We start from the raw sequence: 72,089 nt of genomic DNA, 5'->3' as shown, positions 1-72,089 counted from the left end.
CATGTTTACAGTGCTAATTTACTGGGTGGCACAATGAGTGCTAACAAAAACCAGGTCAGCAAAAAAAAAGAGTGAAGGCAAAATGTCTGGGAGAACACAACACCAAGTGCGGCCAGGTCTACCAGCCTATCCTAAATCTGGTCTACTATGCATTTATTGCTGATCATACAGACCACTTCAGGGGGCAGAGGTCGCCGTCTTCATATTTGGCAAAAACAAAGAGATGGAAAATTTTAACGCTGCAGTTTTTTCCTAACATTACCTTGCTATACTTTATTTATTATTTGTATATGGCGCACAAATCATCCCCAAAGGGATCTCTCCGCGCCCGGGATGCAGACTGCCATGTACAAAGTCAAAGCACTCAAAATAACCATGTTTTTAGTTTCTTCTTGAAGGCCGTGAATGTGGGACAAATCTGGAGGTCTTCCGGTAGTGCATTCCAGTGTCTGGGGGCAACTTAATGCCTCTGTAATAAATACATACAAACAAAAGGTGGTATTTATCAATTACCAGTGGGGTTATGACCACTGCTCTTTCTGAAATAAGGCCCACAGCATATCCTTTATCCGATTTACTGTAGATTGGCAGTTAAAGATTTTATGGCCTACTTTTTTTTCGTGTCTACCTACCTTTTCCAGTGTAGTAGTCTTTTGCCACTAAACTGATTTATTTATTTGATGTTTATCTTATGACATTTCGAACTAAGAACCATTGACTCCTTCTGCAAGGTCATATCTCTCTTTGAGTTTAAACATTTAGCTGAAGAAGTATTCTAGCCACTCATACATGTGTGGTTCTGTTCAAAGTAGGAAAATCTGTAGATGAACTAAAGAAATTGACATACTTCTTATGGGGGTAGCCACATTCATGGCTCTAAGAATGCACATTTTTGGGTATGGTGTTCTACAGCTTTAATAATAATCAATAAGTTAAACATATACTGAGTATTTCGAATTAATAAGTAGTCCCCTGTGCCCCATTTCAAGGCATGATCTATTAACTATACCACTACCGCATGCTAGGAATTAATTTAGCCAGCCAGGCTCAAAGCAAAAATAGCCACTCTCTCATCTACAACTATCTCAATAGCTTCCTCAGATCAACAAGGAAGGCCAATACACTGAAATTACACAAAATGAATTTGAAACAATGGATAGTGAAAACTACCCTGCTAGATTCTTTCTAGGGAACCCCATTAGGTCTGCTGGCAGCTTCAGGAAGACAGAGGTTACCGCCTAGCAACGGGACAGACTACCGAGCAGATTTACTAACATTTCATGCAATGCAATGAATGAAGACAACTTGCTTGAACGCGTCAAATGTAGAGACCAGGAATGCGGTATACCTATGAAGATATGGTGCATTTCTGCTCTCTCTCTGCGCTGGTACACTATTGGCTGCTAAGCGCCAGCGTAGGCACCCGTGTACCATGGCGCATGGTGCCTGTGTTGCAGCCAGGATTTTTTTGTGCACAAAAACAATTGTCTCAGGCTTTTTCCTCTTTCTATGTGTGCAGAAGAAAACAAAACAAGGTGAAATACACATATTTGTCCTCAGTAAACCTTCCCTGAGAATGCATAGCATTTTGAAGCATTCCCAGGTTTAGTATTGTTAGTAAATCTGAGAATGCACCTAAAACCATAGGTGGATGCATGGGAACACACACACTCCACCCTCGGACCGCATTCCCAAGGCAGAGCGACGCAAGGCAGCAACCTGCGCTGCTTTGCATTGCTGCAGATTTACTATGAGACACAGAGCCTTGCAAGGTGGCTCTGCGTGGCATAGTATATCTCAGTAAATCAATTCCTCATAGTAACTAAAGGTATTGCCTTGTCCTCGAGTCACCTTATGTGATGCAAGTAAATCTGAGACTATATATCTGTACACCCTCACCCTACATCATGCAGCCTACATGTTTGCCAAAGAATTATTAAACAAACTACCTTTCTTGCTTGCTTATGGCATCTGTCCTGAAACCTAGCCTGTGTACAATGTAAAGTAACTAATCCTAAGCGTTATTGTATTTTAACTCTCCTTATGTAAAGTATAACATCACACATGCGTGTCTCTTTCGCTCTATTTATAGCAGAAAATAAATAAACCACTCAACCAATAAACAGCCGAATCTCCAAAAGTCTAGCATTGTGGCGCCAAACATTAGAAAGTGTGCTCACCCTTATAAATGCTAGTCTTTCAGCGAGCTGCGAAGGGGCAGAGGATTTGTTGGTGAAGATCAGGGTGGCAGACGAGAGGGGAATGTGATACACTTGGCGGCTGAGACCACAGGAGCTCAGGGTGTGCAGGGAATGTACTGTGTTACTGCTTTCAACAGTACACCACGAACAGATGTTGCCAGAGGTAGCAGGAAGCCAAGTAGGGAAACCTAATCTTCTGGCATATAGTAAACAGGATGCGTGGGAGCAGAGGCGCATGATTTAAACTGAGTGTGGCAAGGATTGCTTCCTGATGCAGAAACAGAGGTCTGAGTGGGAAGGCTCATTCACTCCTGCATACAGTTAATGTATAACGACGCAAGTCCCGGGGACTCCCTCAGTTGTTTTATTTGATGAAGCCGAACAACAGGTGCAGCATGTTCGGTAGATAAACCAGGAAGTTGCTTGGTTTCCTTCTCAATATGCAATGGATTTCATGTGAGAAAAAAATAAGGTGCTGTGGCACCGAATCTATTGAAACTTAGAACTATGAAAGGAAAATTGTAGCTTGGGCTGAGCCCTTAGTAAATCTGTAAAACATACACATCTCCTTTGGAAAGAGCTTTCACTCAAATAGCAACACATGGGATGAAGGATTCTGAGACTGTTTTGAAATGAGCAAATTAGGCACGCATCAAGATCTATTATGCGCCCAGTTGCATAGTGTAGTTGAACGAAAACACAACCCCTAGGCTGTCATTGGAAGCCTGGTGCCTGTCAAAGCAACCCTGATGCCCTCAAGCTTCAAATGAGCTGCCTCTGTCTCTGGCTCAAGTGGGAGAAGGGCTACATTTATATTTTGCCCCTCTTTCCCTCATACAAAATCCATACAGGAACTGATATACCAAATGGACGCCTTCTGTAGCAAACACATAATCCAGCATTTCTACCAGGCAAATACATGGATTTCCTAAAGAATATGAATAATACTTGTGGGTACTTTGGCAAATCTCAAGTCAGTATTTTCCAAACTGTGGGTTCGTAGGGAGGTGGGGACAATTAATGGTAGGTCGCAAAAGTCATTTGCTGCCTTCATGACGGAAGGTCAAATGTCAGGCTATTACTTCTGACAAATTGATGCATATTTTTTTAGGTCAAAGCCTAACAGACAATGAAGCTTTCTGATGTGAGTTGAAGCCTACCAGAAAGAGCAGCTCTCTGGTTTGCTAACAACTTCTTGTGGGCATTCTGAAAGCTTATCTGGAAATGCATTCCACCCATTGCCTACCATGGGGTTTGTGGTTTGTAACTCACATTTGCTTGATTTCTATTTGCTGGCTTCATTTGTTTTAGGCTCTCCAGCATGAGTTGGTCCCTCCATGGAGCATTGCCTGCTTACTGAATCATTTCAAGTACTCGTTTTCTGTAAACAGGCCGTTAAATTGTGCTCTTATCTTGTCAAATTTGCTGTGTATTCAAAGACAGATGTCAAATGTCCGGCTCTGTCTTCAGAGTGAGCTTTGTTTTGACTTTTCTTTCTCTGACTTTAAAGTGAAAGAATTTATGTGACAATCTTGCTGTGAAACACAAGGCTTTTTTCTAGCACACAGCAAAAAATGAACTGTGCTGCTATTGCAAAATATATCAGAATTAGGAAAGTACAAACTAAGCACTTTTTTTGCAATTAGGAACTGTGGTGGAAACAAATATTTGAATACGATAAATACACTAGGTAATGACATTTCCACATATTGTTTGTGCACAGTAAAACTGTATGTCTGTGCAATTGTAATAGTCATTTCAAAAGGAAATATGTTGTTTGATATGGTAGTGGGCTACCACACTATGCATACTCCACCCGACACCACTCCACTCTACCGCACTCCTGTCCACTCTACCTCAACCTACCCTTCTCCACTTCAACAGAAACTACCCCACTCTACTCTACCCCAATCTACCCTACTTCATGTCATTCCACTCTGCCCTACTCCACTCAATCTCCCCAATATACCCCATTCCACTCTACCCCAATCTACCACACTCCACTCAAAATAACACCACTCCACTCCAATGTACCCCTCTCCACTCCAATCTACCGCAATTTACCCGACTCCAATATATCTCACTCCACTCTAATCTACCCTACTCCACTCCAATCTACTCCCAATCCACCCCACTACAAACTACCCATCCACGCCAATCTATCCAGCTCTATTCCAATCTTTCCCATTCCACTACAATCTACTCCAGTCAACCAAACTGCATCCTAATCTGCCCCACTCCACTCCATTCTATGCTGCTCCACCCTACTCCACTTCACTTCGAGCTACCTTAATCTACACCAATCCAATCTACCAAAACCTACCCCACTTCAATCTACCACAATCTACCCCACTATACTCCATTCTTCCCGACAGTAATCTTCCGAATCAACTCAATTTCACTCTACGCCAATCTACCCAACTTCAATCTATCCCACTCACTGCAATCTAACTCATTCCACACCAGTCAACCCCAATCCACCCCACTCCAGTTTACCCCAGCCAACTCTACTCCAACACAATCTAGCCCACTCAAATCTACCCCACCCACTCCAATCTTTCCCATTCCACTTCACACCAACCTACCATGCTCCACACTTCTCTACCCCACTCCACTACAGTCTACATCAATCTACCTCGATCAGCCCCACTCCACCCCAATCTACACCAATTCACCTCTCTCCACTCCAGTCTATCCCTTCCTTTCCCACTCCAATCTACCCTACCCCACTCTACTCCTAATTTCTACTACTTCAATCTTGAAGCAGGGGTGATTGAGGTAGTCTGTAATGGAGTGAGGAAGATTGGATCAGTGTGGAGTGGATTGGGGTATATGGAGTAGAGTAGAATGGAGTGGTGTACGTAGGAGTAGGGTAGGGTAGGGTAAATTAGAGGGGGTAGATTGGAGTGGAGTCAGATGAATTTGTGTACATTGGGGTAGATCCACTCCACTGCAATCTACCCAACTCCACTTCAATCTATCCCACTTCACTTCATTCTACCCCAATCAACCTCAAAACACTCCAATGTACTCCACTCCACATTCATCTACCCCACCCCACTCCAAGCTATCCCACTCCACTCAAATCTACCCCACTTCACTCTTCCCCAATCTACCTCACTCCAGTCCACTCTATTCCAATCTACTCCAATCTACCCCACGCCACTACAATCTACCCACTCCACTCCCCCATTCTACCCCACTCCAAATCACTCTATCCCACCTCAGCACCCTCCACTCCACACCACACCACTACATTTTAGCCATGCTGAAAAGTGTGGGTACAAGCCTAAAACACATTGCCCTCACCAATAGCTGTTCCATAGGCAAGAGCTATTGGCTTTCCCAGTGCTTGTTTCACATGGTTATTGACGTTTACAAACTCCTTTCACTATGCAGTCAGAGAAGGAAAAATAAAGTGAATTAAGCAACAATATTGCTGAGGTACATGGAGTGTGAACGGAAAGGCTGTAGAATGTTATTTTTTGTAACATACATTAAAATATAAATACCTGTAAATGAACTGTATGTATTAGGCAGGCAGGGGACGCAAAAATGAAGCATATTTTTTTGTAATTTGTAAGTGTGATGGAAATAAAGAATTTTTCTATAGGATCAAAACAAATCGAAACATTTTAATTTGGTAATGCACAAAGGGCATATATTCAGTGAAACCCTATTTCCATACATTATCATTTGTCTGCAACATAATTTTATAAGTAAAAGTGCATGTCTGAGCAAAATTGAAGGCCATTTAAATGGATATTGTGCTGTCTGCAAATGAAAGTTCGTTACCACACATTGCTTTAGTTACATTAAAAATAAATCACCCATCTCAAGATCGTTAAAGCTAGGTGGGTCGAAAACATTTGTTGTTCAAAAAACGGTCATGGTTCTAAAATGTTTCGGAATCACTAACTTAAGCACAGGATTAATAATGTACTGACCTTCAGAGTCACCTTTAAAACCTACGATTTAAGAAACGATACATATTTTTAAAAATGGCCTTTAAGATGACTTCTTTAGCACTGTTTTTGCATGTTTTCGTTAGAAGAGTAGAATCTTTTTCACCACTACCGTTTTAAAGGTCTCAGTGGAAAGATTTGCCCATCCCACAATGCTTGATCTCCATCTGGCTAGGTGAGCGGGTGACATCCCTACAGTTCTGGTGAAATTACGCCAAAGTTCTTCTGGTAATTCCTTCACAGAATTGATCAGAATCAAAATTTGTGCTTGTAGGACATTTAAGCTGGTTTATTTTTCAAGCCAATTTTTTCAAGGGGCTCTACATAAATCCAGATAGAGTATCAAATTGTACCCTCAGCAATAAAAGTGACAAGGCCTTCTCCAGAAAACAATCTCATCATTATCCTTGGTGCAAATCCGACCATCTAATTATCTTAACTTGTGCTGGTGGTTACAGTGGGTTGCAGCGCCACTTGATTCAGGAGACCTGCACTCATTTAACACCTGTTGGACCTGGGCCTTCCGGCAGGGTCATACCAAATTTTTGCTTTCTTCTGCCTTCGTTTGCTAAACTTGTTTTTGTTGACTTTTAGGACTCTGCATTTTTTCCCTGCTAACCTGAGGTAAACTGCTTGTGCTCTCCCCCTAAAATATGTTAAATGGACCTATACCTGATTGGGTTATTTAATTTACTTGTAAATCCAGGGCGGGTAAATTAAATGCTACTAGTGGGCTGCAACACTCATTGTGCCACATACTAAAAATATTTGAAAATGTCTAAGGCCTGCAACTACAGCCTGTAGTGTAGCTTAAAACTGCCATTCCGACCTGGCAAAATAAACCTTTTGCCAGGCCTAAAGCTTCCTTTTTAATACTTACAAGTCAGACATAAAGTAGGACCTAAGGGCTCACTGGGCAGGGTGCTTGGTATTTAAAACATAATGCATGTGTGTTTAAGTTTCACATGTCCTGGCAGCGAAAACATTTTGAAGTCCTTTTCCTTGCTGGAAGGCCTATTTCTCCCACAGCCACTCCCCCATTACACTGGGTTACCTTATTACATTTAATGAAGCTAATTTAAGATTGGGTGCAGATAGAGAAATACTGTTTACACTGAAATAAACTGTAATTTAAAAACCTCTTTATTGATAAAGTCAGATTTTAAATTATAATTTTGACTTCCGCTCGGTTTACCATCAGAGGCACCGACGGACAGAGCGGGGCCTCATTCTCCCGAGCGGTCGCCGGGTGAGGTGAGGTCGTCACCCACAAAAAGCTGGGAAGAAGATGTTCTTCTCTCCTTCCAGTGGGCAGTCAAAAGTGAAGGTTCCTGGTAGATATGTACCTTTTTCTTAGTACATTCTTTGTTCTTGATCTAACAAATCATTGACAGTTGCAGTAGCTTTTCTGTTTATGGTCCTGAAGAAAGCCGGGGCAATGCCCCACGGGCTGAAACATGTCGACCGATTTGCACATAACGCCATGGGGTAGTCTTACTACTCGGCGTGTTTTTAATTTTTGACACATGTTGTGTAGTTTGAATACTTTACAATGCCCGTGTAGTCAATTTTATTTTCACTATTTTTCCTTTAAGCACTGTACTTTAGTAAATACCACTTCACGATGGTCATCACGGCTAGTTTTTTGACATCCATTTTATATCGACACTACTAAGTCGGTTGTGATTTGGAATGATCAATAAACATCCCACATGACGTAAATTCCACCATAAAGGGTGGTCTGATGGGATTTATCTAGCCAGTGTGCTACAACACCTTATGTGCATGCATGCATCCACGGGTACACCTCGGCTAGTACAGCTACACACCTTTCCAGACCTGGTCTGCTCTGTTGTGTTTTCTGTAAAATAAACCTTTTGCCAGGCCTAAAGCTTCCTTTTTAATACTTACAAGTCAGACATAAAGTAGGACCTAAGGGCTCACTGGGCAGGGTGCTTGGTATTTAAAACATAATGCATGTGTGTTTAAGTTTCACATGTCCTGGCAGCGAAAACATTTTGAAGTCCTTTTCCTTGCTGGAAGGCCTATTTCTCCCACAGCCACTCCCCCATTACACTGGGTTACCTTATTACATTTAATGAAGCTAATTTAAGATTGGGTGCAGATAGAGAAATACTGTTTACACTGAAATAAACTGTAATTTAAAAACCTCTTTATTGATAAAGTCAGATTTTAAATTATAATTTTGAAAATAACAATTTTAGAAATTTGGCATTTTCCTTTCAAACATTTCTGAGGCCTTTCTAGGAGTTTCCAGCTGCCTCAGCCTGTTATTTATGCATGGGCAGAATTTCGATTATGCCAGAGTAAGCAGAGTAATTTTGTGTTACTCTTCGAGGCAGAATTACTGATAATTGCTTGATTACTCCAGCTAATGTCATACCTCTACTGTTACTGGTTCCCCCATTAAGACTGTGTATTGGGCCCAGACTGTGAACAATGGGCCAAGGTGTAGCTGGGAGAGGGTCTTCCTGGCAGGAATGCGGGGGAGGAGCTCTACTACCCTGATTACATTTCAAAGGACATTGCCTGCAGCCTACACAAAGGAACCTGACACCAGGCCTCTTCTGCTTTTGTCATCCTAGACAGACTGGAGCAAGGACCAGGGGAAGGTCAAGAACTGGCCAGAATCAGTTTCGCTGGAAGGTCACGGAATTCCCCACACAAAGACTGCCACTATGTATAAGAGAACTTCAGAATCACTGATAAGAGCACTCATAGACCTTGTGGAAGATTCAGAAGAGAGACAACCTTGCAGCCAGAAGGACTGCGCTGCTGCTTGGAGGACTACTTTGCTGTCTGAAGAAGGAACTGTGGACCTGCTTGCCTTGATCCCAGGCTACCCAGCGTAACACCAAGGATCAGTTGGCTGAGCCCGTGTACGAGCTACATGGACACAACAAGCTTCCAGTGGCCTCCTAATTGGACCTTTGCTGGATTTGCCGGAGCCCTCCTGCTGGCCTATCCTGGAGTGAGTCCTGATCCACAAAAGTTGCCCCCCCACTCACTGGATGGACCCCTGGCTGGCATAGGAGGGGGATCCTCCACAAGAAAAAGGAGAAAATCCTGAAGTTTGGGCTCTTCGTGACTACAAACTGACTCGTTTGTGCCAAAACTCAGCTGTCCGTGACGAACTCCAATCCGAAGTTCTGGTAAGACATTCACCTCACGACAAAAGTGAATGCCCGCGATGACCAGTGAAGCTCAACATGCACTTCACATTACAGCAGTGACAACCCACGACGACTGCCAATGCAAAGATCGGATATGTGACGTTACAACACATGCCATTACATCGCATGCCGTTACAAAGCATACCTTTACCCCCACTTTCTGTCGGGGGACTGCTGGAAGTTGGAATAGATACATTTTCTATTCCAACTCCAGTGTGTGCAACAGACTGGAAGGTGCTGGGGTTAAATCCAACACCTTCTACCCACTGCTTCACACCTTTTGTGTTGCAACGGCATGCGATGTAATGGCATGTATTGTAACAATTGCATTGTAATGGCTGTTTCCCGCAAAGATCCAGAGATGATGGCTCTTTGCACTACAACTACAACCATCTGCAATGCTCAACTTTCTTTGTGCCAAAAGCCTCTTCCTTGCGGACTTCTCCAAGTGAACAGAACTCTTCACACCAGACTTGAGAAGGTAATTATTCAACTGAACTAACCTGATCCCTGTATTTAACCCACGCCCTATCACAATCGGCCTGAACTTTTCCCTGGTCTGCTCAAACAGAGAACTGCAAGTGGAGGTTTCTGATTCTTGGTGCTATTTTCCCAAAGAAAATTGAAATTCTGTTTCCTTGGTTCTACTGGTTGGAATTGTGTCATTCTAGTATCATTTTATTTATTAAATTGTAATCTATGTTTCTAAGTTGGTTTAGGACTTTTCTTGTGTTGTGTTTTTACTTTATTGCGGTTTTGAGCTACATAAATACTTTACACATTGTCTAAAACATTTTTTTTATATTGTGCTGAAAGAAATTGGATTATTTGTTGATAGGTCTAGGGCCTTCTTTAACACCTTAGCTGCTATGGAACGTCCAGCTCCAGTGCTGAACGTTCCATTGCGTAGGTGCAGCTGGAACGTCCAACGGCCGACGGCAGCACTCCCGAGGTAGTGGTGCCGTCGGCCGTTGGAATAGGCGCAGCACTTATGAGGTTGATGAGTAACCCAATTTCTTACAGCACCATAGTTAAAAAATAATAATAATATGACACCAGTGCTAAAAATGAGAGTTTGTACAGGTAGTGTTGCTGATCACAGTTTCTCACAGTGACCTTTGCCACCTTGCTCTATTTACTTCACCCAATGTTTTTAAGAACTGCAAAATAAAAGCTGAAATAAATTGATCATGGTGGCAGACGGTACTAAAGCTGTCCAAAGCAACACAGCCTCTGCTAAATCTCATCTCAGCATATCAAGATTATCACTGTGACCATGGAAAACGTAATAACTTAAGCCACAATGTGTGTAGGGCCAATTAATTCAAAACATTCAGTTTTTGATTTATCAAACAATAACGTAAGCTTCCTTGAAGCTGAGCACTGACAGCAACAATGCAATCTTCTGTTAGACAGCGAACAGTACATTGTTTGCAATATCAGTGCAAGATTTGCCAAAAGCATAGAACGTCTATCTATCATTAGTGCAGTATACCTAGTGACGTAAGGTGGCCGATACACCCTAATTGTGGGCCCATTTTTCTGTTCCATACTTAAAAAAAAAATTCTAGGAACAGCAGTCAAATTCACCTTCAGGAGGGTACGCTATCTAGCAACTCACGTCCGGTAATGCATCCATCTTTTAGAGGCAGTGCTTAATTAGAGCGGGTAAATGCACTGGGGCCACTTCTGAGCTTATTTTTTGGGAACAGCACAGGAGTGAGAGAGTTAAAAAAACACAAGGGAGAAAGAAGGGAAAGAAAAAGATGGAAAACTGTGACAAAGGAAGAAATCAGTAACCTGCAAGAGTGAGATAAAGGGGAAGGAGGTGTCTGGTAGTGGTATAATGAGGCATGAGGTGGAATCAAGACTACGCATCCTTGGTTTTCTGCATGCCAACATTCAGCAGCATCGGCCGACGGCTTCGGAGCAAAACTAGGCCCTGGCACTTATTCTTTTACAAACTAAGCAATGTTTAGAGGTGCAAGTGGGCAGCAAGGCAATCTATTTTTGGTACAAAATTTACAGGAAGTGATCTCAGTGGCATAAGGTACAAGGTGAAACCAAAGAAGTTGTTTGTAAAGAAGAAAGAGAAATTTTCTTTGTAGAAGTCAGGTGCTTCAAAGTCTGTTAAGAGAGGGAAATGCCTCAAATATTCCAGAAGAGAACGAGCAGCGTGTGGACATAGCAGTGAGGAGATGTCAGTGACGCCAAGTCACATCATTTAGTCTTAACTCTGTCTCTTAACGTTTTGTTTACTTACCCTTTTCTTTGATATCACATTGTACCAACTCATTGAAGTGCTTAAAAATTTGCTTATCGGATCCAAGGCCCACAAGGTTCCATTTAAGCAATATTCATGACATTAATAATTAGTGTTACCGTTGTTATTAAAATCATCAACAGATAGTATCATATGATCGAACATCGTCACAAAACACTGCTTGAGAAAATAAAATAGCTTACCTATGTGTTTTTTTACATTCCATTTGTTAGATGGAGTGCGTCAATACTTGAGCACCCATCGCAAGTCACCTAGCAGAAACAACCCACCCACTTGATATTTGCTGGAAGGTCACAAGCCTCACCCCTTTCCAAAGAACACATGCATAAGGGTTACCCAACACCACCCACCCACCCACTCACACCAGTGTCGTTCAAGAATTCCTCAGAGGGGAACCTGTGCTGGATGCGTCATAGCAGCAGGCCAATGTCTGCACAAAGCAGCCAAAGTCCAAGAAAGAGGCGAGGGCTGAACTTTGGGCACATAACATGGATAGCTCAGTCCGCAATGCAATGCCCTCGAGACATTCTTTCTCACCACAGGTCGCGCGAGCCACCTGCCTTTCTCACAATATGGTCCTCTCGTCTTCCCTGCTATGCATTTAAACCACTCTGACCCGTGACTCATCACTCAAACAAGATTCACTCGCGGCAGCTCCTCTATCCCGCTCACTGCAGCTCTACGAGAAAGAATGGTTCGATAAGTGAGGGTTTCTAATGGTCGAGGCAGCTCTCTTACAAGAAACAGTGTGACTTCTGTGAAAGCAAAACGCAGCCAAGCAGCGTTGCAGGTAAAGCATGTGCCTGCTGGTACGCCGGGGCGCTTCTGGGAATTCACGCCGGTGTTGGGAACGCGTCCAGTTATTCACGTGACTCAGCAGCCGGAGCCGAGGTCTTACTGTGGTCACGTGACAATGCGCTGATTCAGAGGGCAGGCGCCGTGCGCAGTGTAAGCAACACCTTGTCAAAGGAAAAAACCCTGACCCTCGCAGGCGCCTCCTCGCTAATGCTTTGACGCTTAAGGCCGTTTAACACTTTGCTGTATGTCCGATTAACATGTGGAACCGCGCACCATAAAATTAAATTCTAAAGTCGATTCACGTCACGTATGATGCATGAATGACTCACTCTGAATTTGCACGCTGCATGCCCTTTAGTGAAAGCACTGCAGAGTATATTTTTAAATGTGGACTGTCCTCCGAGGCATGTGGTATTAAGAAACGTGGTGGTTATTAGCTGACCTCTTTCTGTGTTATGTGGCCAACAGCTGGCTAAATGGCACAAGTGATGTACTATGTGGCCAGTGACCATGCAAATAGCAAAGAACTGTTTCACCGGCTCCGGCTAAATAGAAGATTATACACAAGTCTGTGCAATACATCTATTAGTCGGTGTAACTATTTTACCAGCTGATTAATAGATTAAATAGCAAATATTATGTACTTTTTGCCTGGAAGCAGGGCAAACAACAACAAGAGCATACCGTTTATTATTATTATTATTATTATTGGGCATTTGTAAAGCGCCTGGTTACGCCACTGGCGTGTCCCCGCGCTATGGTAAGTGAAGCAGCTGTCCCTCCCCCCTCCCATGGAAGGCTACCTGTTGAAAAGATGGGTTTTAAGCTTTTTCCTGAACAGGGCTTCGGATGGTTCTAGCCGTAGTTCTAGAGGTAGGGCATTCCAGCATCTGGGAGCGAGGTATCTAAAAGATCTTCCTCCCATTCGCGCCTTCCTTACTCTGGGGACCTTTAGCAGCCCCATCTGCGAGGATCGTAGATTACGTGTGGGCTCATAGTGGGTCACCAGGCTCTGTAGCGGAGCAGGGGCTTTACCGCTCAGAATACGGTGGCATGTGGAGAGGGCTTTGAACTCTACCCTCTTCACCACAGGGAGCCCGTGAAGGGCTTGTAGGGCTGGTTTGGAGGATGACCTCCTAGGGAGCCTGAGTATAAGCCGCGCCGCGGCATTTTGGAGCACTTGCAGGCGGCCCATGACCTTGCCCATGGCCCCCAGATAAAGCAGGTTCCCATAGTCAAGTCGCGAGGTGACCAAGGCATGCACCAGCGTCCTTCGAGCAGAAATAGGAAGAAGATCGAGAACTTTCCTTAAGGTTCTCAGAACACCGAAACACACCCCCGTCACCCGGCTGATCTGGGGACCAAAGGCAAGGTCCTTATCCAGCCATACACCAAGGTTCCTGGCCTCACGGCACGGAGCGGGGACCTCACCCAAGCAAGGCGGCCACCACACCGACAACCACGCAGATGGCCCTCCCCCCCACCACGAGCACCTCTGTCTTGCTACCGTTCAACTTCAAACAGTTTGCGGACGTTTACCTCGCTGCACGGGCGGCTCTTCCGTTGGAGTGGAGGAGCGTCACCTCACTTAAAATCTCCCCAAAGCCCCAGAGATGAAAAATAAAATGGTAGTTCATTACCAATTTATTTTTTATCCCCCGGCACAGAGCCGAGCGTCAGGATGGGGGCGGGCCGCTGCCGACTTGACAACAGCAGGGAGGAGGGTGGGCTGTGTAATGCACTGTTTAAAGTGCGCATTTCTTTTTGGCTGGCAGTCTTGCGACAGCTAATCATGCACACTTTAAACCTCTCAACCCAGGTGTCTTAAGACAACTGGATTGAGAGCAAGTGCAGGCCTCCAGAGCGCTGTGGAGCGCCGAGTGAGCCTGTTCCCTCCAATAAGGGAGCTGCTCACATGCTGCATGTGAGCCACGCCAGGATTGGGCAAGGGAGTTCCAGCATCTGGTTCCAGGCCCTGCAAAGAAGAAGACCGGAGCGAGGACATTGCGTTAGGTAAGTTTAAAAAAACAAATTATATTTTGTGCACACGCACCCCGCCTACCTCCCCATGGATGCTAGCCGCCACTGGTTGTCTAAATAGCAGTGAGTATGTACTCTTTAGCTTTCCAAATAGCCATAATACACAGAAAATATGATGGGAGGAATGCTTGCATATAGTCTAATTACTGGCACTCGCTAGGGTTAGCAATACAACCCAGCGTTTTTCACCCATTGTGCCACTCTCGATAAAGCACGGCATAATGCAAATCAGTCCTGACCTTGCTCCTAATGAGAACACTCCATTGCAAACTGCCAGACAAGGCCTCCTCCAGCCAGAACTGGCCACAAGCGACCCCAGCCTGCTTTCAGCAAATTAGGCCTTACTGTACAGTGAGCAAAGGACCGACATCTGGGCTTCCCCTTGGGAACTTAAGAGTGGTATATATTATACTGAAACGGTGATCAGAGGAATACTTGCAAATGGTCTAACCACTGGCAATCATGCAGGGTAGAATTCCAACTGAGTGTTTTTGACCCATTGTGCCACTCTAGACCAAGGCTCCCCGGCCCCCACCTTTCCAAATCTGTACTGACACTTCTCCTTCTGGGAGCAGTCCATTCAGAGCTGTCAGGAGAGGGTTCCTGCAGAATGTGACCACCAGCAACCCTAGACTGGTTTCAGCCTACTTAGGCCTCGTCAGTGAGGTATGTAGCTTGGATTTATCGCTCAGTGAACAAGGAACCCACATTCGGGAATACCCTTGACCGGTCTTGGGTTGCTTGTGGAGCTGGTTGAGAAAGGACCTGGCTAGGCAGTTCAGACTGGATTGTTTCTATTGGAGCAGGTCCAAGGCTGATTTGGATATGGCTGGGTTTAATATGAGAGGGCATAGTGGGCAAATAAAATTGAGTTGGAATGCTACACCTAGCAATTACTAGTGGGTTGAGTATTTGCAAGCATTGTGTGTTTGATGTAACATCAAGTGTATGCCCAGACATGGTTGTTTAATGGAACCAACCATGAATGCAATTACCATGCATGCCGGTTGGACACGGTCTTAACCACGCAAGTCTTACCCATGCATATGCCTGTCCAACGCATGCCTTTACAACAAAATATGCATTGGTAAGGCATGTATTGCAAAGAAATATGCGTTTAAGGCTTATCAGGTAAGTGTAACCCCCTGACCCCAGCCCCGCCCTGAACCCTCAAAAGTACCCTAATCTCTGCCCCCCGCCCTGAGCCCTAAATCGGCCCTCCATGCCCCCGCATTGAGACATAAAACTACCCCCGCCCTCCTGAAAAGTAACCCCTTCCCCTAAGCACTAAAATGTCCCAGCCCTAAAAAGTACCCCAATCCCTGCATTCCAGCCTGAGCCCTAAAACTGCCCCCAAGCCTCTGCCCTGAGACCAAAAACTACCCCCTCCCTCCTAGAAAACCAACCTCCTCCCCAAGCTTAAAAACGTATGTGCCCACTCTATGCCCTAAAAACGACCCCACCCCCAAGCCTTAAAAACTACCCCAACCCCCGAGCCCTAAAAACGTCCCGCCCCCAAGCCCTGTAAAACGACTCCAAGCCCTAAAACGACCAGACCCCAAAAGACTTACAGACCCCCCAGCCCTCAAAACAGCTCTGATGCCCCAGCCCTCAAAACTACCCAACCCTAAAAACCTAGCCCTACTTACCTCACTGGGTTCCTCCCGATCCTTCCTTTTCCTTCTTTTTCTTCAGTCCACCCATTCCAGCAGCTAGATGGTGCACTGCCTTGACTAACCATATGTGTGGGTAAAACATTTGTGTGGTTAAGACAGGCGTGGTTGCGCTTGCATGATTCAGACACGTGTGGCTGAGCCCACGTTGTTCCGACCGTTTCTCCCAGACATCGACCCCATGAAACTGTGCCAATGGGACCAAGCAGCACCCGACTGAAGAGGCCAAAACCAGTCTTGGTTTGCTTGTGTTCCTGTTCAGAGAGGACCAGTTTTGGTAGTTTGGTTTGAGTCATTCCTATTAATGGAGGACCAGGCCAATTTGCATATTGCTGGGTGTAATCTGAGGTGGCATAGTGGGCACACAACCGATGGATTGTAACACTATTCAGAGTGATTGCCAATTGTTAGACCTTTGGCAAGCATTCCTCCCATCACCTTTTGTTTTTTTGGCTAAATAGCCAACTATATTAACTAATTATCCAGCTGACAGTTAAATAGCAGAGATTCTTTATTGCTTGGTCAATGACCAGCCAAAAAGAGACCTTTCCATTTGTACTAAACCTCTAGGTAATCCACAGAGACTCTGTTCAGCATAATCTTAAAAGCTGAAAAAATCCTGCTGAGTGTTTTACATGCCTACTGGTGTTTCTGCCTTGAAGAGTGCCATACACAATTGATTATGAGTTGAGTTAACATTACTGAGGGCACAAGTTAAATGGAGGGCTGGATCCATGCCAGATGTTTAAGATAACTACATTTATTTAAATGGGTATATGCTAAAACTCTGGCATTGGTCTGGCCCTCCATGGCCGACATCAGAGCCCCCTGGATGAAGGGATCGGATAACTCAGTCATTTGCAGATGTAGTTAGAATGAGCAGGTCTTTGTCTCGTTCTTGTTTCGTCTTCCCCACTGGTTCTCATCTTATACAGTGACAGAAGCTCCATATTCCCCTCAAGAAAGTTCACTGCACATCCCGGCTGCTCATTACTGCCACCGGTCTCCGCTGGGAAGCGGTTGGAAAAAGTAGGGTTTTATTTTGTACTTTTTTCTTCCCTCCCCACTTGCTCCCTATTTACAGCACAACACTAGCCCATCAATGCACAGTGAATGTCTCCACACTTCCCTCAGAGATCATGACCGCAGACAAGTCTGTTTTTGGATCTAATTAGGTGAGCATCCGCGGCCCGTGCAGGTAAGAGCGGTGGGGCCGGGTGGGGGAAGGGGGGTTTCGACAGATGATAAGGGAAAATAAAATAAAGAATAAATTTTCCCTCGTCATCGTCCATCGGAATCCCCCAACTTATCTCACTGCTCTTACCTGCACAGACCGTGGCTGTATGAGAGGCTTCTTTTGTTTGCTTCACTTGCTGTTATCCAACCCGATCTTTAAATTGCTATGTGACTGATGCTGATCAGTTGCATCATAAAGGGGTCGATTCCGATTCGGGAAAAAACGCTCCGAATAGCCGTTCGGAGCGTTCTTCCCATACGAATCGTACCCTGCAATGTCCCCCGGACGTACGACGAAGTACGATTCGTACCAGGAGCTTTACTCCGTACGAATCGTACAGACACCGCACAAATGAAATCCCCGTACGATTCTCCCTCAGAACACGCTGTACGTGACATCCGTATGGTTCGCGGCTGGTTTTTCCGACCCAGCAAGTACGATTTGTGTCGGGTACGCACCGTACGACCCTTTTCCTACGACAGCTGAAAACAGCCGTAAAAGTAGAGTTCTCCTCGAAACAGGTACGGAACGGCCCCCCCGGGTACGGTGCGTACCCTCCTTGATCGCAGGGGTACGCACTGTACCCCTGCGATCATGGGGCTAAGCACCGTACACCGCGATCATGGGTTGTATGGACCGTACCCCATGTTCGCAGGGTGTACGATGCGTACACCCTGCAATTGCAGGGGTACGATGCGTACCCCCCATGATCGCAGGGGTACGCACCGTACCCGCGATCATGGGGGTACGGACTGTATGGTGTGTATGTGATTGTGTGTTTTTCCGTATGAATCGCCCTTACCTGACAGGGGCCGTATGAATCGCGTCCTCATACCCCGTTCCGGATCGTACTCGTCGGGTCGTACGGCATGTGTACGAGTCGTACGTTCACGGTTTCAGCCTTGCAATAAGTACGGATCGCGACGATTCGGACGGATTCACGAAATACGGATCGTACTACGCCACTTGGACGGACGGGTACGATTCGTACGGAGAGGGCTCTGGATATGAATCGTACAGATGTTTTTTACCAGGATCGGAATCGACCCCATAATGTCCATCCATAAGAAGTTGTAACAACTCCTGTGTAATTAATATGCAGCAACAACTCATTGTTGACCATCCCTATATGGATGGAGATATGTAAGAGATAGCAGATGCCTGTCTCTACAGTCGCCTTCTCTGTATGATTTAATCATATTCACTGCTGCTGCTATTTTTTTTTTCAAGCAGCCCATGTTGCTTAAAGGGACAGGAACCACTTTTAAAAGGTATGCAGTGAATGACATCATGGAAAGCAAGCAGTGGTACATTGGACAGCTCCCCTCAATACTAGCAGCAACCAATCACAAGGTGTAAATGACCACATTGGGACAGGTTTCACTTTCCAAATGTGTTATCACCCCATGTCTCCGCAACAGATCAAAGGTTTGCGACACCAATTGTGGTTGCAAATTATTGCAACAGTGCATATGAACTTTGCAAAAGAGATGTGGACGTCCTTGCATGCTGCATTTCCTTTGTGAGCTGGGAGTCAGTCACAAAAGGCACAATGTGAGTCAGAAATACTTTTTCAACTCTGTGTGTCTTGACAGCATTGCGACACACTGTTCTGCGTTTGCCAAGCCTGTGACTTTGTAAATTGCAGGCTTCACAACTGCAAAACCGTTTAATGCCTCAGACCATAACTTGATCTTTCTTCCGTTATAGAGTAGCATGTCAAATGAAGCTTCACGAATATTCTCCTAGCTAATTATTCCTTCTCGTTGATTAGTGAGTACCCATACATCATGTTATCAGTGTGGCTTTTTTGACTCCTTGACATTAGCACTAACACTTTGCTTGCTTCTTCTTGTTGCTTTTTTGAATTCCTTTGCTAGACCAAGAACCATTGTATCATCAATGTAGCTCTATTATGCATTGACATTTTTCAAGTCGCATTGTATCACTTAAAGACCCAGATTGCTTTTGCTTATTCGTTCTTGCACTTTTTTCAGTTCCTTTGCTCTGTTTAAGTCACACTGTATTATAAAAGTGGCTTTTAAAAAAATATTTTTGACATTGGCCAAGTCACACTGTATCAATTCAAGAACCACTTTGCTTTAGTGTAGTCTTCTCGTCCCTTTGTGATGTCCATGTAGCACTGAATCAATGAATGCTTCTTTTTTATTCCATCAACCTGCCAAGTCACACTGTATCACTCACTTGGTCCGCATGGCTTTTATTTTTTCCTTGGTGTTCACATTGTGAGTGTCTTTGATCTGGAAAGTTAGAGTGTATCATCAATGTACCTTTTCAATATTTAGCAGCGATCAGATCACATTGGGTCACCCCCCCCCCCCCCCCCAAAAAAAAGGGACACCAGGAGACAGAAGCCTTTCTGCTCGACATAGCACAAAAATAGGACCAATGACTCCCCGAACAATACAACATTAGTAAATAGGAGCTTTCTGCATCACAGTCTTCTTAGCAAGAGTAATGAGTCAGGTCTTAACCAACAGATGTATATTCATTTGGGAGTACTAGAATTTTTGGGGGTAAACTCATGGAATACCAAATTTAGCAGCACGGAAAAATAATATTTGACCTGCTGCTTTGGCGGTTAAGGTGATCGAATGTGATCTGGCCAGTAATAAAGAATAAAATAGCCATATTAATGATGATAATTAGATAGATTTTGTAGCGGAGAACAGTGGTTAGATGATAGGAAAAGTAAAAAAAGAAAATAGATGAGAAGCCAAGGAATTAAACAAAAGATGTGGCCTGTGCAGAGTGAGTTTTCCAGTAAGCCCTAGCATAGGGAATTGGAGTGGGATGGAGATGAGCCAATTCACAATGAAAGTGCTACAAAGGAGAAGCTTCAGCTGTTGACCCAATGACGAGGAAAGGCCAGCGAAAAGAAGATAGGTAACTCAAAATTGGAGAAAAGTGTTTTGGGGCGGGCTTATCACAAAGACCTACAAAAGTGTTACTAAGCAAAAGGGTAACATTTTTAGAAAAAGGCTGGAACTAGAGCTAGGATGGGGGAAGGGAGAAAGGGGTGTATATAGGTAAGAATAAAGTATGCAGGATGTTGGCAGATATTTTGAGAATCAGAATAGCAAAGAGTCATATGTCAAAAGAAATGGAAAATAAAATAAAGAGGCACCAGCTGTTAACATGCTGTGCCACCCTGGGCAGGAAGGTCTGATGTTTCAAACAACAAAAATCCAGTGACATCTTTCACAAATAGTGGCATAGGAAAATAGACAGGATCTTCCCTGGGCTACCACTCTGCTCCGACATGTTCTCCTCTCTCAGTTTGGTACTAAATGATTGTGTAGGGTTGTGGAAGAAATCTTCACCATTCAGCTTTTAGGTGAATCTGTAAATGCATTTATTAAAAGGTTCCAATCATGAATGACAAGAGGAAGTGTTCCCCTGGCCCTAGCCCGTAGAGCCAAGCTAGACGAAGAGAGGCACACACAATTTTGGAAATTTCTAATAACAGCCACATCTGCATAAGTTTCAATATTATAATGAGCAGCTCAAGGGAACAGGAGAAACCAACAGCGGTCGGCCACCAAAAGTACCAACAAATGCACAGCATTTCTACAAGTACAGTGGGTTTTGAACGTCACGCTTTGAGATGTGAACAGTGCATCTTACCTTGGCTTTGAGACGGGAACTGCCGGTTAAAAGAATTTAGCATGGTCATAGATGCATAGCCATTACAGGTTACATTAAGCTCTGTATTATCCCGAGCAAGGAAGCATTGTCCTATTTGCCATTCTTGGGACTATAACTCATCACCCAGCGACCACAATGGCCATCTTTAGGCTTGGGTGAAATGAATTATGCTCAACTGCAACTCTAGGGTCAGTGTCTAGTCATGGAGTAGGTATATAAATGTGTATTACCCCATGTTTTGTCTTTGCACCTGCTAATGCAGCCTTTTTTTCAGTTTTGACCATCTTTGATCTCCTTTGAAAGCTCTGTATACGAAAAGCTATACAATTTATGTGGTGTATTTTAGCGCTACACTCACGAGGTGCTGGGGGGGTGTGATCTTCTTGTCACCCATTTCTGTGATTCATAGATTGGTTTTTCTTTTTGTTAATATTTTCAAACTTTGTATATGCGTGTGGAAAGAGTTCTCCAACAGTTTGTTGCTTAGGCCAGAAACACCTATACTCAGCTGAAGTCCTGACTCCACACCAGGAGCTCAGGTACCGGAGCTAAGAAGAGTGTAGGACATTGCAGTATTAGTTGAAGGGGGTGAGTATCCATCTCGAGTATTAAACACAACGCTTGTCAAGGAGGTGAACCATTAAAGTCACCAAATAAACCTGATAGCTATTGTTCAAAGCAGACAGTCTTAACTTAGAGGCAATGTGTAAAGTAGTTATGCAGTACCAAAACAGCAATAAAGTCAAAACACAACACAAGAAAAATCATAAACTGATTTAGAAAAATATAATGCATTTTGATAAATAAAATAATATCAAAATGACAAAAATCCAATCCAATAAGGGAAACCGGAGGTATGCACTTTTAAGTTATAAATATCAAAATAGTGCCAAAAAAGGGTTCTGTGCCATCTAAAAACAGTGCCACCTATAAACATCTTATTTTCAGCAAAGCCACCTCCATGGGCCCAGGCAGGAATAGGCACCACTTCGGAGGTCAGAACTCCCAGGAGGTGAGTTCAGGGATGGCAGGTGAAGTCTTAGATGGCCATGCGACTTCTTAACAGGAGGCAAGGACACACAAGCCCTTGGAGAATCTTGGCAAGCAGGATACAAAAGCAAAGTCCAGTCCTTTCACTGTCCAAGACAGAAGCCGCAAGCAGCAGGCCAGCACAACACAGCAACAAGCAGAGTGGCTTCTCCAGGCCTTTTTCTTGGCAGAATCTCCTCTTGGTCCAGAAGTATTCTGAAGTTATGGTGTCACAGCTCCATTACTTATACCAGTTTGTGCCTTTGAATTAGGCACACTTCAAAAGAAAATCTTTGTAGTGCACAAGACGCTGCCTTTCCCTGACCTGGATCCAGACACACTACAGGGGTTGGAGACAGCTTTGTGCGAGGACAGGCACATCACTATTCAGGTGTCAGTGATAACTGCTCCCACCACTCTAGCTCAGGAACTCCCATCAGCCTGGTGATGGGCCATCAGGATATGTAGGGCAACCCTCAGCTCCCTTTGTGTGACTGTTTAAAGTGAATGCACAAAAGCCCAACTGTCAGACGTGGATTCCACAGGCAGGCAGAGGCACAGAATGGTAAAGCAAGAAACTACGATTTTCTAAAAGTGGCATTTTCAAGCGTGCAATTTAAATACCAACTCCACTAAAAGATGTATTTTTAAATTGTGAATTCAGGGACCCCCACCCTCCAAATCGCTATCTTTTCCCAATTGGAAATTACACTTGTAAGAGGTTACATGGCAGCTCCAATGATAACCTATGGGAGAGATAGACCTTGCAATGGTGAAAAATGTAATTGGCAGTATTTCACTATCAATCAATCAATCAATCAGTGACACTTATAAAGCGCGCTACATACCCGTAGGGTCTCAAGGCGCTGGGGGGGGGGGGAGCCGCTACTGCTCGAACAGCCAGGTTTTCAGCTTCTTCCTGAAGGAGAGGTGGTCTTGGGTCAGGCGCAGGTCGGTCGGGAGGGAGTTCCAGGTCTTGGCGGCCAGGTAGGAGAAGGACCTTCCTCCTGTAGTCGCTCTTCGGATGCGGGGGACGGCGGCGAGGGCGTGGTTGGCTGATCGGAGGTGGCGTTTGGGAGCGTAGAAGTTGACTCGGCTGTTGAGGTAGCTCGGGCCTTGGTCGTGTAGGGCTTTGTGTGCGTGGGTGAGGAGGCGGAAGGTGATTCTTTTGTTGACGGGGAGCCAGTGAAGGTCTCTCAGATGTCCGGAGATGTGGCTGGTTCGTGGGATGTCGAGGATGAGTCTGGCTGAGGCGTTCTGGATCCGCTGGAGTCTCTTCTGGAGCTTGGCGGTGGTACCGGCGTAGAGGGCGTTGCCGTAGTCCAGTCGGCTGGTGACTAGGGCCTGGGTGACGGTCTTCCTGGTCTCGGTGGGGATCCACCAGAAGATCTTCCGTAGCATGCGTAGGATGTTGAAGCATGCCGAGGAGACGTTGTTGACTTGCCTGGTCATGGAGAGGGAGGAGTCCAGGATGAAGCCCAGGTTGCGTGCATGGTCTGTCGGTTTGGGTGCGGTGCCCAGGGCGGGAGGCCACCAGGAGTCGTCCCAGGCGGAGGGACCGTCTTGTCCGAGTTCAGTTTCAGGCGGCTGGTCGTCATCCACTCGGCTACCTCTTTCATCCCTTCGTGCAGGTTGGCTCTGGCGGCGGCGGGGTCGTTGGTCAGGGAGAGGATCAGCTGGGTGTCGTCGGCGTAGGAGATTATGCTGAGGTTGTGTTTGCGTACGATGGCCGCGAGGGGGCTCATGTAGACGTTGAAGAGGGTGGGGCTCAGAGATGATCCTTGGGGGACGCCGCAGATGACTTCGGTGGCCTCTGTGTTCTCCCGTCGAGGAAGGAGATGATCCATTCCAGCGCCTTGTCCTGGATTCCGACGTTGCTGAGGCGCCGTACTAGGGTGCGGTGGCAGACCGTGTCGAATGCCGCGGAGAGAGGTCTAGGAGGATGAGGGCCGCTGTTTCTCCGTTGTCCATCAGGGCTCGGATGTCATCGGTGGCGGCGATGAGGGCGGTCTCGGTGCTGTGGTTGGCTCGGAAGCCGGACTGTGAGGGGTCGAGGGATCCGTTCGTCTCGAGGAAGGCGGCCATCTGCTTGTTGACGGTCTTCTCGATGACTTTGGCTGGAAACGGGAGGAGCGAGATGGGGCGGTAATTCTTGAGGTCGGTGGGGTCCGCTGTTGGTTTCTTGAGTAGAGCGCTGAGTTCGGCGTGTTTCCAGCTCTCGGGGAAGATGGTGGTGTCGAAGGATGTGTTGATGATGTCTCGCAGGTGGGGTGCGATGACAGCGTCGGCCTTGTTGAAGACGTGGTGAGGGCAGGGGTCGGTCGGTGATCCGGAGTGGATGGAGTTCATCGTGCGGATGGTGTCTTCGGTGCTGATCGGGGTCCAGGCGTGGAGGGTGGTGGTGGGGGGTGGTTGTTCGGTCATGGTGTGCGTTGGTTGGTTGTTGAAGCTGTTGTGTATGTCTGCGATCTTGTTGTGGAAGTATGAAGCCAGGGAGTTGCAGAGGTCTTGCGATGGGGTGATGTCGTTGTTTCCTGCGCTGGGGTTGGAAAGCTCTTTGACGATGTTGAAGAGTTCCTTGCAGTTGTGTGCGTTGTTGTCCAACCGGTCCTTGAATGCTGTTTTCTTGGCGGCGCGGATCAGCTGGTGGTGTTTCCGGGTGGCAAGTTTGAAGGAGGTCCTGTTGTCCGGTGTCGGTTCCCTTCTCCAGACTTTCTCGAGGGCTCGGCAGTTCTTCTTGGAGCTCTTGAGTTCGTCGGTGAACCATGGGGCTTTCTTGCTGCCGGGTCTGCTGGGCGGGGTCCTCAGTGGGGCGAGTTCGTCCGCGCAGTTGCTGATCCACTTCGTGAGGTTGTCGGCGGCCTGGCTGGGGTTCGCTGAGCTGGCAGGAGGGTGCTGGCTCAGGGAGGTGGCGAGCTGGTCTGCTGTGATCTTGTTCCAGCTTCTGCGGGCGGCCTGTTGCTGGTGGTGGTGGGACGTTGTTTTCTTGAAGGTGAAGTGGACGCAGCTGTGGTCCGTCCATTGAAGCTCTGTGGCGTGGCTGAAGTCGATGTCCTTGCTGGATGAGAAGACAGCGTCGAGTGTGTGTCCGGCGAGGTGGGTGGGGGTGGACACCAGTTGCTTGAGTCCCAGGTTGGCGAGGTTGTCGAGCAGGGTGCTGGTGTTGCGGTCGTTGTTGTTCTCCAGATGGAAGTTGAGGTCTCCCAGGAGGATGTAGTCAGCGGAGGGGAGGGCATGTGGGCTGACGAAGTCGGCGATGTCCTCGCTGAATTGTGTGCGTGGTCCAGGGGGTCGGTAGATCAGGGTGCCTCTGAGGGTGGTGTTCGGGTTGGTGTGGATCTGGAAATGCAGGTGTTCGGCGGTGGTCAGGGAGTTGTCGGTGCTGGTCGTGAGACGGATGGTGCTCCTGTGGATGATGGCGATGCCTCCTCCCATCTGGTTGGCGTTTCGGTCCCTACGGACGATCTTGTAGCCCTCTGGGATGGCGATGGCGATGTCGGGAGCGGAAGAGGCATTCATCCAGGTCTCCGTGAGGAAGGCAACGTCTGGAGCTGTGGTGTCGAGGAGGTTCCAGAGTTCGATGGCATGTCTGTGGACGGAGCGGGTGTTGAGCAGGATGCACTTGAGGTGGGTGCTGCTGGTGTTCGGCTTGGTGGGTGCTGGTGCGAGGCAGGTCCGGATGCAGGTGAACTTGCAGGCGTGGCAGCTGAAGGGTCCGTGGGTACGTCGTGGAGAGGCTTGATGGCATTCTGGGAGTCGGCCGGTGTTGAGAGCGGTGAGGGTGGCGGCGGAGTACGTCAGGCGGGTCGGTCGGGGTCTTCGTGGGCCAGGGGTCCTGGCACTGGGCGCGGTCCAGGCGCGGACGGGCGTAGACGGGCTTACCTTTGGCGCGCCTTCGGCGCACAATCGGCGCGCCCGCTGCGCGTGACCGCTGCGCGTTCGCACGGTCGCCATTTAAGGCGAAGTGCGCGGGTGGGCGGAGCAGCTGGGAGGCGGGAGCGGGGAGGGTACAGAATAGAAAAAGGGGCGGGGAAAAGCGGCGGTGGCGGGAGGGGAGGGCGGAGGGCGGCGAGGTAGGCGGACAACAAGGAAGGAAACCACAACACGGGGGAAATAAAAATTAAACAGAACGGGCACAAATTCTCAACAAAACAAGGAAAACAAGGAAAAAACCAAAGTTATATAAAACAGGCACAAATGTTAGACAAAACAAGGGCAAAAACAACCGCAGCGGCGCCCGCCGGCAATCGGCAAAACGAGGCAGCAGCGAGGCAGGACATGCAGTAGCAGCTGCTACCGAGGTGCTACCGAGGTGTAGTTGTGCGGGGGAGTTAAAAAAAAGAAAATCGGAACCTGTTACCTTCCCGGTGGGTGGTTCTCCTGCCTGCTCTTCGTCCACGTCCACGAAGTGATGCACACAGGAATAGGAAGCACCCAGGCTCCCTCCCCTAAGCCAATCACAACAATGTAATGCAGTGTTGCAATTGGTCTGATCGCTGTGCTTCAGCGCTCAGACTTGGAATGGGAGCCTGGGCATGTTCCTCACCAGGCTGTGTAAGGGCTGGTTGGCCTGCGTAAAACGGCCGGGCAAACAGTCATGCCCGGCCATTAAAGTGTATAACAAAAGTGAAAAATAATATCATGTTATTTTTCTTGTGGGCAACGCTCCTCCGCCTTAGCAGAGGAGCCGCCACTGAGGACATGTAAAAGACACCATTACAAGATCTACCTTTCACATACACTGCACTCTGCCAATGGGGCTACCTAGTGCCTCCTAAGGGGTGCCTTACATGTAGAAAAAGGGCAGGTTTAGGCCTGGCAAGTGGGTGCACTTGCCAGGTTGACAAGGCAGCTTAAAACTGCCCACACAAACACTGCAGTAGCAGATCTGAGCCATGTTTGCAAGGCTACTCGTGTGGGGGGTACAACAGTGCTGCAGGCCCACAGCATTTGAATTACAGGCCCTGGGCACACACAGTGCACTTTACTAGAGTCTTCCCGATGAATCAAACATGCCAATCATGGATAACCAATTGCTAATACAGTTTAGACCGAGAGCATATGCACTTTAGCACTGGTTAGTAGTGATAAAGTGCCTAAAGACCTAAAGCCAACAAAACAGATCAGATAAAATTGGAGGAAGAGGCAAAAAGTTTGGGGAGAACCCGGCAAAAAGGGCCAGGTCCAACACCCACAGACCAAGACAGTGAAAGTGAGCCACACAATTGTCTCATTGTGGCCGCTCATTTGACTAAGCCCAGCATTTATCCATCTAATGCACCAATACCCAATTGTGACCTTGTTTACTTGTTCAGATGGATCTTGTCTCAGAAATTACCCTAGTTTCGTGGTGGCTGATTATGCCATGTGTACACTTTCTGAAGTTGTTAAAAGGTGAAGTTTCCTAGTATATATTCTGTGTTGAAATTTTTTATTAAATTATGCAATAAATACATAGTAAATATCAATTTCATAAAACATCAGAGCAATAAAAATAGAAACCAATATTATTATGAGAAATAAAACATATAAATATTATAAGTAATGTAAATGAGTAAACATTTGTAAAGCGTTAAAATATGAAGGGAAAAAAACAATTGATAGATTATGAAAGTTACTCCTAGTAATAGGGATAAGATTAACCCCTTGCGTGCGGGGCGTATTCCCCGCCTGTACTGACTCCGCCTTGCGCGGGCGGAGTCATGACGGAACGGTTCCGTCATCAGCACAGCTCAACCGACGCTGATGACGGAACCGTTCTGTCATCAGCACGCAAGGGGTTAACAGTGCTCGTTTCCAAATTGATTGCTCATGCTGCTGTTTGAATTCTTGCACCCTGAAAGATTATTACCATGTACACTGACTTGAAGTATGCCTTCAGAGTACATTATGACTGGGTTTCCATGTATCCAAAGAGTGTTTTTCGCTTCAGTGGGAACTCTTATCAAAATGGGGTTTATGTCAAAGGTTTACTTGATGCTCTTGTTTTACCTCTCAAACTTGCAATTTTGAAATATGTTGCCCATCATTGTTCTCGGGATGACGTGTCGAGGATTAATTCTTTTTCTAATCAAAATGGTACGAAATCCACTTTGTTTATTAACTCTGGAATTTCCCTATATCTTTCTTAAACCCCTGTTTGACTTGCTGGATTGTGCTCTTAGGCTGAGAAGGAGGCTCAGATGAAATAGAAGTGTAGAAGAGACACAATAGGATATGGAGGTAGAGTGGTTGCCCAATAATTTCTACTCCCCAACCTCCCCCAATTATACCACAGTATCACCTATGTCAGCAGAGATGGTACTCACTGGTTTGCTCCATTTTTCTATTCTGGTGTCCAGCAATATTCATGCTAGTTGGGGCAGATTTCCTATGTTTCAATTTTGCTATGCTGCCTTTCATGAAAAAGAGGGAGCAGAACAGCTTCATATCTACCAAGAAATGGGGATACTAAGAAATAGCAATGCTCCTCTCTCCCCTAGAACTTGTGCACTTTGGCTACCTTACACCAATACACAATCCCTTGCAGCACAGTGCAAGGGTTTTCGTGTGTGATGTCAAGCATAGGGTTTGTACTAAAAGGCACCATTTGACAAAGTTTAACATGTTTCCCCTTTTGTATGTGTGTCTTACAGTTCAGCACAGATGCAAAACTGGAAAGGTTTGGATAAAAGAAAATTTTTCTCTGTTACGCCTGACTGAAGAAGGCGTAATATCTTGACGCAAATCCCTGCCTGCCAATGTTAGTAGATGGAAATATTGCATAAAAATCCTTATGTGGTTGCATGGGAATGCCCATGTACCACCCCTGGTTCAGCCCATCAGCGCAAGGTAGCACATTGTAGTGCATAATGCTACTTTGCTTTGGGGCTTCATTTCAGCACAATGTCAGTTTTCACGTTTGTGATGCAAACCAGGTGCTAAGTGTAAGTAAATCGGCCCCTATGCTATTGGTAGGATGTAAAAACATTTCCATACACATTCATGAACCTCGACATTCAGTGTCACGACATGTACATTACAAATTCATTACAAGAAATTCATTAAAACAAGGAACCTATCGCCACACTCCTTTAAAACAACTAACATTTTGTTCCAGGTCCCATATACTTTCATTGATGTACCTGTGAGGGAACTGCCAATATCCTCCCGGGTTTTGAATATAAATTGTGTGCAAAGCAATGAGGTAACCCAGTATCCCTCAGAACCTGGGCATGAATACTATAAACAACAATCGGTTCTGTCGGGTATGAGGAAAAGTGTTCTTCTGATCGGCATCATTTGTACCGAGAGTCCATTGCTTTTTCATTACCATCTCGTGTCAAACACTTCCACACAACCCACCTGGTCATTTCTGCAGATGCCTGAGGAAAATCTAACTAACACGACAACAGCCATCTTGCAGCCTGCATTTCTGCCCAGGAACTGTAGCACACCCAACCCCCCCATGTTCTTGCAGTTCAACAGAAACCCATGTGACACTCACACCCTGTGTAAATGATTTGTTTTACATCTCCTGCTCCCAGGTGGTAAACATCCTTGACACCGTGATCAGGTTATCTGGACAATGGTCTGACTGCTGAGCCTTGATCAGGGTGATTAAACAATGACCTGAAAGACCGGGCTTTGATCGAGGTGATTAAACAATGACCTGAAAGACTGAGCCTTGATCAAGCCAAGTGAACAATGATTTGTGTACCAAGCCTTGACCAGGTCACCATCTACAAACGTCGTCTGGATCTGGTTATCAACTACAAACACTGACTGCCCTGATTGAACAATAAACTAACAGCCAAAAGACTGAGATGAAAAAGTATAAAAGGCTTGTGAGCTGTGGAGTAAATCAGCAGCCTCCTCTGTCTTGTTTCTGATGAGCTTGGGACTCTGTTCCATAGCCCATGCATTTGAATAAATCTGGGTTCCTCCTGCAGATGAAGTCTCCTGTGTCTCCTTTTACTACGTATGAAGGGTATGGAAGGCTTGGGCAGTTCCCCCGCCGCCGAGACCCAATAAGTGGGTTAATCCGGTTCTTCAGGTAGGCAGCAATTTTCTTTGTAATTCTTTATATTTAAAAAGGTGATTGAAATGTACATGAAACACACAGAAGGGCTGATACAGTATGTTATTATCAAAAAATGGAATACGCCCACTGTCATGATGTTAAAAGAGACTGAATGATGCCTCAATCAAACAAACACACCGTGTTTGACATTTACTGCTGCGTATTGGCGTGATTCTGTCAGATTTACACTGACCACAAGTGCGGCATTATTTGTCATTCAATTTCTCATCCGAACCACCTCAGCTAATTTGGCTTTGAGTGTCGTGATTCTCCTAGACATTCAGAAATTCGATTATGGATGTCCAGCTGAATGATCACACTGGTGCCTTCTACTTCTAGGTCAAACTCGTCAATTGGGAGTCTGCCTACTTTCTAATATCCAGCTGTCCTACTCTACTCCTGTCCTGATGAAGATCCGCTTTTGACCTCCTCAACTTAGGCTGTGTGTTAGGGTCAAAACGTCTACAGTTTTCTTGTTCATCCATGTCTGAGAAAACCATTCTAGCACAGAATCTATAGAATCATTAGGCTAAGGGTGATTGTTTTTGAATTTGTAACTGTACCTGTTTTTGTTGTAAATGTATGTACAGCATGTTGCCACTCTTGTGTATAAATACACAGATTTTTTCACTTTTGCACTATACTCACTAAGTCACTATGCTCACGCTATCATGCGCCGTTTTTATCAATTAAATTACTGGACAGCCTTTTGTTCATTTTGATTAGGTGTGCCAATTGTTGACCCATTGTATGAATAATTGAGAAACAAACAGAAAATATTTTGCTCATTTTTAGGTCTCGTGCTTAGCGATGCGCTGCCCGAGACATTTTGTAAGGGAAAAATGGGGTTTGTTAGCTGACCTAGGAATTGCACACACTTGTGGGTGTGCAGTTCCTTTTCTGCTACCTGACTGGCCTTTGCGTGCGTCTTTTTATTAAAGACTGCACGCAATTGGCCAAAGGCAGGCGCATTACTCCACCCATGGCCTATTGGTGTCTATTACATGCTTGGTGCGCGTAATAGACACCAATAGGCCTTGTGGTCATGTGTGTTGCTGTTGCACGCGCGCTTGCAACACTCGCGGGCATGTTAGCAGCAGAGGCTCTGCAACAGACACTGGCTGCTTGATTTCCATTAATAGGAGGCATTTGGGCATAAGGTCAGCTTTGTTGTTCAACGCAGGGATTGTCTGTGTTGTGGATGATTTCGGGTAGACCGGATTTGTTATTTCTTTGGATCTTTTCAGGGATTGCAGTTGTCATGCTGTTCCTGGTGATTTAGTTTGTCACTGGGGTGAGAGCCCCCCGAGGGGTAAAGCCCTACTTGAGTATTGTGTGTTATTGGTTCTAACAAATGGAATTCTTAACCTACAACATCCATACTTCCTGGATAGTCACACTGCCTCATTGCTCCATGGCAGAGGTTTCCTGAGATGAGCGTGATTCATGGGCACTGATGTGCTCTTGAACACATTAGGGGCTGTGTTGGCCACGAGTCCAGCTGACTTGCATTACCTTTCCTGTGAATTAAGGGTGTCGAGCGCGATTCCGGCGGTGTCTATTTCTCTCTGATCACTATGCGGTGAATTCTAAACCCTTAATCAGGCAGACGCCCTGTTGCCTTCCGGTGCATGCGGATGCTGTGCTTCACGAGTGGCAGTAAGTCAGCAGCATAGGGGTTATAAGATGGAAGGCACTAATCATGGGCCCTGCGTGTGCAGTTTATTCTACTGTCCCAGTCCTAGGTGTTCGGGCAAAGCACACACTGATCGTTCTTTAGTGCCTGGGACTGTATGTTGAGTACTTTCTGCGAATTCTGGGTGTCCCTGTGCAGGACGTAAAGATTACACTGGTGTTTCAGTTCTGGGTACTCGGACGCAGCCTATGTAGGATGTTCTTTGGGTCTGGAGTTCAGGTTACAGATTGTACAGGTCATCTGTGTTTTGTGGATTATCGGTGTCTGCGTGCAGGTTGGTCTGCTTCTACGGGTGTTCTGGGTATTCAGGCACATGTACTGGTTCTTCTGTTGTGAATGGAGTTGGTACCCATATATTGGTTGCCCTGCTGCCTGGGTGTCTGGACGTAGCATATGTATTTTTCTGTGTCTACTGTGCTGACACCATCATTGTATAAGTAGTTCTATTGCGTATATGCTTTGTTGTTCTGCTGTCTGGACTTTTATGTCGAGGTGCATTAGTTGCAGTTTATTGTACTGCATTTTTAGGTTTCGCCTGGGGCACGGAGCTCCTAGCTCTGCCCCCAGGAGAAATCTTTAGTTTTGCAGTATGGGGGACTTGAATCCGCCCTCTGTTCCATTGGCTAGCTCCATAAATGGAGGCTAGCCATTGGAACAGAGATCTGTCCGTCATGGCCGGACCAGATTCGTGGGCGTTCCTGCATTTTTTTCCCTCTCCACCCTTTTTTGCATCGTCATTGGGCGGTGGGCGGAGTTTCGTTTTTTTGAAGGGGGTGTTTGTTTTCCTCATTTCATGCCGACCATGGCCGCCGGAAGAAGTCCAGGTGAGTGCGTTCCCCCCTTCCCCCGCTGTCCGTGTCTTCCCCCCGCTCCCACTGTCCGTGTCTTTCCCACCCCCGCTGTCTGTGTCTTTCCCGCCCTCCCTCCCGCTTCCGTCGGCCATCTTCGCTTGGGAGTTAATGCCTCCTTACGTATTACGGAATGTGATGTTGTAATTTACATTTCAACACTCAAGTTGTCTACGGTGTTGTTTACTCCTCTTTTCTCTACGTGTAGCATAGAGTGCAAAGCTGACGCGGTCCTATCTGACTCGATTGAGGCCACCTCACCACGAAAAAACATCACGCGTTATTACCATCCGCCGCACATTTCTGCAAACCAGCCAGTCAGAAGTTCTCCCCATTAACCCCGCCCCTTGCTGATTCTGATTGTATCAAACGGGGAGGGAATGATAAACCGAGCACAACATTAACGGGACACCAATCATAGAGCTGAAAGGCGTGGCTAAGGGCCACTAAGGCGGGGCTGTTGAAAAGAGCGACGGTGACATCAGAGACGCATGTTTCTTAAAGTGCCCAGTAGCTCTATATATTTGGGTGTCTATTCGGTTTATTAGTGGCTATGTGAATGAGACCGCGGAGTAGATCTCACAATAGGTACAGCCGCAGTTTCAGCAGGACCCGGGTGGCGATTCATGGAGTGATAGGCTAGCACTGCTCAACGCACCTATACTGCACTGCTCATTTCACGTCACTTCACTGATACAGCCGGACAGTAGTGCTGTGCTGCACAGCACAGTTCCTCGGATACCTTACAATTACAACACACCACACTTCACAACGCTTAACATTTGAGTGTACCCGACACCACTGGCATAACTTGCCTTTATTTCTCAGAAGTGGACTGCGCCTTGAGACCCTCTGGGTAAGTAGTGCGCTATATGAATTCAATGATTGATTGATTGATTGATTATACTTTTGCACTACTCTGCTACTCTAACGGAGCACAATACCACTGCACCTTATTGAACTTTGAATAGCAAACAATACTTCGCACCTTTTTACCGTACAAGCAGGTCTGACGTGCACTGTATTTTAAGGTGTTCAACGCCAGTGTTTTATTTTTAGTACTTAACTTATTTTTTTTTATTGAAAAAGAATTCATATTTGGAAGCTAGGTCACTGGCAGAAGCAGTCTTTTTTGTGGTAGACCTGCTGCCTCTGGGCTCCTGAGCTGTCTTCTGTGAAGTCACCGCAGGATTATAATCATGGCAGAGGGTGAGTCATTAAAACCTTTAATATGGTACTAACGTGTATAATATTTTCCCATGAGGTATACTTCATCCATAAATATGTTGCGTTTTACGATGCTAGAAATTCAGAGTGAAACGTTTCAAATGAACTTCAACCGTTTATAGTATATAGAAAAGACAATATTTTGAAAGTGCTTAATAATAGGCAAAATGTGACATTATTATTAGAATAATAACTGTAATTAAAAGATGATTGTGTTTTGGATGAGTTGTTGAGAGGGGATAAGGTCTTGCTGTTCCTCTTTACATGCAATGACTCATAAAGAAAGGCACAGATGACCCACAGAAACTGGATTTAAATTGGTTTCGACATTATGCGACATTGAGATTATGCGACTACTGAAATTATGCGACATTGAAGGATCAAATTATACAGAAGGGTTTAGTAAATTAGGCGACAAGAGGAGGCAATTTATGTAGCATAGTCATAGTGCAACACATTTTGGAGTAGTATTATTGTTTTATTTTGTCATTTTGATGCGCATTAAAACTGTCTGGGGGTTTCACTGTTAGGACCAACTTGCCTCTTAAAATCAGTAATCAACTACACCTGGGTGAATTTAATCACACCAGTGTAATAGATTACTTTTTAGGTTTCGCCTGGGGCACGGAGCTCCTAGCTCCGCCCCCAGGAGAAATCTTTAGTGTTGCAGTATGGGGGACTTGAATACGCCCTCTGTTCCATTGGTTAGCTCCATAAATGGAGGCTAGCCATTGGAACAGAGATCTGTCCGTCATGGCCGGACCAGATTCGTGGGCGTTCCTGCATTTTGTTCCCTCTCCACCCTTTTTGCATCGTCATTGGGCGGTGGGCGGAGTTTCATTTTTTTTTTGGGTGTTTGTTTTCCTCATTTCATGCCGACCACGGCCGCCGGAAGAAGTCCAGGTGAGTGCGTTCCTTCCCCCCCTCCCGCTGTCCGTGTCTTTCCTGCCCCCCCTCCCGCTTCCGTGTCTTTCCCGCCCCCCCTCCCGCTGTCCGTGCCGTTCCTTGTTCTGCCAGAGGTTGTGGCGCCAGGAAGACCGCGTTTTTTAATTGCTCGTTGAGGGGTGCCGCGGGTGTTTTTTCTCCTCCCTGGATGTTCCTCCACCGGGCTCCCTGAATTCCTGTCCCCCGCCCGGGACCCCCCCCCCCCCCCCCTCCAGGACTGATGGATATCCTGTACCTGCTGGGCATACTGGTCTCGTGCGCGGTGGGCGGCACCCGAGTGCTGGCTGGGTACCCCGTCTGGTGGTGAGTGGCCTCGCGCTGGGTCTTGGGAGCGGGTTTTGGGTGGCGGAGGAAGAGGTTCTTCTTTGTCCCCTTTCCCGGAGTTGAATGGTTGAGTGTGTAGACATGCATAGACCTGCAAACTGTAGCGCCTCGAGGCGGATTGTCATGAAGGGTGTATACGCACAGAGTTCACAGGAGTTATTTTTGAACAATGCCATTTATTTATAAGTAAAAATAAAATGTTATGAGCAATGCCAATAGCTCGAACTTTTCCAAAGGCGAAACCATTGCATTGTAAATGCTTGTTTGTTCTTGGTGTCTGGATAGAATATCTGTAGCTTGTTCTGGGTGCCTGGGAGCAGCTTCGGAAGGTTGTTATTCAGTCCTCAGGTTCTGGATGGCTGGGTACAGTATGCACAGGTTGTTGTGCTGTTTTAGAGTCCTGGTTGTCCGTGTGCATCATGGGCAGTTTGTTCCACTGTCTTGAGTTCTGGGTGTCCATGTGCAACATGTGCAGGTTGCTCTGCTGTATGCCATTTCAGGGTGTTTGGAACAACGGGTGGAAGTTGTTCTTTAGTCCTCAAGTTCTGCTTGTTTAACTGAGTACGTTATTGTGCCGTCTTTGAATTAGAATTGTCTGGATGAAGCATGCACAGATTGTTATGCTGTTTGTGGGTTTGTTGTTGCTGGGCAAGTCCTTAAGTTATGGGTGTGTGGGAGCAGGTTGTGGTGCCTAACGACCAGAACTCGAGGAGTGCACAAGTTGTGCAGTTTGTTCTGTATTTGGGTTCGTGGTGTACAGGCACAACATGTGAAGTTAGTTCAGTCCTCAAGTTGTGGGTGTTTGGGAGCTGTATGCTCTGTTTGTTGCAGTCCTGAATTCTGGGTTTTCAAGAGGAGTATGAGCAGTTTACTCAGCTCACTGCTCACTGCTCTCTGAGCTTTGGTTGTCCAGGTACCACACCGGCAATATCTGCCTGCCTCAAATTCTTGTTGTCGTGTCCCAGCGCTTTCTGTCTGAATTATGATAGCTCGGGTGGAGAATGTGTTATCTTTCTGCTCTGTGAGTTATAAGGTGTGAATATTCTGGGTGTCGGTGTAGCATTGTAGATTGCTGTGTGTCTGCCTTAGATATTCAGTAGCATGTTTAAAATTATTAAAAAGAGAATAACAAACATACCCTTTAGCAGTTCTAAGTTAGTCCTTTGAGAGCTGTGGCCTGGGTGGGGGTTAGGGGGCATTAGAGAGGCATTAAAAATGGGCTTCTGTAGTGCTCATCGATCTTGTAACTAACCTCTCCCCTTGTGGAGCTCACCGGCCCGGTGAACAGCCATGACAACATGGGGATTACCCCGCACTGCCATTACAATGCAGGAATTACAACTAAAGTTGTTACAACGACTTTCGCTGGAGGGCGCTCTTGGATAGAAAATAGTTTAATTTTCTATCCAACTCCTTCCCTACTGTCAACGTGGGCTGGAGTTGGAATAGAAAATTAAACTATTCCAAGTCAAATTGATCTTTATTTCGGGGATAACCATAAAAGATTTTGCATATAAAACATTATTAAAAAACATTTTATGATTACACATGCGATATGACAGCTCATTATATAGATCAAAGAGTTTATACAAACAATTTAAGAATAAGTAAAAAAGTCTTAAAAAGATGCTATACAATTAAAAAAGAGGGATTGGGCAAAGGCTATACAAGGCTATCTGTTTCGTAACTGGGAGTGTTGGTAGACTTGATATAAGACCATTGCCTCCGCCATACAGCATGCCAGAAGCGTGAGACCGAAACCACTAATGGGCTAGAGGTATCAGATTTCAGTACTCTATAGGTATCCTTGTAATGTACAAAGCCTAAGTTGCGGCATACTTGTACAAGCTAGCGTTTCCTAATACATTTGTATGTTGGGCAAAAGAACAGAACATGGGTTTCATTTTCAATTGGGGCAACACAGGTAAGATTGCTTACCCACCCATAGAGCTCTACAAGATATGTCATAAGGAACTTCTCCCGCACCTACAACTAGTAATACACTTTATTGTGGAAACAGGAAACGCTCCCCTATCCTGGAAAACCGCAAAAATAGTGTTTTTTTAAAAAAAGGGCAAACCTCCAAAAGAACGCGGGTCATACAGGCCCATTTTACTGATTAGTACGGACGCAAAATTCTTTGCGAACATTTTGGCGAATCGTTTAGCCCCTATTATGCCCGAACTAGTTAATAGCCAGCAATATGGGTTTATGATAGGGAGAGACACCACTACCCACATTAATACAGCCATCACCACATTCGACGTAGCTTCAGCTACTCTCACCCCACTCGTAATGGTTATGTTATATGCAGAAAAAGCATTTGACCGAGTGGGGTGGGAATACTTGTGGGCGGTACTGCGCTGTTTTGGTATACAGGGCCAATATCTGGGATGGGTCTGTTCCCTATATGTACACCCAATGGCGATAGTAAGTTACGCAGGAATCAACTCGGCGAACTTTCCAATTAAGAGGGGAACTAGGCAGGGCTGCCCACTGTCTCCCCTGCTATTTGCCCTATCCCTGGAGCCGTTTTTAAATGCGCTGGTGGCTCAGGACAACATTATCCCTGTTCAACATGGTGGGAAGAGTCTAAAAATAACCGCTTTTGCGGATGACATAGCTGTATTCACCACAGAATTAGTTAAGGCTATTCCGGAGATATTCGAAGAAGCAATAACATTTGGAGAAGTGTCCGGATACAAACTAAACGTGAGCAAAACTCAAGTTATCGCTAATTACAAACCCGCTCAACCAATACCAGGACTTTGACTAAATGCTATTTATTTAGGAATAAGGTTAGCGGCTGAGGTAGATAAAATAATACCATTGAATTATGAGCCATTGCTTAAGGATATACCCACATCTCTAAAAAATTGGCATAAGATACCACTCAGTAGGGCGCATACATTTAATAAAAATGAAGATTATACCTAAATTTTAGTATCTATTTAGATCTATACCACTGCAACTTAATAATCTCTTTTTTTTTAAATTAGAGGGCATCTATAGTAGCTTCATATGGGGATATAAAAAAGCCCGTAGATCTATTGCGCTCTTGAAGTTACCAATTGAAAAAGGTGGTTTAAACTTTCCGGATTTTAAATTATATTTTTTGCATCTTTTTTTCGTCATGTACGTAATCTCCTGAAAAATGAAAACCCCCTATTCTTCCATCAATTTATGTTAGGATCAGATATCAACCAATTTTTGTTTCGTGTGCATGATCCAAATTATTTCAAAAGAGTCAAATTCAAGACCGCTAGACGCATCAAAAAAATTTGGGACCAAATTATGATTTTAGATAAGATTTCTTTTTTTAATGCTGAGCTTCAACTTTGGGGAAACCCAGGAATGCCAGGAATATGCCTACGGGTATTCGTTTGCGCTCTATAAATGTCAGTAAATAAATAAATAAATAAATATTCTCCGATGGAGTAGGGCTTTTGTGGACAGGATATGGCAGAACTACTTTAGGGGACTTATATGGTCCAGACGGTATCCTAAGCTTCCCCACATTAAATCTTTTATATAAACTGAATGAAGGCATGTATTTTAAATACATTCAGATCAGGGACTTTTTAGTTAATAAAATGAAAATTTAGAGAGTTGATCATTCAGACACTTTAAAATGCCTCTATTCAGGACGAACTAAATCACTCGCAAGTGACAGCTATGGGTGTTTAAGCTTAGGTAGGATAGGTGACTGTGGGAAAATAGCGGATAAATGGTCTAACCGATTAGGAATCAATATCAGCCCGAATCAGATTTCAACATCACTTCGACAAATTAATCAGGTAGTTCAATCTTCTAACCTAAGACTGCAATTTTATAGAACTATCAGTCAAATTTACTACACACCTCAAAGAATTTCCCGATGGCTATTAGGAAATGTCTCTAGTGAGCGAACTAAATGTCCGAAATGTAACTTGGAAGCTGCAGGCATCGAGCATATGCTCTATCAGTGCCCGGAACTTACCCTGTTCTGGAAGGGAATAATGGATGTTTTAAATAATAAACAAATAATATCTCCACCACTTTCGGCTCATTTAGTATTGCTTGATATCCAGGACACCACCAGCAGTTATAAAGATTTGATAACTATAGTATTTGCTTGTGCCAGACTAGTCATAGCTAGGTCTTGGATATCTAAGGAACCACCCCGTATTATGGAGTGGTGGAGTCTCATTAATGAAATATATACAATGGAGCTAGCACTAGCAAAATTAAGAGGTCCCACGGCACTGAAAGGAAGAGAAAAATATGGGGAGTATTTGTTTGATGTGTTCGAAACTACTTGAGGCGATCAGCTTACTTTATATTTGTATCGGTATCGGTGGTATGATTTAAATATCTAGAACCTATGTACTGTGTTCCTCTGTTTTAACTTCAAAGCGAAAATTAATTTCTTGATGTTTTTCTATATGTATGTAAAATGATGATGTTCTTCTTGCAATAAATAAAGAAAAAGGTTAAAAAAAAAAAGGAGCACCACAGGTTGGACATTCAGATGGAGTGTTAAGGGACCATTTTGCAGTCACTGCCCTGAGAGGAAGGGTACCGAGCCTGAATTGGACATAAGGTTTTCTTGCTGCCCATGGTTCAATATAGTTAAAAAAATCCTCGGATTTATACGCCATTTTGATATCAAAAAATTCTGAGGTCAGTCTGCCCGTCCCGCTGGTGTGTATAACAGCCAGTCTGATTGCCCTATAGAAGTTGTGCCAGAAAGCTGGGATACCGAGAATTACACTCATATTTTTTATATGAGCGAACCAAGGTATTCCAGCAGTAACGGGTAGGCCCAATAATTGTTTGACTTCGTTTTTGTAGCAGGCCAGCTCCGGCGTTACCCAGAGCCTACGCCAATAGAGTAATGGCCTCAACGCAACTTGATCTTGTACAGATCTAATGCCAAGATTCATTTTAAGGGGAATTGAGGGAGTACTGACCGGAAGGGCCAGTAGGGATCTAAAAAATGAGTTTTCAGCTGTGGAGATATCCTTGATCTTAGAATGGCCCCATAGTTCGACCCCATATAAGATTGCACCCCGAGCTTGAGCACTATAAATTTCCATGATGGGGGCAATGGGTTTTATGGTAGAGGCCTTGTGGGTTTTAAGGATACCACCACATAACTGAGTAAGGCGTAATTTTGCTTTAGCTAACTGGGGACGCCGAACCATATTATCCGTTAGGGTGACCCCTAGATATTCAAAAATGGTTACCCTGTCTAGGGTAACACCATTTAAACGGGGGCTCAACGGGAGGATTTTGGGGGGTTGCAAATCATATATTTAGTCTTTTTTATGTATTGATTTCCAAACCTCTCACCTAGCAAAATTCAGAAAAGCTATCCAGGGCTCGTTGAATTACCATCGGGGATTTTGACAACAGGAGGGTATCATCCGCGAACATTAGTGCCACCACCTATTCGTTGTTAAGTTTGGGGGCGTCAATGTCTTTGGATCCCCTTAGGTGAGTGATCAGTCCATTTGCGTAGAGGGAAAAAAGCGTGGGTGCAAAGACGCACCCGTGCCTGACACCTCTACTGACAGGAAACCTAGGTGTCAAGTTGCCCAATTTGCCACTCCTAACTTGAGCAAAGTTGTCTAAATGCAATCTCTGTATGACTCCAAGAAGGGGAGGGGGAAGCCCCATTTCTAGAAGTATCACCCAAAGAGTCTGTCGAGGTACCAAGTCAAAGACGGCTTTAAGGTCATCAAAAATTAGGTAGAAGCTGCCACCCTCTACCCTCACGGTTTTCCAATAAAGAAGTAGTAGTCGTAAAAATTGGTCCACCGTGGAAGTTTATTCCCTAAAACCCGCCTGGTATGGCTGAGTATCTGTTGATCCTCAATCCATACCTGTACCCTGTCTAAGATGATACGGGATAAGAGTTTTTGACTGACACCTATTAAACTAATTAGGCAGTAATTGACTGGGAGAAGTGGGGAGCCCTTTTTAAAAATTTAGATTATTTCTGCGCCAGCCCATGTCCCAGGAATAGGGGCGCCATTGATTATAGCATTAAACAATAGCAAAAAGTAGGGGATCCATATTTCGGGTTGATCCTTGTAGAGGTCCCCGGGGATTTTATCTAAACCGGGGGCTTTACCCAGCGGTAACTTATTTATGGCTAATTCCACCTCATTAAATGTTATAGGGATAGTACTCTCCTTTGGATAAATGAAGTCCTGGTTAGGGGAGGTTAGAGGTGCATGAAGTTTCTGGTAGTGGTCTATCCACTGTTCCGGTGCTATATTAGGATAATCTGCCACTAGGCCCCATTTAGTGTCTGATCTAACTATTGCCCAAAAGTCCCTCATATCCCTTTTATTTAGGGCTTCTTTAATACTTTCCCACTTTTCTAATTCCCAAATTTGTTTTGCCTCCCTTATCACTTCTTTGTAGTCAGTTCGCCTAAACGTCACCAAGGTCCGATCGCCACTTTTTAGATTCTCCAAAAGTGCAGATTTGGCCCCCTTTCCTTTAGAATTGAACCATGTTAAGGCCTTCTGGGGTTTTCTTGAGTTAGATACCACAGGATTAAAGAGGTCGGCTAAAGTAGTCACCAAAATCACATGTACCTGGATGATGGAAATCATCCTCCTTTCTTAAATCTCAGCAAGGGCAAGAGAGATGTTGGAGAGTGCTTTACAGATGGCATTATAAGTAGATGTCATTTTCTCCGGGGATTTACTAATCGTCGGCCATTGTAAGCGTCTCCTGTCATTAGTGAGAAGGGGAGGGTTAGGATTTGCCTCATTGTGCTGGCTACCGGAGTTGGATAATAGAAGCCTAAAGAGGAGCGTTAGAGCATTGTGGTCACTGTCTTGACGAACAGTAACCACAAAATCTTCTAGAGAATGCCAAGAATATAGTCGATGCAGGAGTTCCTGCCAGGGCAATTGTAAGTAGGGCACCCAAGTAAGTCGGACTGTGCATGGCCATTACAAGCTCTTAAGGAATGTGCAAAGGTCAGGGAGTTAATTTGGATTACAAGAGGGGTCCATGCCTTAATCGGTGGAGTTGAGAGATCTGGGATGGTCCACTGATCATCCTCCTCTCTAGAGATGCCTTCAATTATACCAGGTAGCAGTTCAAACTGGCAGTTGAAATCGCCAGCCACAATCAATGAACCCTTTCCCCCTATAGAGTGTAGAAAATCATCCAGCGCAGCCACTGTGGGTGATTCCCTCCCTAGTCTAGTAGGGCGAGAGTAGACATTGACTAGTATCAGGGTAAAATCACTAGGGAACATTAATACTAGACATTGTAAGTCTACCCTCTACGCAGGCACTACCGCTAAACTCCAGAAGAAACTCCAACGAATCCAAAACGCCTCAGCCAGGATCATATTAGACATCCCGCGCAACGAACACATCTCTGGTCACCTGAAAGACCTCCACTGGCTACCTGTCAATAAGAGGATCACTTTCCGACTGCTAACCCACGCACACAAATCACTCTACGACATCGAACCAGAATGCCTCAACTCACGACTGTCCTTCTACACCCCCTCCCGCCAACTACGTTCTTCCAGCCAAGCCCTCGCCACTGTACCTCGCATCAACAAGACCACAATGGGAGGTAGATCCTTCTCCTACCTGGCAGCTAAAACCTGGAACTCACTTCCCACTTACCTTCGCCTTACCCAGAACCACCTAGCATTCAGAAAGCAACTTAAAACGTGGATATTTGACAAGTAATCCTCCTCCCCTCCCTAAGCGCCTTGAGACCCCCTGGGTATGTAGTGCGCTATATAAATTCTTTGACTTGACTTGACTTGACTAAGGATAGATAGACCCCCAAATGGTCTCCCTCTAGGGCCAATAAGTGCTAAATTATTCACCGCATGGAACCCCTGCTTAATTAACTCTTGCCTTGCCCATGTCTCTTGTAATAGACAAATGTCGTATTGGTTGATAAATTGGTTCCAGTCCAGACAATTTACCTTTTTTGAACTACCCGCCACATTCCATGACAGCATTTTAAGTTTAGAAGTAAGTGGGTCTATCGGCCTCCTGCTAGTCCGTTGTGTGCTTATCAAAGGATGGAGGTGCTGAGAAAGATTATAAGGATTATCCCGACCCTTTCTGGGAGAGGATGTAGCCATGATTGAACAGGCTAGAGAATGACAGGGAGATGTTAACAGACAATGGCAAAACTCTTAGGGGCAGAGCACAATAATATGGGAGTCACCCCTAGCTGGGCAGATCGTGGAGTATCTAGGCAAAGATTTGTTGATATATGTTTAGTGATTATAGGTGATACTTGGCTAAGATTAGGAATAGGTGGTACTTGGGCATCCAGTCAATCTACATCCTCTAGGGGAGCAAAGCGATTATTCAGGGGAATATAAAGAGAAGTCAGGTCATGGTAGTGCCTTAGAGGCGGGTAATGAGATCGTACAGCACCCAGGGTTGACACTCTAGTAGAGGTAGTCTCACCTAACCTATTGCTAGGGGGATAAAAAGATCCAATATTGGATGCAATTATAGAGGTGGAAATTCCCCGAAGAGGTACCAATTGGGTAAGGATTCTTTGTGTGAGTTGACGGTCTTTAAAATTAATAATCACGCAATCACCATAAATATTTTTTTCTTTGGGACCCACCCAGGCGACTCTCCTTACCATCAGAATTTCATTGGCTAGCTCATATGGAAAAATGTTATGCTTAGCCAGCCAAAATAAAACTTTGTTTTGAAGATCCAACTGGGTCTCCCTCGAAGTGTTTGAGAGTACGGGAATACCTGTGAGTATAATCACATAGGGGGAGGCTGCAGGTGGAAGATCTATCATCAGGAGGATTCCAGGAAGTGTATCAATGCTAAGACTAGAGTGATTCCTTTGGATAGATGTTCCAACTGCCGGAGCACTAGTTGCACAGTGTTGCTCTTGGTCGTGTACTTCTCGCATCCCCTTTCCATGTTGCTTTTGCATATACCCGCCTCATACCCATTCTTGCCAGTGTGCTTCTCCTCGGCTGCTCCATGCAGCTCTTTTGCACGTTGCCTCATCTACCCCCCCCCCCACACACACACACACGCCATTTTGAAGAAGTGCACATATGAGGTGCTGGTAGCCACGTTAAAGTTTTTTTTTTTAATTCTTTATCCATGAGCATGTATAAACCATTGGCATTGGCAATAGGATACCTAGAAAAACTTAACGGCTTTGCCATTGTTTGTTTCATTATCCTTAGATGGTTGTGTGATATACAGTACCGTGTGGTCTTGTTGCAACGGCTGTTTATTGCTTGTTTTGTGGTTTTGCATACTTGAATATTGACAACAGATAAAATGTTCTCTAAACTTATTTCTATGCCTGTTGTGCACTGCTGGCTACTCAGCCAGAGTTGTATTTGTGTTCAGTCCATATCCTGTACGCCTATTGTTGTGTTTGCCTCCTATTGAAGTAATGGTCCAGTGTGAAGACATAATGACAACAATTCTGTTTTCCAAAGCGTCCATCAAACTAGCGGCTTTCAAGTAAATACATAGTCATCAAGAAAATGAATATGTGTACTTAATGTGTAAAACCAGTCAAACTCAACTCTGTTAATAGTAAGATTAGGTGGACGGTGAGCTTTTTGCAGAAATATACCAGCTTTTGTTAAACCGTTTGAAAGGTTCCGTTTTCGAAAAGACTATTTTTGCACTATGTTTTCGTGTTCTACTCAGTGGGTTCCACACTCCTGTCCTAATATCGGGCGTCTGTTCACCACAAATCATGAGATCTCCTCTGCTGTATTTATGAACACTGATTCAGTGTTTGTATGTCTCGCCTACCAGTCAGTGCTAGCTGTCTGGGGTGAAGACCTGATGTGGGCTTACCAATACTTTAGGGCAGGCTTAAAGCCCACCCATAGCTTACCATTGGTTGACTTTAGTTTCACTTTCCTGTGCTTGCTTCTTATACAGCGTCTTGCTTTTCTATTCTTGTGTTGTTCCCTCCACTGGGGCATAGACACTGTACCATCATTTTGACTGGCACCCTTGTGTCCTTCTCCTGCTCACTTTAAGGGAACGTTTTTATGTTAGCTTGAGCTCTCCATGAGAATGCATTTGTTTTTCAGCTCGCTTCCTTGTGTGCTTGTCAGTCAAATATGCAGGCAAATATATTTAATTTTCATTTTCCCAGTGGTTTCTAAACCTGTGACTCAAGGTTTGGAAGACAGTATTAATATCCTTTTATCTTAAGTGTTTCTTTGATTTTTTTGCAATGCATTAATCTGCTATACTAAGGTAGTGGAACAAAACATTTGCAGGTATGTCATTGCCAAATACCAGTACTTTGTGGAAAATGCAGAAGTAGTTTACATTTATTTTTCAGTCCCAACTGATTACCACTTCAGATCCAGTTCCATCTAGTGATGATTCCTGTGACACTTCCGTTCCTTCCTGCTCCGGTGTACTCTCTCACCAGACCAGATGAATGGCACCAAGACCATGAAAAGATCATGATTTGTTTCTTCTGTATGACTATGTGGCACTGATGTTGCTATTCTGTTTGTCTCTTTTAAACTCTGCCCCGGCGCTGGCATGTGGAGCAGGACAAGAGCTGTCAGTTTCTAGCTTTTTCCTTTTTTAGGTTTTGCCTAATACATAGTGCAAGCAGTTTGTTTCTGAAAAGACATACTCTTAGGCCACAATGGATTTGGAGCCCACCCCTTGCTTAGCTTTGGTTGGCTTTGTCTCCCTATGATTTCTTTTTATTTGTCAACTTGTGTGGGCTTGCTTTACTTTCCTTGTGGTTGTACCTCAGTTGTCATGTGATCAACAGAAAAAGAGCTTTCAGAAGTGCTACTGAGAGAGAGGAGGAGCTTAGAATCCGCTAACCTGTTCTCTTGAGTACATTTGATCGAGCAGAAGTTATGTGCTTCCTCTGAATGGGAGCTTGTTTGATAATATACTGTATCAGTCCTTCTGTGTGCGACTTGAATCTGAATCATATTAAAATCACAGAGTAGCCGCGAATTGCAAACATATTTGTGTCTCCCGTTATTCAGATATTAGTTATTCAACGGCAAAACCACATTGAGGGCAATTTTAAAAAGATGTGAGCAACGGTGTTTTTGCAGCCTTGGAAACAGGAGCCCGGGAAACCAGGGGGTTTCCATTCACTGCAGAGACTTTCAGGTTTGATTAGGAAAGTCCCTTGGAGCGATTTCCTTTTCCCCTTGCAGAGCCAAATTGGAGCGCGTGTTTTTTCTAAATCTGCCGGTAATTCTTCCAATCTGAACAAAACCGGGCATTTGCATTTAGCTAAACTGGCTAGCGGCAGCCACAGACTGACGGCCACTGTTGGCAATCTTTGAAAAGCGAAAGTTACCGGAGGCAAAACAATAATTGTTTTTGACCTTTTCGCTTTTATGGGGTCACTGGTAAAAGATTAGACCTGACTGGAGCCTTGCATCGACAGAAGCGGAATCTAATTCCACAGGAGAGGGAAACTGGATAAACGCATTCCTCTGTGTTCATGACCCCGCCGCAGCTTCCCCCCTCCGCCCCAGGCTGCATGACACATCAAAATCGTTACTGTGTAAGTCACTCCCAAGTGGCAAGAGAAGTTTTTGCATAGCTGTCTTGTGTTACACTCAAATCCATCCGGGTGTGCGGTGTGCAGAGGGCTGGATGCCCGTGCAGGCTGCAGAATGGACGCAAAATTAGACGTCTGAAAAGAACACGAGTTCAGTGTTCTTATTTTTATTTACCTATATACTCGGTCGGGGAAATGGGGCGGATTTAGGAAGTGCGCAGTCATGGGAAAACGTGTCTGACAGTCAACTTACACATTTCTTTTTTTAATACCTGTACCACAAAAAATTGGCAGCAAGGACAAATGTTACAATAAATCTCTTCTGGCTTGATTGTTTACAAAGGCTGTATTCTAAAATATCTAATGGGGTTGGTGCAACTGGTGCAGAATTTTCTGAATGTCCAGAACATCTCAGGGGATAATAATAATTGTAGGATAACTCTGGTAGGTAATGTACTTGCTGTCTTGTCTAGTCACAGTTTTGACTCATAAAGTAGCATAGAGGGTTAATGGCTGTCTCCTGCAAAGCACAGGGAGCCTTGAACATCAAGGAGCTTCTTGATAATCTGGTAGGCACAGGTTTAGAAAATTATTGTTTTTTTCTCGATCAGTCATTATTACAAGACTGCTAAAAAGAGTTTCTTTGGGTAGTAATAAACAGCCAGATTCATCAAGCGAAATGCGCTCGCAAAAGGGCCAGATTCTGAGAATTGGATTTAGAAAAAACGATATGGAAAGATCGATATAAAATCGGCTGCAGGCTCCTGAAAACGACACAGTCCTCTTCTTATTAGGGGAACGGGAGACAGATCCAAAACAATTTCTCTGGTTTTGGATCTGGCTCCCGTTACGTCGCGGCACTATTCAAGTATTGACAGGCTTCGCCGAAGGGCTTTTCCGGACTACTTTCCGTTGCCTTAAGAACTCTGTTGAAACTGAACGGCTGAGAAAGGAAGTCTGTGTCGATCATCTGTCTGGTGCTAATAAATAGGGTAATAAGAAGAGGACTGTGTCGTTTTCAGGAGCCTGCAGCCGATTTTATATCGATCTTTCCATATCGTTTTTTCTAAATCCAAAAAGGGTGTGCACACCAATGCAGCATCAACTGAATGAAATTTGTTTTTTCAATAACCAAGAAATACACAAGACCCACGAGCCTAAGGAATGTCTGGGTCCTTTTAAACTCCGTATTTAATAGTGCTTAAAACTAAGCTTTTATCTGCTTAGCTTCCTGCTTAGCTTCCTGTTTTCAAGACCCCTTCAGCTCTACTCAAGAATTTTGCTGATATTGTCCTGAGGAAGACACAAAAAGGTGTGTCGAAACGCGTCGACAGAAATCAGCATCCTCAACAATTTCAGGGCATTATCATTATGTTAATAACATTCTTGTGACCTATGTATATTTCTTTGTAGTAACAACTTATTTTATGAAAATCACTTTTTTATTCACTTATTTTTTTAATTATGTGTATCAATGAATATGTTCATATCAATTTTTTATTAATGTAATTAAACTTTCTACTTTATCATATAATATTTTTTCCTTGAGTCCTTTTTCTCCTTATGGTGTGTCCTTTTTCCTGTTTTTGTCAGACTTTATATTTTTGGCCTTGGCCTTTACTCTTGCATATGTTTGTAGCGTGAGTTATCATACACTGATGAGTGGGATAGCCAGTGACAAACCTTATCTTTTTAGCTGGCCTGCAGATTCTTGAAAATTATCCTGAAGCAAAGGGATATTAGTAAGTATAACACCATAGGGACAACATTCCAGAGGTAGATCCAGGATATCCTTATGTGCTTAGTTGGCAGAGAGAGCCACAGCGAATGCCTGACTGGGCTGATGACTCAAAGGGCCGACCCCTTTTGATAAACATCAGAACACTGGATATCAGGTCTAGGCCTACCAACAGTGTCTCTGCAGTCATATATGTGACTAGTATATTCGGGACCCTATTTTCAAAGTCAGCTTCCCCCAAGGCATCTCTGGTCGATTATCTCTCTCCTTGTTATAGGCCGAGGCATCATTACGAGTTGTTTGGAAAGTGCTCTGATATCCTGCGGGTGCTTTATCTGAAGGTAGCAGGGTATCAACCTGGAAAAAAGGAGCTATCTCACCATCATCCAATACGATCTTTGGGGGATTATTCAAGAGATTATTGGAACCTGCACCCTGCCCTTTTCTCAATAGATTCTCAATAACTTTGACCTTGTTCAGCAATTTCTCTAACAGGACTGTGGCTGTTTTAGGTGGTGCATCTAGACAAGAACCCTCCGCAACACTAGCAGCAAACTGAGCTGTCTCTATTCGGTCAATCATTCTATTCATGACACTGTCCAGGTGTCCTAAGCGGCCCGAAGTAAGGCAAAGCTATTGTCAATAAGTTCTTTGATCCGTGCAAAAGCAATATCCAGAATATTCTCCACAACAATATCAGGGGCAGCATCCCCAACATCCCCAGAAACACTGCATGTTGGTACGGGAGGAACAGCATTCGTTTGTGTGCTGATAGAACTATTATTTATCACCTTAGAATTAGCGTACCGAGTCAATTTTTACTGTTTTGGTTTATGGGTGCCCACACCCCTCCTTGGCTTCACCGGTGGCTCTCTCGCTGTGTCCACACTAGGTGGTTTAGCAAACCGTGACCTAGTGGAAATACTTGGCCCGTTTAATGTGTCCATAGAAGATGCTTGCAGGTCCGGTGCAGATGAAGACTGAAGCTGGCCTTGCGAGGTTGGGGACAAACAGGATTGAGGGGCACCACCCAATGTAACGATACCTAATGCAGAGATAGAGGTTCTAAACAGAGTCGCTTCTCCGTCAGTTCTATCTCATGGCTGACCATTGATTTGGCCCTGACAATGGAATCGTCAAAGGTTCCCGCTACTCCCTTGGGTTTGCTCATAGTAAAGGTAGGAATAAACAACACCACGAGCACAGGTATTAATAATCAAGCGGTGCAATATCGCCACAAAACCTGCAATTTGTGAAGCCAGGATCTACTGTCCAGATGTTAGAGGGATGGACATGGCCCAGCCCAGCCTCCTCCAGGCTGCGACGGGCATGGATAGACCTACCCCTACCCCTACCCCGCCCTCAGGCACGGGCTGAGGGCATTGGTGGTGGCCTCAACCACAGGGATACCTAGGACTTTGAATCCTGTGTCTGCTCCCCCTCTTAGACAGTAGCAGTGTCAGCAGCAAAGTTACAGGATTCCCGTGCTGAGGGAGCCCGCTGGTGTATTTAACGCACCTCCAGGCACGGGCTGTGGGCGTCAGTGGTGTCATCAGCCACAGGGATGCCTGAGATTTTGAGTCCTGTGTCCACTTCCCCTCGCAGACAGTGGCAGTGCAGCAGCAAAGTTACGGGCTTCCCACTCTGCGGGAGCCCGCTGGTGTATTTAACGCAAAAACAACAGGTGATGGACCGAATGTGGATCAATGTCACACACTCACCCCAGTCCAAAGATCTAGGCCTAAATCCATCGTTTTTTTGCACTCCACACCACCCTGGGTTAGACAATGGCGATATGCAAATCAGCTCTGACCCTGTGCCCCATGGGAACAGTCCAGTCCGAACTACAAAAGCCATGTCCTTCCCAGAACGGAATCAAGCATCCGAGGACCGGACCGGTTTCGAGGTAACACCTCTCATCAGCCCGGCTAGCTTGACTCCAGTGGTGTGGAGTGCCTGGGACCCACGTCTGGGCATCCCCAGCGCACTTAGGGCGGAATATGCAAAAACAACAGGTGATGGACCGAATGTGGATCAATGTCACACACTCACCCCAGTCCAAAGATCTGGGCCTAAATCCATCGTTTTTTTGCACTCCACACCACCCTGGGTTAGACAATGGCGATATGCAAATCAGCTCTGACCCTGTGCCCCATGGGAACAGTCCAGTCCGAACTACAAAAGCCATGTCCTTCCCAGAACGGAATCAAGCATCCGAGGAACGGACCGGTTTCGAGGTAACACCTCTCATCAGCCCGGCTAGCTTGACTCCAGTGGTGTGGAGTGCCTGGGATCCACGTCTGGGCATCCCCAGCGCACTTAGGGCGGAATATGCAAAAACAACAGGTGATGGACGGAATGTGGATCAATGTCACACACTCACCCCAGTCCAAAGATCTGGGCCTAAATCCATCGTTTTTTTGCACTCCACACCACCCTGGGTTAGACAATGGCGATATGCAAATCAGCTCTGACCCTGTGCCCCATGGGAACAGTCCAGTCCGAACTACAAAAGCCATGTCCTTCCCAGAACGGAATCAAGCATCCGAGGACCGGACCGGTTTCGAGGTAACACCTCTCATCAGCCCGGCTAGCTTGACTCCAGTGGTGTGGAGTGCCTGGGACCCACGTCTGGGCATCCCCATCGCACTTAGGGCGGAATATGCAAAAACAACAGGTGATGGACCGAATGTGGATCAATGTCACACACTCACCCCAGTCCAAAGATCTGGGCCTAAATCCATCGTTTTTTTGCACTCCACACCACCCTGGGTTAGACAATGGCGATATGCAAATCAGCTCTGACCCTGTGCCCCATGGGAACAGTCCAGTCCGAACTACAAAAGCCATGTCCTTCCCAGAACGGAATCAAGCATCCGAGGACCGGACCGGTTTCGAGGTAACACCTCTCATCAGCCCGGCTAGCTTGACTCCAGTGGTGTGGATTGCCTGGGACCCACGTCTGGGCATCCCCAGCGCACTTAGGGCGGAATATGCAAAAACAACAGGTGATGGACCGAATGTGGATCAATGTCACACACTCACCCCAGTCCAAAGATCTGGGCCTAAATCCATCGTTTTTTTGCACTCCACACCACCCTGGGTTAGACAATAGCGATATGCAAATCAGCTCTGATCCTGCGCCCCATGGGAACAGTCCAGTCCGAACTACAAAAGCCATGTCCTTCCCAGAACGGAATCAAGCATCCGAGGACCGGACCGGTTTCGAGGTAACACCTCTCATCAGCCCGGCTAGCTTGACTCGTATTTTTTTTTTTTTTTTAAATTTTTGAAAACCTTTATTGTGCATAAGAAAGAATAACAAATACGGGCCTACAACCATCCGGCCGGCCCCGAACAGTCGGTTAGCACAACAGCATACGTTATGGCGACACAGTACTGTGGCAGAATCGCAAACATTTAAAGGAAGAGAGACTGAAGGATATCGCAGCACCGTGTCACAGGATGATTGTAGGTTAAATTTTAAAGTTTTTTGTTATGCAACTATTGAGATCAGACCGTAGTGTTCCGTACTAATAAAAGAAAGGTAAGAGCAAGGTCCATGCAGGCGGGACTTGACTTTAGCACCTGTGTCAAGCAAGTCGTAAATCGGTAATCAAGTCCCCGCCAGGCAGGATGGCCACATAATAGTTATGCCACATAGCAGCACCTATGACCCAGTCACATTTCCACTGCCACCCTACACCCAGCACTCCCAAACATGGGCAAGAAAGTGAAAATCATAGAAGAGAACAAAACAGGTCCCATAGAAACTAACAAAAAATGAATGATAACCCCCCACCCTACACACATGCAGAGGCTATGGCCTACCCCCCCCCTAGCAGCGTGCCTGTCGCCCCATAAACCCGAAATTTAGGAAGAAGAAAAGTCGGAAGAAAGGAGAAAGAACAGCAAGAAATGCAGAGGAAGGAAAGAAGGAGACGAAAAGAAGAAGAAAAAGAAAAGGAAAAACGTCACTCTTAAATTCAGGGAGGGAGAAAAGGACAAGCTAATCTGCCGCTCCCCAAAAGGAAAAGGTGGGGGGAGGAGCCCACTGAGCATCAGAACTCCCGGGACCCCAGCCATCCACTGCGTACCCACACTGAAACCTCCTACTCCAAAAGCGACTGCGCTGTACTAAATTGCAACAATAGGAGTGATGGAAGAAGACAGTACACGATGTGTGCACACAACATGTACGGAAGCAGTTTCAATCCCTGTTCAGCCCACACGGAAAAGCATAGCGTCATTAATCACCCCAAACACGACATAGTAGGGCACACGTCAAGGCTAGTCATTAATAATTACCCTTTAGACCCTGGACCCAGACAGAACCTCCCTCCCACCCTCAAAGAGCACAACAGTACAGGATAGACACAAGTTCAACTGGGAAAGAGGCTGCAATTGCAAATCAGTCAGCATTACAAAACGATAAACAGTCCAGGTCACCGCCAGCCGATCAAACTAGCCGAGATGAGGGGCCCCATCAACCCTGGCCCGATCGACGAAACATCTCCAGGCATGACCATTCCAGCGGATACCCGTCCGGCAGAACAAAGGAGCAAAATGGCCGCTCTCGACGGGAAAGGTGCACAAGAGAGGAAGATGAGCATCCCCGGTCTCCAAGTATTTCAGCGCCCAGGATGACGAGCCCCCCCTGCCATGCAGGATGTCGCTCACTCCGGCGATGTTGGAAGAGGGCTCCGAAGGCTACACCCGCAAGGGGGGCAAACAGCTGGGAGAACGATAAGCGAAACCCTGAATGCAGTTGGTCAGGCAGAGTCAGAGTTCCCGGAGTGAGGGAAAACTGCGTAGCAGTAGCAGCGTCGGCAGGGAGGCGCAAAACATTGTAGCCAGGAATATAACAATCTTCCACACGCTCTTGTAGCAACACTGTATTCGTTTGAAAAGCACACACAGGCAGTAGAGAGACAGGCAGCCTCGGCCGCTGTAAGGAACTCACAGCTTCATCGATCTTATCCCCCAGTTCTTGAGCAATGCGCCGCCATGTTGCTCGTAGGTCTGCGAGGGCATCGAGAATATCGCCACAGGTCAGGTCACTCTGCAACAGCAGCCGATCCTCATTGCCCAGCGCCGCATCTGAATCATCGCCCGGGTCAATTGCAGGCAGGTCCGCGCAGGCTGGGGACAAGGGAACAGCTCTCCGTTCCTGCTGGAGGACAAGCGCCATTGTCGTCTCTCCCACGGATCCACACTGGAGGGAGAGGGGGCGACTCCGTTATGGAAGGCAATCGTCGTATCACGGAGGGGCAAGCAGCTGCCAGCACGGAGGGTCCTGCACAGCGAGATCCCACTCAGCTCTCGGGGGCACTCACAGCGCGCGACCAGAAGGACGCCGCAAGATGGAGACCGCCCAGGATAGAGGCAGTGCAGGAGTGGAGAGCGAGGAACAAAGGGATCCCGTCTCCCCGGCACACACTCGTCAGCCGATTGGAGTCGCTCCTCGCAGGGCAGGAGGAACTCCTTCCGCCACTCGCAAGCGGGTCAGTCCCAAACGCCGGCACCTCCACAGCCCGGCCGCCCGACAAAGAGCCCCAGGGACCTGCGGCGGCAATCGGTTCGAGGGTCGCGGGCAGCCCTGGTGAGCGGCTAGTCCCGAAATCCTCGTCCAAAACGGCCGGCGAAGGTCGCAAATGAAAGCGACTGTCCACAGCGCATACAGGTCATCGTCTCAGCGCGGAGCAAGCAAGGATTAGTGCCAGGATATCCAAGAGGAGCAGACGGCTTTGGGAGCCGGGCGCTCACACGTCCGTCCCGTCCGCCATCTTGGCTCCTCCCCCCGCTTGACTCGTATTTAACGCGCCTCCAGGCGCGGGTTGCGGGTGTCGGTGTTGGCATCAGCCACAGGAATACCAGGGACTTTGAGTCCTGTGTCCGCTCCCCTCGCAGACAGTAACAGTGTCAGCAGCAAAGTTGAGGGCTTCCCACGCTGCAGGAGCCCGCTGGTGTATTTAACGCTCCTCCAGGCGTGGGCTGTGGGCGTTGGTGGTGGCCTCAACCACAGGGATACCCAGGACTTTGAATCCTGTGTCTGCTCCCCCTCTTAGACAGTAGCAGTGTCAGCAGCAACGTTACGGGATTTCCGTGCTGCGGGAGCCCGCTTGTGTATTTAAAGCACCTCCAGGCAAGGGCTGTGGGCATCAGTGGTGTCATCAGCCTCAGGGATACCTGAGACTTTGAGTCCAGTGTCCGCTTCCCCTCGCAGACAGTGGCAGTGCAGCAGCAAAGTTACGGGCTTCCCGCTCTGCGGGAGCCCGCTGGTGTATTTAACGCGCCTCCAGACGCGGGCTTTGGGTGTTGGTGTTGGCGTCAGCCACAGGAATACCTAGGACTTTGAGTCCTGTGTCTGCTCCCCTCGCAGACAGTAACAGTGTCAGCAGCAAAGTTGCGGGCTTCCCACTCTGCAGGAGCCCGCTGGTGTATTTAATGCCCCTGCAGGTGCGGGCTGTGGGCGTCGATGGTGGCGTCAGCCATAGGGATACCTTAAACTTTGAGTCCTGTGTCTGGTCTCCTTATTAGACAGTGGCAGTGTCAGCAGCAAATGTACGGGCCTATAGACTAATACAGCTGACATTCTTACACGCATATATGTACATGGATTGAACAAAGTCACAAGTCTGCCTTGAAGTCGTAGTTTCTCTTAAGTACTTGCAAAGTGATAACACAATGTGGGCCAGACGTACGCTTTTTTTAGCGGATGCAAATGGAAAAGTGGCCATGTTTGCGACCGCTAAAAAGGGTTATAGTACGTACAAACCCTATTTTGCGAGTCAATAACCTAATACCGACTCGCAAAATAGTAATTTGTGAGTTTCTATTAGGAAAGGGCATGCCAAGTGTGTCCCTTCCTAATAGCGAGGCACACTGGAATGTACGATTGTTTTGCAACCACAAATGCGGTCACAAAACAATCGATGTTACCACCTACATCAAGTAGGAGGTAAGCCAGTTGCAAACGGGAAGGGGGCCCCACGGACCACTGTCTACTCCTAAAAATGAAAAATAAGCGTTTAATTTTTCTTTTTTAAATGCATCCCATTTTCCTTTAAGGAAAACAGGTTGCATTTTAAAAAAGCAACTTTATTTAAAAAGCAGTCACAGACATGGTGGTCTGCTGACCCCAGCAGGCCACCATACCTGTGAGTGCTGGCCATTCCCAATGGCCAGCAAATTGCGACCTGCCTCCTGAATATTTATGAGGCAGGTCATTTGTGAACCCATTTGGAATTGCTGAATGTGTCTGAGACACATTAGTATATTCTGTTTTATGAGTCGCAAATTGAGCGTCACAAAAAATCGCAGTTTGCAACCCCCAAAACGGAATGGTTGTACATCTAGCCCTGTGTGCTCATTTCCCTCTATTGTATTGGCACCTAGGTGATACGCTTCAGACAGCTCCCAGCCAGGTTCATACTCAAAAAAAGGACAGCTGATGGCCACTTAAATTGGGCCTTTGTGATGGGCCCATCTGGAATCGAAAATAAGAAACAGCCCGATTCATCATAGTGAAGTTTTGCGAGTCTGAAATAGCGATTAATAAGGAATCGCTATTCCAGACTCGCAAAACGGGATTCATGTAGGAATCGCAATATTTTTTGCGATTTCTACAGGTTCCTTATTTGCGATTAGCTAATTGCTAATCGCAAATAAGGAATGACTCCCCATTCATTCCTATGGGCCTAAAGGCCCATAGGAATGAATGGGGAGTTATTCCTTATTTGCGATTAGCAATTACCTAATCGCAAATGATATTGCGATTTCAAGGGTGCAGGGGTGTCCAAAGGACACCCTGTAACACCCCTGAAATGTAAATTCACACAGATGTTACACACACACATGTCCAAAGGACATGTGTGTGTGTAACATGCAACTTAGAAAAATGCATTTAAATGCATTTTTCTAAGTTTTCGCTATTTACCAGGTTTGACCTCGTGTTAAATAGCGGTTCAAAATTGCGAATTCGCAATTTTTAAATGTTTCAAGAATAGCATTTAAGGAATCTCTAATAGAGATTCCATAAATGCTATTCCTCGCAAATTTGCGAGTTCTTAAACAGCGAATTTTGCTTTTGGGATGATGAATGCCAAATGCAATAATTGCACTCGCAAAGGGCCAGATTCTCAGAATCTGGCCCTTTGCGAGCGCAATTTTGTTTCATGAATCGGGCTGTAAGCTCTTTATCTACCTCCATGTTGCTGCTTGGACGGGAAAGTAGACAACGTGCAGGTATATGGAATGTGTTCTAGTGTTGGCAAACTCCACTGGGACAAATTCAACATATTTCATTGGGGCCAGGGATATCCCGAATTCTGCTCAATAATAGCTGGATCTGGGATTCGACTGGATCCTCTCAATTTCCACACTGTATATAATGATTTATTTTAAGTGTTTTCTACAGAGCCATCAGTGTCTATCACTGGCCTTTTCAAAGCACTGTGTAGCAAAAATGCAGTGTACAATGAAGATAGGTACCACAAACCTCGATATATATTAAAAAACACCCCTTATTGATGGCAGAATTCTACCTTATTATTTTGCGATCGCTGTATTGATTAGGTAATTAATACGCTGTTGGTCTGAGGAGGAGGAAACTTATAAATGAAGGCGATGGTTGAATAACTGATCGGTAATCATGATTACTCTGATTCTCCCTTACCCTTTTAATTGCTTATGGTAAAAAGAGTGGTTGTCTAGAATTTGAGGTGAAGTTTGGAGAGATACAATATAAGGTTAGGGTGAGACAGCCTTTAAATCAAGCATGCCATCAGGCATGAGCTGTCCAGGGATATCAGTCAATTACAATAGAATTAGTATATTGCGACTAATCACCCGTGAGGGTATCCAGGCGCTGAGACTACTGCAGCAGAGGCTTAGTCGAATATATAGGTCTTGAGTCCTTACTTTTCTGAATTCCAGTAGAGAGGATGCGCTCCGTAGGTGAAGAGGGAGGTTTTTCCAGGACTTGGCCATGAGGTCGGAGAAGGAGCGTACTCCACTGCTGCTACAGTGGATGCGGGGTTGTGGGCAAGGCAGAGGGACCTGGAGTGCAGGTGTCTGGAGGGATGGTGGAAGTTCAGTAGATGGTTGTAGATGGCTATAAAGGCGTGGGTCAGCATCTTGAACTGGCATCTCTTCTGAATGAGGAGCCAGTGGAGCTTCCTGAGGTGGGGGTGATGTGGGACTGCTTGGGGAGGTCTAGGCTGAGTCTGGCTTCTACATTCTGTATCATCTGCAGTCTCTTGAGGATGTGTGAGGTGTTTCCTGCATAGACTGTGTTGCTGTAGTCCAGTCACCTGATGACCTGGGCCTGTGTGATGGTGCATCTGGTGTCAATGGGGATTCATTTGAAAATCTTGCGGAGCATGCAGAGGGTGAGGAAGAAAGTGGACAAGACTACATTGATTTGTTTTTTCAAGGTGAGCTTGCTGTTCAGAATGATGCTGAGGTTGCGGGCTAGGTCAGTCGGTGTTGGTGCAGGCCCTAGTTTGGGAGACCACCAGGCGCCATTCCATGGGGAGGTGTTTCCAAAGATCAGCACTTCCGTCTTTTCTGTGTTGAGTTGTAGGCAGTTGTTTCTCATCTCTTCGGTGATGTTCATTAAGTATCTGTGGAAATTTATCAGCATTGTGGAGGGGTCTTCTGATAAGGAAATGATGAGCTGGATATCGGCATAGGATATGATGTTGAGTCCATGAGATCTATAAATGTTGGCCAGGGGAGTCATGTCGGTATTGAACAGGATCGGGCTGAGGGATGAGCCTTGAAGGATGCCTCAGATGTTGTTCTTAGGTTCTGAGGTGAAGGATGGGAGGTGGATTCTCTTTGTTCTGCCAGTGAGGATTCCTTGGATTCCGATGTGAAGCCTTCTGATCAGGGTGTGAAGCCTTCTGATCAGGGTGTGGCGTGATACTGTGTCATATGCTGCTCATAGGTCGAGGAGGATCAGGGATGCCATTTTACCTTGATCAAGGATAGATTTGATGTTGTCTTTGGCTGCAATCAGGGTAGTTTGGGTGCTGTGGTTGGTGCGGAATCTGGATTGGGAAAGGTCCAGAAGATTATGGTTCTCGAGGTGTTCTGTAAGTTGGCAGTTGTTTGCCTTCTTTTGGACTTTGGCTAGGAAGGGGAGCAGAGAGAGAGGGCTGTAGTTCTTGAGATCGCTGGGGTCAGTGGATGGTTTCTTGAGTAGGGGCTTAACCTTTGCAGGCTTCCATTCATTGGAAAAAGTGGCCGTGGTGATTGATGCTTTGAGGATGGAGGTGAGCTAGCTACTGATCGTTTTGCTCCCTAGGTTGAAGATGTGGGGGCACGGATCCAAGGGTGCTCCTGAGTGGATGAATGTCATGATGGCTGACGTGTCATGCTTGGTGAGCCAGTGAAAAGGTGGTCGTGTTCTTCATTCCTGGGGTCAAGATGGCTGAGGAGGTTGGTGTCTTGGGGATCGAAGTTTCTGTAGATGGTGAAAAGCTTGTTGTGGAAGAAATCTGCCAGGGAGTCACAGAGTTCCTGTGAGCAGTTGATGATGTTTCCATTGGTGTGGAGATGGTGCAGTGGATTGTCTCCTTGTGAATGATGGCAATTCCACCTCCATGCTTGTTGATGCGGTCTTAGTGTTCCATCTTGTAGCCGTCGTGCATGGCTCTGGCAAGGTCAGGTGTGGATGAGGGACTGAGCCAGGTCTCAGTGAGGAAAACAACGTCGGGGTGAGGGAGGTGATGGTATCCCAAATTCAGGTTGCGTGCATCAGAGGAATTATGCATAGAGCAGGAGGCAATGGAGATGGCCTGGGGTGGTTGAGGTAGACGTGGTGGTGGTCGCCATGCATGCAGGGGATTCGGTGATGCAGGAGAAGAGGCTGTGATGGAAGAAAAAAGGTCCTGTCATGATTCGGCTAGAGTTGTGACAGCATTTGTTGCAGAGTCTTGTGGTCAGTGCTTGGAGCTTGGCGTTGGTATATCTTCGGGTTGCTGTCGGGCGAGGGGTCCTGGTGCTGGGCACAGACAGACTTGCCTTTTGTGCCTGCTGCACGCGTCCGTGCTGTAGCCTCCAAAAGTAGTCCTGGGAGTTGGTAGGGGCTAACAGGCCACAGGAGGCAAATGGCAGGACAGAAAAATGGCGTGAGTTGGAAAATGGCAGGAGCAGTGAAGTAGGGGCAAAGAGAACAGAACAACCGAAATAAGGCACTAGAAAACATGCAGTCCAAGTGTAGACACAGAGCAATTGGTTGCAGAGGGGAGAGGCTCAGTGGCAAGGGGTTGAGAACTGCTCACAGGGATCAAGCTGCAGCCCCCATAAGTAGTCCTGGGAGGTGGGAGGTGCAAGTGAGCGGCTGGAGGCACAGGGCGGTAAAGGAAATTGCAGGAACAGCGAAATAGGGGCAAAGAGAACAGAACAACCAAAAGAATGCAAGAAAACTCAGATATAATAAGAAACAATAAACAAAAGTACAGTTCAGCAAGGGAGTACAGGCACTAGAGAACAGTGCAGTTATACAGCGACTGGCTGCAGCGGGGAGAGGCGCACTAATTAGAGGTATGAAAAAATATATGTTTTTTGTTTAATTGAAAGGGCTTTGGGTGGGGTTCCTATCTCGAGAACGTGGATCCTATTCTCATAAAGTGGTAATAATGCAGCCAATGTGTGCTGGTAGTAGAGGGTGGTACAGTGTAGGGTGCCAGCAGGAATCTGGCTAGCCATCATTATACCAATATTCTATGGGAGTATGAAGCGTGGTAAGGGGAAGGTGGAAATTTTAATTATTCCTGTGTGACAATTTAGTAAATCCAATGAAGGTTCCCAACATCACCCGATTTACTGTTAGACATAGCAAAAGTTCCAGCCCATTTTCCTATGATGATTTTCTGTTCCTGGCTGTCCAGCGAACATAATGCCCTGGAACAGGAGACCTTCAATGCCTGCAGATCTCCTCTTTTCACCAGGTAAGAGGTAGCTAGGAGGGCTGCAGGGGAAGGTGCAAACATAAGGTGATAGAGAACCGGATCTCGTAGCACATGTGGTATCAAGGAAAAGCTGGGCTTGCAAGCAAAATGTCAGGGCCAGCCATTAGGATGCCGACCAGTAATTCTTCTGGAGGGGAGAGGCAAACAAGGCACATTTAGCTTACACCAGGCTATGCAGTACGTCTGCCTAGCCATGCCGCTTCATCCACTGCAATTCATTGCCATTTACAGCAGGGAGAAGATTTTCCTTTTCCTGCAAGGGACCACTGATACTCTTCATCTAGTTATTTTACATCTCGCCTAGCGTTGCTGCGTACATGCGCAGCTCGCTAGGTCAGATTTATTGCTTAGAAGGACTTCAGAAGAGGGCTTTAAGCCCTGCCCCTTATTTCCATTGGCCGGCGTCACCGTTTATGCCTGCCATTGGAAATTAGGGTTTTTGGTCACCGCCCTTTCCCCAGTGAGCCGGACTGCCTCGCCTGCTTCACGGCTGCTGTAGTGATGTATAAGCACTTTCTTAGCTTTATGGGCATATGTGTTTGAACTAACACTGGACATAATACTAAGCTACGCTAACGGAGCATGCAAAGTTTGTACTAATTCGCACTTCGCAAATTGCACGTAGTACAGCACCAAAACTGTGCTTAATCACGTAGTGTAGCAGCTAAATAAACAACATCTTCAGATGCTTTGATAAAGCAATTTTACATGCTAAAAAGCTGTAACCAATTCACAAAAGTTAACTTTTTCAATGAAAATATTAGGCAATGAGTGAGGTGATGATTTTGGGGTCCCCCTAACCTGGAGGGAGGACCAAGGAGATGCCTTGAACACAAAGAGCATAAACAAACAACACATCTTGTTGAACTTCTGTGGTGGTCTAATCCTCTTAGGACCACCCCAAACACAGTTATTGGCAAAACAACAATCCCAACCAAAGGCCCTGCAAAGCATTATGGGATGAGATTAACAGTGGGCAGTGAATATTATAGTATCCAATATCAAAATAATTTTACAAACAGCTTTAGTTCACCTGGTAGTTACTAGATGTCCCTCACAAGTCAAATGCAAAACCATTGAAACCCTTTCATCAAGCATTTGCATTTGACTCCTGAGGGACATCTAGTAACCACCAGTTGAACTTCAGCTCTTTGTAGAAGTATTTTGATATTGGATACTTTATAATATTCACTGCCCACTGCTAATCTCATCCCATAATGCTTTGCAGGGCCTTTGGTTGGGAATGTGTGTTGCCAATAACTGTGTTTGGGGTGGTCCTAAGAGGATGGGACCACCACTCAATAGTTCAATAAGATGTGCTTTTTGTTTTCAAGGCATCTGTTTGGTACTACCCCTAGGTTAGGGAGGATCCCAAAATCATCACCTCTCTCACTGCTTGCTAATTTTTCAGTTTAACTTTTGTGAAAGTACTATAAGCACTTTAGCATATAAAGATAGAGATACTTATTTTATCATAACTGGCACTGTGGAGGATGCCATTTGCAATTATTTTGCAATTTTCTCACAGTGCAGACAAGTACAGTGTCATCAGCTACGCAGACTATGTGTACTACGTGAAGTTCAAAGTATACTACGTGAAGCTACATGTAGTGCTGCTATACAACTACGCCCAGGCTTAGTTTAAACACATGGCCCCATAAAGACAAGAGATCCCCATGCTCCGGCGGGATCCTCTTTCGCTTTCGGGACCGCGCTTGTCTTCATTATCTCATGAAACACCGTCAAATTCAGGAGTTCTGGTGTTGGTTGTACAAACACCTCTTTCATTTGGTTAAATACTATAATGCTGCATTATACATAATACAGATCAATGCCACAGATAGGATACCATGACGACTGACTCAAATCACTGATGACGTCGATATGGTGGATGGAGGGCATCAGTGTTTCTAAGTTGATGTTAAAAAAACTGTCAGTTTTTATAAGTGCTTCTCAATGCCTTGGCATAATCTGCAGTACTAAGGTGAAACAATGCCTCGCGATAGTAAACAGATTGTTTTTGAATTCTGAACAGACTCTGGCTTTTATTTACATGACATTGTTCACGTGATTTACATGCCAAATATTTTCAATGTTCATTTGGTGCACGGACTCTCTGAGGCAAGCCCGGCTTTTCAACGCTCGGCTCTGGCTCCCTCTATTAACTTGTCGACCCGGCCACCTCTGATGTTATACCGTTTATACCCCCGACCCCCGCCCTACTACCTTCCCCCACTTCACCTCGGAATCCAGTGTGGTATTTATTTTTATTTTTATTTATTTTAAAGGTTTTATATAGCGCTGGCTAGACCCGGAGGTATCAGAGCGCTTTACATGAGCATCAGATCATAGTTACAGATTACATCGTTACAAAGGTTACACAGTTATTAGAGCATGGCAACATAGTTACTTGTAAGGACGAGATACAATAATAAGCACAGATACGTAAGGGGAAAAGCAGGCAAGGGGAAAAATTCAGGGGAGGGGTAATGAGAGGGGAAAGAGAAGAGGAGGGTGACGGACACAGCATGGAAAGAGGAGGGGAAGGGTGACGGGGACACAAATCGGTAGATGAGTCAAAGCAACGTCCAAAGTCCAGTAAACTGTGATCCCAGGGGAAGTGGTATCACTTCTCAATCGCTGTTGTGGGAGGTTCCCTTTACGCAGTGGACTCTCTCAGAAGGGTCTCTGAGACTCCAATGCCTACATACTGGATCCTTCTCCAAAAAGGGGAGAGGGAGTGCTTTGGCAAGGGGTGCCATACCATACCTCAGCTGTGAGTGGCTCCCTTGGTGCAGTGGACTCTCTCAGCGGGTTTGCTGAGACTCAGAGTTTAAATATTGGATCTTTCCCCAACAAGTAGAGAAGGAGTGCTTAGTCAAAGGGCAAAAAGGACATAGGGCTAGGCAGACTAGCAGGCAAGGTGAGAGATTCAGGGGAGAGGGGATAGGAACTAGGGAAGTAGACAAAGAGAAAGAGTACTAAATGGGAACAAATTTAAATTAATGAGTTATTATATAGCGCTGGCTAGACCCGAAGGAAACAGAGCGCTTTACATGAGGAACAATAATGTTGCAATTTACATCAGTTAAAATTTACATAAGTGTCAAGAAAAGCATTTAAAGAACATAGGGGACAAGGTGAAAGGTGCAAGGAAGGGTAAGGGGATAGGGTAAAGGGGTAGGAGGAGGATAGGACGTTGAGACGAGGGGAAGATCTGCCCAAAGTCTGGCTGGGGAGGTCATGGCAGGGGGGGGGGAGTCCACAACTCATCTCCTATTTAGCTATATGCTAGCTCCAGCGGGTATCAGCCAAATCACTTGGTCTCTACAGTCTGGGGTAAGTTCCATAGGTTCAACGTCCTGATGTGTAAGCTGGTTAGAGGATAGGTTCAAGGTCTGATCAATGTCCAATTGTTGTCCCAGGGAAGTAAAAAAAAACGTGGATGGGACCACTATGGAAGCCATCTTGGGGTCAGGCAGGAGACTGTAATGTACACTGGTGGCCATCCTAAGGTCAGGCATCTGGCAGTTAGAGTCAATTTCCAGGACAGTGGCTGCCAGAGAAAAAGAAATCCAACCTGCACACACCATCATACGCACAGTCATGCACAAGCACATACACATGTGGGCACACACTCTCATATGTGCACATACGCACACATACAAGCACATAGAAAGAGACATCCAAAAACAGAAGTACACATAAAATCCTATGCTCTAGTACAAAAATACCCAAGTACAGGCACACGCAAACACCATCACATGCACAGACATGCACCAGCACACACAAATGCGGTCACACTCTCATACACGCACAGACGCACACACACACACGCACACATACAGAAACTACTAAAAACACAAGCACACATACAATCACAAGCCCAGAACAAAAATAGCCAAGGACATACACACAGGTACTTGCCCACACCCACCATCACACACAGAGACATGCACAAGCACACACAAATGTGCGCACACACTCATACGCGAACAGAGGGCGCACACATGAACCCATACAGAAGCATCCACATGCACAAGCACACATACAATCCCATGATCTAGTACGAAAACACTCAACTACATGCACACACCATCACACGCACAGACATAAGCATACATACAGAAATATCTGAGCGCACCAACACGAGCACACATAGAATCACATGCTTAGGTACAAAAATACCAGAGTACATGTCCACACTATCACATGCCGCCTTTGGGGTTGTGAAGAGTCTGAAATTCCCCTCCGATCCCATACGCAGACACTCAGGATACAACATAGCGTATGTAATGTTTTCGGACTGAGGGAATATTTGAACAGCACCAAACTCCTGCTGCACAGATTCAAATGCAACAGTGAAGCCCGGGAAAAAGGACGGTCCTGGAGTCCGTCTCAGCAAGGATTAACGTACCAGTGGGCCCCCCAGTGGTGATCGGCGTGCCCGGGCACCAGGCACTCTACCCCCGATTCCACACACACACCTCCGGCAATCAGGAAGAGCAGCAGCCTCATGACCAGGCAAGTACTGAGATATAGGCAGCCCCTCTCCCCTCAATCTGCTCCACAAGAGGAATCTCGGCTGATTAAGATCATAAACGCCATCCAATTGCATAAAATTAGTACAGATGGGTCCATGCTGAATGCTGTGTCTCTGATGATGCAGTGAATCCATCGTTTAAGTCGTATTGCAGGAGCATGCAAAACAATGTCTCAAAGAGGCTGCATAATCCAGGCCTCCCAGCGCCTGCCAACTCCCCACAGCATCACAATGGCAGTCACTCGCCAGGCAAGCCGGAGATGAAGGCCTCCATGCCTGAGTGTCTCACAGGCGGTTAGGGCTCTGCAAGTTCAGGGCAGGATAGGAGGGAGAGGGTGTCCCTCAGCCACCCGGCGTCTGCACCATGAAGGAATACGACCCAGTCCCACGGCCGGCATACGCGGGCCCAATCGCATCCCAACTCACAGGTCACGACCACGCACTAAGACTGCACCCGCCTCTGCAGCTGCAGGCCCAGGCGAGGCCCCTACCCCAGGGGCAGCTCGATCCTTCCTCAGCAGTATGTGGGGGGTGCACCAGGGTCCGTCTCCATCTCTGGGTCTCGGCGGGGCAGCACGTCTCCTGCAGGGCCCACTCAGCAGCCATGAGAGTGCCAGGCACCAGCCAGGTGCTCCACCTCAGCTCGATTCGCAGTGCACTCGTGTAGCGCAAGCGATCACAAGCACCGCAATCTGCCTCCCAACACCGTCCCTCACAGCAGTGTCAGAGCGGGGCAGCACCATGGCTCAGCTCAGATCGGCAATGCGGCCAGTGCCATTTTGCACCCTCGCCATGCCTGCAGCCCTCTGCCCCTCCAACCCATACTCCCCCAGCAGTTTGCACTTTCAGTGCCAGTCCGCAACACTGTGCCCCCAGCGGCATGCACGTTCAGTGCCAGCCTGCAGGCCTCCTTCCCCACTGGTGTGCACGTTCAATGCCAGCCTGCAGCCCTCTGTCCCACAGCAGCGTGGAAGCTCATTGACAGCCCTCAGCCCTCTCCGCCCCCAGCAGTGTGAAGGTTCAGTGCCAGCCTGCAGGCCTTTGCCCTCAGCGGTGTGCACTTTAAGTGCTTCCCGCAACCCACTGCCCCCACTAACCTGCCTGTTCAGTGCCAGCCTGCAGCCCTCCTTCCCCATTGGTGTGCACGTGGGATACCGTGACAGCCCGCAGCCCTCTGCCCCCCTACCCCAGCGGTGTGCAGGTTCAGTGCAGCCCACAGTCCTCTGCCCCCCTCCCCCAACGGTGTGCACGCTCAGTGGTAGCCCGCAGCCTCTGCCACCCCTCCAAGTGGTGTGAAGGTTCAGTGCAACCCGGAGCCTCTGCCCCCCCAGTGGTGTGCACGTTCAGTGGCAGCCTGTAGCCTCTACCCCCTCCCTGCCCAGAGGTGTGCACGCACCCGTGTGAACCCCCCACGCCCCTGCGGTGTGCCGGTGTGCACATGGCCCTGTGCCCCCTTCCTCATTCCAGTGGTGTGCACGCTCATTGGCAGCCTGAAGGCCTCCACCTCCCTGTGGTGTGCACGTTCAGTGCAGCCTGGAGCCCCTGACCCCTCCCCCACCCCAACGGTGTGCACGCAGAGTGCCAGCCGGCAGCCTGCACCTGCCGGCAGTTGCAGACTATAGCGCATGTGTGCGCGTTCCAAGAGCAGCCTGTCTCTCGCTGTGCTCTCCCGGGCGTACACCCCGCCTTCCCAGACTATAATGTAAGGTTGGGCCATGGGTCTAACACAGGGTTTGTCCTGGAAGTTTGCCCTTCCTGTACGCACTACTAGACTGCCTGCTTTATATTATAGCACCTATGCAAAGTTAAACAAGCATTTGCAATGCAATAGGTCTCGCAGTGACGTGTTTAAACTATTGGAATTGTAAATTACAATGCCTTTTATTTATGGTTTAAAAAAGAAAACAAAAATTAAAGGCATTGTTATTTGCAATGCCAATAGCTCAAACTGGCGTCAATGCGACACCTAGTGCATTGTAAATGCTTGTTTAACCTGGCTAAGGGTTCTTGTAAAGGAAGGTTGTTTCAGGTGAAATCAGAACCTATCCCGAAAGGAATTAACTGTGTATGTGGTTCGAATAAATGGCTCTTTCACTGGAAAACGTCACAGTGCGATGTTGGAAAGTGCATGATAGCTTTATGCAATGAAACCTCCCAAACTGACCTCCCATGGCAAGTGCTGTTGCACCCGTGACCGAGTCAATGGTGCCTATCTGTTTCCCACAGCTGCTGCCTGTCAGCATTCACTCTGCAGCCCCTCTGCCTGCCCATAGAATCCGCAGGCCTTGGAAACCCGCGCCCTGTCCCCTCCAGCTGATTAGATAATTCAGTGCACTGGTTTTCACCTCTCAGAATTACCAGGAAGTCTGAGTAGAGTTGTTCCTTCATACAATGAAAGCTTGTTGTCAACTTGAAAACGTGAGCAAGACAATTTACAGCTCTGGCCATTTCATGACAAGTGGTAAATAGTCTACAGAGTAATAACACTAGGTCTATTCAGGCAGTGGAATAAGGAAAGAATACACTAACGTTTCACTGACATTTGGAATAACAGCTATTGACTATGCCATTTGTTTTGGTTTTTGTGAAGTGAAAAGGTGTTTTCTGCACGTAACACATATACATGTATAATAATATGGGCAGCATCCCTCTTTCTCAGAACAAAAACAACAGGCCATATTTACTAACATTTTGCATCAAGGTTGCACCCCTCTTGAGGCGCATCAATGTGGCAAAATGCTTGTAGAAATTTACAAATCAATGAAATTTGCACCACCTTGCGTGGCTTTGTGAAAAACATGTGACACAATGCTTCTTCTTCTGGGAGTCTTTCCATGGGTGGAACATGGGCGTTTCTATGCATCCACCCATGGACTTTACTTAATCCCAGATTTACAAAGGTTTGTAAACCTGGATTGTGTGAAATCTCTACGTCTCCCAAAGGTTGGAGTAACAGGGATAAAAAACGTATTTCTCCTCATTATTTCCTCTTTCTAGGTGTGCTGCAATCTGTAGCATACATAGAAGGAGGAAAATGCCTAGAGTGTTTCATTTTGTGCATGAAGTTACTCCTTCCTGCAGAAAAACAATTCTCCTTGCAACACAGGCACTCTTACACCATGGTGCCAGGATGCCTGTGTTAGTTCTAGGCTGCCTGAAGTGCTCCATATCTTTGTAAATATGGACCATTTCTGTCCTGTACATTTCATGCAACTCAGTACAGCAACTTTGCTTGCTGCCCTGCATTGCATGAACGTTCATTAAATATGGCCCTAGTTTCACAGCAGCAGTGCAAGATTCTCTCCCTAAAAAAACAGGTTATACCACTTGCAGAGTCAGTGTGATACAGCAAACAGACATTTTCTGCCCTGGGGCAACCCCCTTGCCGCAACAGACTCCGATTGGCCCTGCATGCACAGGGAGGGCCCTCCCCAGGGGCACTTGCTTGTCACATACAGCAGTCACTGCAGCCTCTCCCTTGGGCAGACTACTGGTGACACTCGGGACTCTGTCCTGGGAGGATGAGAAAAAGCCCTGAGATAACCCTATGAAGCTGACTGAGAAGCAGCGCTGTGTATACGTCGACTGAGAGGTGCAGAAAATTGAGACCTAAGCTGTGTGAGGCACAAGACCATGCCAAAGAGCTCACACTCTTGGACAGTCTGTGGAGTTGAATGGACAGACTGTGAGACCACCATACAGTCTCACACAAAGATGGGGGAAACCAAGGATAACAGTTCTCGGACTTCACCAGATGTGTCCACAGACTGCACCAGAAATTTGCCAGATGCCGCTCATTCGGACAAGACACTGCCTGACATCCTATCGGACGACTCCCGCCGGTTTGGTGAACTGCTGACGGTGGTCCTCAACATCAAATCCACCCTGGGCCCCAAGCTAGACTCACTATGCATCCAAGTGGGACTCCTCTGAGAGGACCAGAAGAAATTGAAAGACCGAGTGGATGCCTCAGTATCTAAGCTGGCACCTCTCCGACTCACGGTATTGCCTACAGACTAGCACCTCAATACCCTAAAAGAAGAAGTCAAGTACCTACGAAAGCAAATTATAGACCAAGAAGGTAGATCACACAGGAATAATATCCACATAGTAGGTACCTGTGAATGTGCCAACGGTCATTGTATGGAACTGTACCTTGAGAGCTGGTTCACCCACACAATCCTACAAGGGAAACAATCTACCTTCTTCTCCATAAAAAGAGCACATAGAGTGCAGGCCCCTCCCACCCAAGCGCCCCACCAAGGCCAGTGTTGGTGCAGCTCTTTAACTAACGTGACAGGGATTACATACTACATTCTATGAAGGCTTGGGGTCTGTGGACAGTGGAAAAACGCACATGTGCATATTTACCTGGACTACACACTGGAGGTGCAGAAGCGTATATCCTCCTTTCTCGAAGTGAAGCGGCGAATGCACAAACACAATTGAAATATGCACTCTAATTCCCTGCCACGTTACCGGTGCAGTATGAGGGCAACACCACCTTCCACTCAATCTCTGCTGAGGTCTGTACCTGGTTGGAGCAACACAGGATCGCACTGGAGCACGAGGTCCCGGCCCGCCCTCAACCCTCACAACAAGAAAGGAAACAATGATGGGTGCTCCGACGGGGCCACCGCAGGGCCCCACCAAAGAACAGGTGGTGAAAGAGAGGGTACAAATAGTGAGAGACCTGGAGGATGGAGCTCCGATCCGCACTCCCTCAGGCTCGGAGACGGGGAACCCTAAGGAGAACACACCATCTCTAACTGAATCACAGCTCACTGAGGTGTTTGGCGGGGGCCCCACTATCACCCAACAAACATCTGCTGACTTGATGTGAAAAACTATGAGTGGCTCTGGAGAAGACTCAAAGGGACACTCATGCAAGTATGGGGGTGGGGGAGGGGATGTTGCTCTAATCATGCACACTGCCCTTAGACTAAATGCAGTACTCTAAAATGTGCGGGCCACACAAGACTGAAAGCCTTGCAATGCCCTCCCACTAGTGATACACCACTGTGATAGATACATTGCACGTTTCCAATTAGCTGTTATTGCATTCGAGTGCTGATGGCTTGCTGCCCAATGGCACACTGGCCAGGAACTGGGAATTGGGGAATGCTGTGGATTGTTTTTTCTTGTTGGCAATGCAAATAGGGGATGATCAAAGGTCATAGCTTGTGGGGCAATCTAAGTCCTGTGAAGCAGGAAAACTAGCATAAATCATTGGTGCCACCATCACCCTTAATTGTGAAACAGCAACCACACCCTGGCATATACCGATGTCGCCAGATCTGCAAACGCCACTCAAACTATTACTGACACGGAATGTCCGGGGTTGGACGGGTTACACCAAATGATACCAGGTGTTTCAATACCTGAGGATACAAAAAATAACAAAAGCCCTATCGCAGGAGACCACCTCAAAGCACAGTAGCTGAATTCAATGCGCAGAAAATGGAGGGGTCCCCTGATAGGGACCACATACTCAGGATATGCTTGAGGCATGCTGATTTTGGTGGCACCAGGGACACCGCTAGAAATTGCACACACCTTTATAGACACTGTTGGCCGTTATGTGATTCTGGAGGGGCAGCTGGACGGACACCCAATAACACTGTCATCTCTGTATGCGCCTAATACAAGTCAGTCCTCATTCCTGCAATCACTCTCCCAGGCGCAACTCCAACTCCCTTCTGCCCCATCATACTGGGGGTGACTTCAACTGTACCTCAGACATAGACAAGGACCATGCACGCTCCCCACTCACAGGTGTACATTCAGTCTCTCCTGCACAGCATGAACAGACTTGGGCTATTAATCTTCAAACACAAGTGGCGTGGCAAAACCTACACCCATGAGAGAGGGAATACTCATACTATTCGGGACTACATAATCTAGATACTAGAATAGACGATGTAATGTTGCTGTGAAGCTCTCACCAGGGTAACCTGTGCAGAATATTTTGGCCGCACATTATAAGATCATTGCCCTCTGCAGATCCAATTGACATGGTGTAGGGGTAGATCAAAGATTCCCGCTTGGTGTCTTCCACTTGAGGCGCACCGCGACGCTCTGTAATAAACTACTGTAAGGACAACAAGGGCACTGCATCAGGGGCAGGGACAGAATGGGATGTGCCTAAGCTGAGCAGGTACATGATTACAGCGGTACACAGCACGCGCATGACACTCAAATGGAAGCTGGATTCCCTGGAAACAAAAATCCGTGCTCACAAGCAGGCATTTCCCACCACCCTGCTGGCCGCAGATTCTTTGGCCAAAACTCAATTGCATCACAAATTAGTGTTGGACCAGCTTGGAAAACTGAATCATAGGGAATACATAGCCAGGAGACATGCAGAGGGAGGCAAGGTAAGCTGTTTACTGGCCTGGCTCCTCCAAGCCGCCACAACACGACACCTGATCAAGCAGTAGGGGGATGTTTAGTAAACTCACAGGATTTAATCAACATGGCCTTTTGCACGTATTTTGCCTCCTTAAACAGACCCCTAGATGCAGCAGAGATATTGCGGTTCCTCCACAGCGTGACACTCCCAAAAATCACTGACACACAACGTACAGTATTAGAAGCCTCCTTATCAGAAACTGAAATTGTAGATACAATCAAGCATTTGGCAACTAAGAAGACCCCGGGCGCAAACGGGTGATCTGTAGAATTTTCCACAACATTTCACGTGCAATTGGCACCTCAGTTACACAAAGTATATCAGGAAGCATACGAGAACGGAATGCTCCCTTTCTCGCTCTGCAAAGCTGTACTTGTGGTATTCCCCAAGGCGGGCAGAGACCCGATTCAACTAGGTTCCTGCCGTCCGTTGTCCCTTTTAAATTCAGATTATAAAATTCTCTGCAGAGTCTTAGCCAATAGGCTAACAGACATAACCCATGTGCTGGTACACCCAGATCAAAACGGATTCATACCTGGTAGAAACACCTGTCTCAATCAGCGTTGGCTATTAATGCTCCTAGAGTAGAGAAGTCATTCAACAGATTGGGCTGGGGATACACACACATTTTAAAGGGAATCTTTCTCCTCTATAATTCAGCGATGGCATGAGTCAAAAT

Source organism: Lissotriton vulgaris, chromosome 1_1 (genome assembly GCF_964263255.1).
Source record: "Lissotriton vulgaris chromosome 1_1, aLisVul1.2, whole genome shotgun sequence".
In the NCBI taxonomy this organism is placed as follows: domain Eukaryota; kingdom Metazoa; phylum Chordata; class Amphibia; order Caudata; family Salamandridae; genus Lissotriton; species Lissotriton vulgaris.
Note: the sequence above shows the minus strand (reverse complement) of the source record.